The 51,927-nt window shown below is 53.5% G+C and overlaps 4 protein-coding genes across 4 annotated transcripts; all 4 read right to left on the bottom strand.

Annotated features, from left to right (window-relative positions):
- Positions 1-1,776: 1,776 nt before the first annotated feature.
- LOC127953087 (fibroin heavy chain-like) lies at positions 1,777-15,493 on the bottom strand. Its single transcript, XM_052551981.1, has 3 exons — positions 15,466-15,493; positions 14,586-14,717; positions 1,777-6,553 (listed from the first exon to the last, which is right to left on the bottom strand). Exons 1-3 carry the CDS (start codon positions 15,491-15,493, stop codon positions 1,941-1,943), a joined length of 4,773 nt encoding a protein of 1,590 aa, XP_052407941.1. The 3' UTR covers positions 1,777-1,940.
- Positions 15,494-17,846: 2,353 nt separating this feature from the next.
- LOC127951895 (fibroin heavy chain-like) lies at positions 17,847-22,152 on the bottom strand. The gene is made up of 2 exons (XM_052550029.1): positions 22,027-22,152; positions 17,847-21,393 (listed from the first exon to the last, which is right to left on the bottom strand). The coding sequence occupies exons 1-2, from the start codon at positions 22,130-22,132 to the stop codon at positions 18,011-18,013; spliced, it is 3,489 nt and encodes a 1,162-aa protein (XP_052405989.1). The 5' UTR covers positions 22,133-22,152; the 3' UTR covers positions 17,847-18,010.
- Positions 22,153-38,885: 16,733 nt separating this feature from the next.
- LOC127953086 (fibroin heavy chain-like) lies at positions 38,886-43,117 on the bottom strand. The gene is made up of 2 exons (XM_052551980.1): positions 43,072-43,117; positions 38,886-42,684 (listed from the first exon to the last, which is right to left on the bottom strand). Exons 1-2 carry the CDS (start codon positions 43,115-43,117, stop codon positions 39,050-39,052), a joined length of 3,681 nt encoding a protein of 1,226 aa, XP_052407940.1. The 3' UTR covers positions 38,886-39,049.
- Positions 43,118-46,975: 3,858 nt separating this feature from the next.
- Positions 46,976-51,267, bottom strand: LOC127953085 (fibroin heavy chain-like). The gene is made up of 2 exons (XM_052551978.1): positions 51,222-51,267; positions 46,976-50,834 (listed from the first exon to the last, which is right to left on the bottom strand). The coding sequence occupies exons 1-2, from the start codon at positions 51,265-51,267 to the stop codon at positions 47,140-47,142; spliced, it is 3,741 nt and encodes a 1,246-aa protein (XP_052407938.1). The 3' UTR covers positions 46,976-47,139.
- Positions 51,268-51,927: the final 660 nt, after the last annotated feature.

Raw genomic sequence — 51,927 nt, 5'->3', positions numbered from 1 at the left:
TTATTAACGATGTTCTCCAAACTGGTGCGGTAGTCCTCAAGTCTCCTGAAGAAAATGGATGAAATTTGGCTTGAACCGATACCTTACCCAAAATAATAAAAAGTTATTACATTCATCTGAACGCATACGTATCAAAGTTATTTTACTGGGAAGCAATACTTTTTCCATTACATTTTGCACATCCACCCAAAAAACAAAAATTCATATAAACACAATTACAAAATACATGTATAATATAGACTCCTGTTCCATTGACCAAACAAATCGCAGGGATAATCAAGATCCAGATTAAATCTCTAACACACTTTAGCCACATATACCATTAAATAGGGCTGTCACGATAGTAGATTTTTCATATCACGGTTATTGTGGCCTTATCGATATACTATAGAAACCTTGGGGGGGCGGTAGTCAAATTATTTTTTGTCTTTCAGTTTGTCCTTTTTCACCCAACGAACAGAAGGATAAACGCAGGACACAATACTCTGGCTTTCTCCATCTTCTTTGTAGCTCCTATGAAATATCAAGAGAGAAAATATGGTCAAGTTCAACAGTGAGGAATAAATATTTATGGTAACTCCTTACAATGAGATGGTTTGTTAACATTAATGTATTAATTAACATGAACGAACAGTGAACAATACGTTATTTTTATTGACAAACAAAGATTAATAAATTGTGTAGAGTCATTCATTGTTCATGTTAGTTCACAGAACATTAATGTTTACAAAGACAACTTGAGATTTTATTAATTCATAAGCTAATGCTGAAATTAGCATGAACTAAGTGCTGTGGAAATATTGTTCATTATTATTTGTCATTTATATGTTAACTAATGAACCTGATTGAAGAATGACCGCAGATGAGGCATTAAGTGCATGGCACTGCGACCAACTTAACATTTTACAAGTTTAACGTAGCAATGTGTTTGCTCAGTTTTTCGTAGCTACGCACAGGCCATATTGATTGAAAATACAAAAACAAGACGAGCAAAGAAAACGTGGTACTTATTAAATAAAATCACCCTTTACTTAAATGTAGGAACACAGACAACCGCTGTTAACAGGTTAATATAACATTTCCCAGTCTAGGACTAGGAAAAGAATGGCAACTTACTCTGAGAAACACTGCTCTCCTCAGAGTGGCTGTGTCTTCTTGTGTGACAGGTGCCAGCGTTAAGACACAATACTGCCACCTGGGAGCTCAACCAGGTAGTGGCGCTGGAGTATTAACGTGGTGTAATCATAACAGAACTGTTCATATAAAATATTGCGGACATGCTAATATCGGTATATCGCGACACCCCTACCATGAAACATTTTAAATAAAGCCTCTTACTTTATTTAAACCGTATTTTTCACAAACACGCCAAGCTTTATTCCAATTATAAGTCCACAATAAGCTTTTGACCTGTAACATCGGTTATGCTATTCCTATATTTATTAGGACGACTGTTTAAGAATCGACGTCTCTTAGAAACATGCCATCTTTAATGTATTGCCTCAAGAATCACAAGAACTTATGGAACCAATTTCAGCATTCATGAAAGGTTTCTAGAGCACCAAATCGGCATAATACAATGACTTCCAACTGGAATAATGGCTGCAGACTATTCAGCTACCCAAGAATAAATTTAAATACACAAAACAGTTCTTTTAAATTGGCAAAAAAGATAGATCATAATTTGCTAATTGTCCAGTACTCGGGGAGAGGAACTTACAGCACTGATGCCAGAGAGCGGTTATGTGAGAGCAAAATGATACCAAACACAAACTCTTCAAATCAAGCAATTTTTTATTTATTTGAGGTGATAGTAGTGGTAGAGAGAGTCAGAAAATCTTTCTAAACAGTTTGAGCAAACAGGGAAAACATGACATCTGAACAAAAGAATTGGAAAAGACCCCCAGAAAGTATTATGCAAAATTCCCATGAACATGTCCCTAAAGGCGACATTGACCTTTGCCACATCCCCGACACTTCCCTTGACCACTTCCCTGTCCTGCTCCTGCTCCAGCGCCCTGGCCATAGCCGCTTCCTTGTCCTGCTCCAGCGCCGCTTCCCTGTCCTGCTCCAGCGCCCTGGCCATAGCCGCTTCCCTGTCCTGCTCCAGCGCCCTGGCCATAGCCGCTTCCCTGTCCTGCTCCAGCGCCGCTTCCCTGTCCTGCTCCAGCGCCCTGGCCATAGCCGCTTCCCTGTCCTGCTCCAGCGCCACTTCCCTGTCCTGCTCCAGCGCCCTGGCCAGCGCCGCTTCCCTGTCCTGCTCCAGCGCCCTGGCCATAGCCGCTTCCCTGTCCTGCTCCAGCGCCGCTTCCCTGTCCTGCTCCAGCGCCCTGGCCATAGCCGCTTCCCTGTCCTGCTCCAGCGCCGCATCCCTGTCCAGCTCCAGCGCCGCTTCCCTGTCCTGCTCCAGCGCCGCTTCCCTGTCCTGCTCCAGCGCCGCTTCCCTGTCCTGCTCCAGCGCCGCTTCCCTGTCCTGCTCCAGCGCCGCTTCCCTGTCCTGCTCCAGCGCCCTGGCCATAGCCGCTTCCCTGTCCTGCTCCAGCGCCGCTTCCCTGTCCTGCTCCAGCGCCCTGGCCATAGCCGCTTCCCTGTCCTGCTCCAGCGCCACTTCCCTGTCCTGCTCCAGCGCCCTGGCCATAGCCGCTTCCCTGTCCTGCTCCAGCGCCGCTTCCCTGTCCTGCTCCAGCGCCCTGGCCATAGCCGCTTCCCTGTCCTGCTCCAGCGCCACTTCCCTGTCCTGCTCCAGCGCCCTGGCCAGCGCCGCTTCCCTGTCCTGCTCCAGCGCCCTGGCCATAGCCGCTTCCCTGTCCTGCTCCAGCGCCGCTTCCCTGTCCTGCTCCAGCGCCCTGGCCATAGCCGCTTCCCTGTCCTGCTCCAGCGCCGCTTCCCTGTCCTGCTCCAGCGCCCTGGCCATAGCCGCTTCCCTGTCCTGCTCCAGCGCCGCTTCCCTGTCCTGCTCCAGCGCCGCTGCCCTGTCCTGCTCCAGCGCCGCTGCCCTGTCCTGCTCCAGCGCCGCTGCCCTGTCCTGCTCCAGCGCCGCTGCCCTGTCCTGCTCCAGCTCCCTGGCCATAGCCGCTTCCCTGTCCTGCTCCAGCGCCGCTTCCCTGTCCTGCTCCAGCGCCGCTTCCCTGTCCTGCTCCAGCGCCCTGGCCATAGCCGCTTCCCTGTCCTGCTCCAGCGCCGCTTCCCTGTCCTGCTCCAGCTCCCTGGCCACCACCGCTTCCCTGTCCTGCTCCAGTGCCGCTTCCGTGTCCTGCTCCTGCTCCAGCGCCGCTTCCGTGTCCAGCTCCTGCGCCCTGGCCATAGCCGCTTCCATGTCCTGCTCCAGCGCCACTTCCCTGTCCGGCTCCTGCTCCAGCGCCACTTCCCTGTCCTGCTCCTGTTCCAGCACCCTGGCCAGCGCCGCTTCCCTGTCCGGCTCCTGCCCCAGCGCCGCTTCCCTGTCCGGCTCCTGCCCCAGCGCCGCTTCCCTGTCCGGCTCCTGCCCCAGCGCCGCTTCCCTGTCCGCCTCCAGAGCCCTGGCCAGCGCCGCTTCCCTGTCCGGCTCCTGCCCCAGCGCCGCTTCCCTGTCCGGCTCCTGCTCCAGCGCCACTTCCCTGTCCTGCTCCTGCTCCAGCGCCACTTCCCTGTCCTGCTCCTGCTCCAGCGCCACTTCCCTGTCCTGCTCCTGCTCCAGCGCCACTTCCCTGTCCGGCTCCTGCTCCAGCGCCACTTCCCTGTCCGGCTCCTGCTCCAGCGCCACTTCCCTGTCCGGCTCCTGCTCCAGCGCCCTGGCCAGCGCCGCTTCCCTGTCCTGCTCCTGCTCCAGCGCCACTTCCCTGTCCTGCTCCTGCTCCAGCGCCACTTCCCTGTCCGGCTCCTGCTCCAGCGCCCTGGCCAGCGCCGCTTCCCTGTCCTGCTCCTGCTCCAGCGCCGCTTCCCTGTCCTGCTCCAGCGCCGCTTCCCTGTCCTGCTCCAGCGCCGCTTCCCTGTCCTGCTCCTGCTCCAGCGCCGCTTCCCTGTCCTGCTCCTGCTCCAGGGCCGCTTCCCTGTCCTGCTCCAGCGCCGCTTCCCTGTCCTGCTCCAGCGCCGCTTCCCTGTCCTGCTCCAGCGCCGCTTCCCTGTCCTGCTCCAGCGCCGCTTCCCTGTCCTGCTCCAGCGCCGCTTCCCTGTCCTGCTCCAGCGCCGCTTCCCTGTCCTGCTCCAGCGCCGCTTCCCTGTCCTGCTCCAGCGCCGCTTCCCTGTCCTGCTCCAGCGCCGCTTCCCTGTCCTGCTCCAGCGCCCTGGCCATAGCCGCTTCCCTGTCCTGCTCCAGCGCCACTTCCCTGTCCTGCTCCAGCGCCCTGGCCAGCGCCGCTTCCCTGTCCTGCTCCAGCGCCCTGGCCATAGCCGCTTCCCTGTCCTGCTCCAGCGCCGCTTCCCTGTCCTGCTCCAGCGCCCTGGCCATAGCCGCTTCCCTGTCCTGCTCCAGCGCCGCTTCCCTGTCCTGCTCCAGCGCCCTGGCCATAGCCGCTTCCCTGTCCTGCTCCAGCGCCGCTGCCCTGTCCTGCTCCAGCTCCCTGGCCATAGCCGCTTCCCTGTCCTGCTCCAGCGCCGCTTCCCTGTCCTGCTCCAGCGCCGCTTCCCTGTCCTGCTCCAGCGCCGCTTCCCTGTCCTGCTCCAGCGCCGCTTCCCTGTCCTGCTCCAGCGCCGCTTCCCTGTCCTGCTCCAGCGCCCTGGCCATAGCCGCTTCCCTGTCCTGCTCCAGCGCCGCTTCCCTGTCCTGCTCCAGCTCCCTGGCCAGCACCGCTTCCCTGTCCTGCTCCAGTGCCGCTTCCGTGTCCTGCTCCTGCTCCAGCGCCGCTTCCGTGTCCAGCTCCTGCGCCCTGGCCATAGCCGCTTCCATGTCCTGCTCCAGCGCCACTTCCCTGTCCGGCTCCTGCTCCAGCGCCACTTCCCTGTCCTGCTCCTGTTCCAGCACCCTGGCCAGCGCCGCTTCCCTGTCCGGCTCCTGCCCCAGCGCCGCTTCCCTGTCCGGCTCCTGCCCCAGCGCCGCTTCCCTGTCCGGCTCCTGCCCCAGCGCCGCTTCCCTGTCCGGCTCCTGCTCCAGCGCCACTTCCCTGTCCTGCTCCTGCTCCAGCGCCACTTCCCTGTCCTGCTCCTGCTCCAGCGCCACTTCCCTGTCCGGCTCCTGCTCCAGCGCCACTTCCCTGTCCGGCTCCTGCTCCAGCGCCACTTCCCTGTCCGGCTCCTGCTCCAGCGCCACTTCCCTGTCCGGCTCCTGCTCCAGCGCCCTGGCCAGCGCCGCTTCCCTGTCCTGCTCCTGCTCCAGCGCCGCTTCCCTGTCCTGCTCCTGCTCCAGCGCCGCTTCCCTGTCCTGCTCCAGCGCCGCTTCCCTGTCTTGCTCCAGCGCCCTGGCCATAGCCGCTTCCCTGTCCTGCTCCTGCACCGCTTCCCTGTCCTGCTCCTGCTCCAGCGCCGCTTCCCTGTCCTGCTCCTGCGCCGCTTCCCTGTCCTGCTCCTGCGCCGCTTCCCTGTCCTGCTCCTGCGCCGCTTCCCTGTCCTGCTCCTGCGCCGCTTCCCTGTCCTGCTCCTGCGCCGCTTCCCTGTCCTGCTCCTGCGCCCTGGCCATAGCCGCTTCCCTGTCCTGCTCCAGCGCCCTGGCCATAGCCGCTTCCCTGTCCTGCTCCAGCGCCGCTTCCCTGTCCTGCTCCAGCGCCGCTTCCCTGTCCAGCTCCTGCGCCCTGGCCATAGCCGCTTCCCTGTCCAGCTCCTGCGCCCTGGCCATAGCCGCTTCCCTGTCCAGCTCCTGCGCCCTGGCCATAGCCGCTTCCCTGTCCAGCTCCTGCGCCCTGGCCATAGCCGCTTCCCTGTCCAGCTCCAGCGCCCTGGCCATAGCCGCTTCCCTGTCCTGCTCCAGCGCCCTGGCCATAGCCGCTTTCCTGTCCTGCTCCAGCGCCCTGGCCATAGCCGCTTCCCTGTCCTGCTCCAGCGCCCTGGCCATAGCCGCTTCCCTGTCCTGCTCCAGCACCCTGGCCATAGCCGCTTCCCTGTCCAACTCCTGCGCCACTTCCCTGTCCAGCTCCTGCACCCTGGCCATAGCCGCTTCCCAGGCCATAGCCGCTTCCCTGGCCAGCACCCTGTCCTGCACCCTGGCCAAAGCCGCTTCCCTGACCTGCGCCCTGGCCATAGCCGCTTCCCTGTCCTGCGCCCTGTCCCGCACCCTGGCCATAGCCGCTTCCCTGTCCTGCGCCCTGTCCCGCGCCCTGGCCATAGCCGCTTCCCTGACCCGCGCCCTGTCCCGCGCCCTGGCCATAGCCGCTTCCCTGACCCGCGCCCTGGCCATAGCCGCTTCCCTGACCCGCGCCCTGGCCATAGCCGCTTCCCTGACCCGCGCCCTGGCCATAGCCGCTTCCCTGGCCAGAACCGTTTCCATGGCAAGTTGCCTGACCTCTTCCCTGGCCACGCGGTTCACTGCATGCAAAGCCACCGGTGGTTGGGCAACATTTCTGTGTGGCAGGACACTGGCCATCATTGAAACAGCTATCAGCACAGAGTGGGATCATCTCCGGTATGGGACATTGACCTGGCTTCACTGCATGAACACAGATAGTCAGCTTTAGTTTGTGCATATAGACCAGAGATCCTTAAATCTGGACTTCGAGATCCACATTCCTGCAGAGTTTAGCTCCAACCCTAGTCAAACACACCCGAGCATGTTAATCAGTGCCAGTCAATGTCTTTGGGATCATTAGAAAAATCTGAGGTAGGCGGCTTTGATCAGGGTTGGTGAATGGCAAGTTTTATCTAAAGAAAGAATTCCATTCCAAGTCAGTGGTTCTCAATTCCAGTCATGGAACACCCTTACTTAACACACCGGATTGAAATCATCAGCTTGTTGGTCCAGTTCCTGGATCTCTCTCCTGACAAGCTGATGATCACAATCTGGGGTGTTAAATAAGGGGGACATGCAAAGGGATGGCTTTAGCAAGGGACGAGCAAGGGGTCCCCGGGACTGGAATTGAGAACCACTGTTTGAAGCATTATTCCTTTTTATTTTGTAAATCCATCCGGTCCTTAAAGCCATCCCAAGGGATGATTTCAATCCGACTTTAGAGAACAACTAAAGGCAAACTCTCTGCTTAGGACTTACATTGAATCCAGAGTGTTACTAGTATGTGTGTGTGTGTGTGTGTGAGTTTAGCCTTAGCATCGATTATTAACTGAAACTCACTGAAAACAGGCAGCACGCAAACAGGCCCAAATTCAAATCGACAGCATTTGTGCCCTCCAGGGCAGTCTTCATCAGAGGAACAGCCTCGATGGGATGGTTCGACCATCAGCCTCTCCGGACAGAAACCATCCACTAGAGAATTCAAGAGGATTATAAGGGGAGTGCGGTTTCACCATTTGTAAATCTGTGGTTTTGCAATGGGTCTCAAACCGAAATTCAAAGTTCATGCATTTGTCTGCTTCATATCAAAAGCGGTTTAAAACCTACTACTCATTCATAAGCGATGTTAACTATTTTCAAAGACTGAAAGTCACTCATTTCTGCATTTCTTCAGGTTCTGTAATGAAATTAACAGATCTTTTCACCTGTGGTTCGTCTTTGAATAGCGCGAGCTATGCTGAAGTATCCAAACAGACAGAAAAAAACAGCAATCAACGAGAAATACATTCGAGCTGTCATCCTCCCAGCCTGTGATCTCTGCTGGAAAATGCAGTGAATCGGTGCGTCAGGACAAGCAGACAGCAAAGAACACAAAACTAAAACGATTACTTGTTGCTGCAATACCAACTTCTGTAAAATGGGATTTTAAAGATTGAAGGAAAACAGGTTAATTCCAACCCTGATCAAACTCACCTGCCTGTAGCTTTCTAGTAATCTGAAATGCCTTGATTAGCTTGTTCAGGTGTGTATGATTGGGGTTGGACCTGCTGAATGCTACGTTCTAGCCATGTCATACATTTACGCTGGGTACACGCCAGAAGATAATCGGTCTGATTTTGGGCCGATTTCTCCCCTTCCGACAATCATAGCTATGTCCCGATTATCTTGACTGTTCTACAGATTATGTTATCTGATTTTCTCTTGCCGTGAGGTGTGTTAAGAGTGTCCGAATCTGATCGGAAGAACATCGGAGACGCCCCGATCGCGAATCGTAAATATTTAACACGTTTAATATTTACGATCAGAATCCTGATGTGTGGGGGGGAAGCCCGAGGAAAAATGCGTGCACGCTCTGGAGATTATCACGTGAAACGAAACCGTATCCAATCAGAAAGCGAGATGATGGAAGACTGAAGCCGTCATGGCGCAGCACAAAGTGAAATTGTTGCGGACAGCAGAGATGGAGGATCATCTTGTTGATTTGTGGCAACAGCACAAATGTTTATACGACGTGTCGTGTATAAAATCATTCCAAACACTATCATTGCAATTTCTTCCTGCATATCGTCCGCCATGATTATTCTGAAGTCTCGCGAGATTTCCTGTGTTCAGTCGAGACTCTGGTTGAAAATCTGTTTGTGTGGTGCACTGTCTTTGTCACATCAGACAGACCGAAGCGGTGCGTGCCGGTTCTTCTTAATCTTTTTTTTTTTTTTTCTTAAAATTATCCAGAACAAAATTTACAACAGTAAATGTACAAGAGTGTGCAAACCATTTATTCAGTAAATCAACAACTGTATTAAAAAAAAATTACAAGTCTTGTTTTTATTAACGATGTTCTCCAAACTGGTGCGGTAGTCCTCAAGTCTCCTGAAGAAAATGGATGAAATTTGGCTTGAACCGATACCTTACCCAAAATAATAAAAAGTTATTACATTCATCTGAACGCATACGTATCAAAGTTATTTTACTGGGAAGCAATACTTTTTCCATTACATTTTGCACATCCACCCAAAAAACAAAAATTCATATAAACACAATTACAAAATACATGTATAATATAGACTCCTGTTCCATTGACCAAACAAATCGCAGGGATAATCAAGATCCAGATTAAATCTCTAACACACTTTAGCCACATATACCATTAAATAGGGCTGTCACGATAGTAGATTTTTCATATCACGGTTATTGTGGCCTTATCGATATACTATAGAAACCTTGGGGGGGCGGTAGTCAAATTATTTTTTGTCTTTCAGTTTGTCCTTTTTCACCCAACGAACAGAAGGATAAACGCAGGACACAATACTCTGGCTTTCTCCATCTTCTTTGTAGCTCCTATGAAATATCAAGAGAGAAAATATGGTCAAGTTCAACAGTGAGGAATAAATATTTATGGTAACTCCTTACAATGAGATGGTTTGTTAACATTAATGTATTAATTAACATGAACGAACAGTGAACAATACGTTATTTTTATTGACAAACAAAGATTAATAAATTGTGTAGAGTCATTCATTGTTCATGTTAGTTCACAGAACATTAATGTTTACAAAGACAACTTGAGATTTTATTAATTCATAAGCTAATGCTGAAATTAGCATGAACTAAGTGCTGTGGAAATATTGTTCATTATTATTTGTCATTTATATGTTAACTAATGAACCTGATTGAAGAATGACCGCAGATGAGGCATTAAGTGCATGGCACTGCGACCAACTTAACATTTTACAAGTTTAACGTAGCAATGTGTTTGCTCAGTTTTTCGTAGCTACGCACAGGCCATATTGATTGAAAATACAAAAACAAGACGAGCAAAGAAAACGTGGTACTTATTAAATAAAATCACCCTTTACTTAAATGTAGGAACACAGACAACCGCTGTTAACAGGTTAATATAACATTTCCCAGTCTAGGACTAGGAAAAGAATGGCAACTTACTCTGAGAAACACTGCTCTCCTCAGAGTGGCTGTGTCTTCTTGTGTGACAGGTGCCAGCGTTAAGACACAATACTGCCACCTGGGAGCTCAACCAGGTAGTGGCGCTGGAGTATTAACGTGGTGTAATCATAACAGAACTGTTCATATAAAATATTGCGGACATGCTAATATCGGTATATCGCGACACCCCTACCATGAAACATTTTAAATAAAGCCTCTTACTTTATTTAAACCGTATTTTTCACAAACACGCCAAGCTTTATTCCAATTATAAGTCCACAATAAGCTTTTGACCTGTAACATCGGTTATGCTATTCCTATATTTATTAGGACGACTGTTTAAGAATCGACGTCTCTTAGAAACATGCCATCTTTAATGTATTGCCTCAAGAATCACAAGAACTTATGGAACCAATTTCAGCATTCATGAAAGGTTTCTAGAGCACCAAATCGGCATAATACAATGACTTCCAACTGGAATAATGGCTGCAGACTATTCAGCTACCCAAGAATAAATTTAAATACACAAAACAGTTCTTTTAAATTGGCAAAAAAGATAGATCATAATTTGCTAATTGTCCAGTACTCGGGGAGAGGAACTTACAGCACTGATGCCAGAGAGCGGTTATGTGAGAGCAAAATGATACCAAACACAAACTCTTCAAATCAAGCAATTTTTTATTTATTTGAGGTGATAGTAGTGGTAGAGAGAGTCAGAAAATCTTTCTAAACAGTTTGAGCAAACAGGGAAAACATGACATCTGAACAAAAGAATTGGAAAAGACCCCCAGAAAGTATTATGCAAAATTCCCATGAACATGTCCCTAAAGGCGACATTGACCTTTGCCACATCCCCGACACTTCCCTTGACCACTTCCCTGTCCTGCTCCTGCTCCAGCGCCCTGGCCATAGCCGCTTCCTTGTCCTGCTCCAGCGCCGCTTCCCTGTCCTGCTCCAGCGCCCTGGCCATAGCCGCTTCCCTGTCCTGCTCCAGCGCCCTGGCCATAGCCGCTTCCCTGTCCTGCTCCAGCGCCGCTTCCCTGTCCTGCTCCAGCGCCCTGGCCATAGCCGCTTCCCTGTCCTGCTCCAGCGCCACTTCCCTGTCCTGCTCCAGCGCCCTGGCCAGCGCCGCTTCCCTGTCCTGCTCCAGCGCCCTGGCCATAGCCGCTTCCCTGTCCTGCTCCAGCGCCGCTTCCCTGTCCTGCTCCAGCGCCCTGGCCATAGCCGCTTCCCTGTCCTGCTCCAGCGCCGCATCCCTGTCCAGCTCCAGCGCCGCTTCCCTGTCCTGCTCCAGCGCCGCTTCCCTGTCCTGCTCCAGCGCCGCTTCCCTGTCCTGCTCCAGCGCCGCTTCCCTGTCCTGCTCCAGCGCCGCTTCCCTGTCCTGCTCCAGCGCCGCTTCCCTGTCCTGCTCCAGCGCCCTGGCCATAGCCGCTTCCCTGTCCTGCTCCAGCGCCGCTTCCCTGTCCTGCTCCAGCGCCCTGGCCATAACCGCTTCCCTGTCCTGCTCCAGCGCCCTGGCCATAACCGCTTCCCTGTCCTGCTCCAGCGCCGCTTCCCTGTCCTGCTCCAGCGCCCTGGCCATAGCCGCTTCCCTGTCCTGCTCCAGCGCCGCTTCCCTGTCCTGCTCCAGCGCCCTGGCCATAGCCGCTTCCCTGTCCTGCTCCAGCGCCACTTCCCTGTCCTGCTCCAGCGCCCTGGCCATAGCCGCTTCCCTGTCCTGCTCCAGCGCCGCTTCCCTGTCCTGCTCCAGCGCCCTGGCCATAGCCGCTTCCCTGTCCTGCTCCAGCGCCGCTTCCCTGTCCTGCTCCAGCGCCCTGGCCATAGCCGCTTCCCTGTCCTGCTCCAGCGCCGCTTCCCTGTCCTGCTCCAGCGCCCTGGCCATAGCCGCTTCCCTGTCCTGCTCCAGCGCCGCTTCCCTGTCCTGCTCCAGCGCCGCTGCCCTGTCCTGCTCCAGCGCCGCTGCCCTGTCCTGCTCCAGCTCCCTGGCCATAGCCGCTTCCCTGTCCTGCTCCAGCGCCGCTTCCCTGTCCTGCTCCAGCGCCGCTTCCCTGTCCTGCTCCAGCGCCGCTTCCCTGTCCTGCTCCAGCGCCGCTTCCCTGTCCTGCTCCAGCGCCGCTTCCCTGTCCTGCTCCAGCGCCGCTTCCCTGTCCTGCTCCAGCGCCCTGGCCATAGCCGCTTCCCTGTCCTGCTCCAGCGCCGCTTCCCTGTCCTGCTCCAGCTCCCTGGCCAGCACCGCTTCCCTGTCCTGCTCCAGTGCCGCTTCCGTGTCCTGCTCCAGCGCCGCTTCCGTGTCCAGCTCCTGCGCCCTGGCCATAGCCGCTTCCATGTCCTGCTCCAGCGCCACTTCCCTGTCCGGCTCCTGCTCCAGCGCCACTTCCCTGTCCTGCTCCTGTTCCAGCACCCTGGCCAGCGCCGCTTCCCTGTCCGGCTCCTGCCCCAGCGCCGCTTCCCTGTCCGGCTCCTGCCCCAGCGCCGCTTCCCTGTCCGCCTCCAGAGCCCTGGCCAGCGCCGCTTCCCTGTCCGGCTCCAGCGCCCTGGCCAGCGCCGCTTCCCTGTCCTGCTCCAGCGCCCTGGCCAGCGCCGCTTCCCTGTCCTGCTCCTGCTCCAGCGCCGCTTCCCTGTCCTGCTCCTGCTCCAGCGCCACTTCCCTGTCCTGCTCCTGCTCCAGCGCCACTTCCCTGTCCTGCTCCTGCTCCAGCGCCACTTCCCTGTCCTGCTCCTGCTCCAGCGCCACTTCCCTGTCCTGCTCCTGCTCCAGCGCCACTTCCCTGTCCTGCTCCTGCTCCAGCGCCACTTCCCTGTCCGGCTCCTGCTCCAGCGCCACTTCCCTGTCCGGCTCCTGCTCCAGCGCCCTGGCCAGCGCCGCTTCCCTGTCCTGCTCCTGCTCCAGCGCCGCTTCCCTGTCCTGCTCCAGCGCCGCTTCCCTGTCCTGCTCCAGCGCCGCTTCCCTGTCCTGCTCCAGCGCCGCTTCCCTGTCCTGCTCCAGCGCCCTGGCCATAGCCGCTTCCCTGTCCTGCTCCTGCACCGCTTCCCTGTCCTGCTCCAGCGCCCTGGCCATAGCCGCTTCCCTGTCCTGCTCCAGCGCCCTGGCCAGCGCCGCTTCCCTGTCCTGCTCCAGCGCCCTGGCCAGCGCCGCTTCCCTGTCCTGCTCCTGCGCCGCTTCCCTGTCCTGCTCCTGCGCCGCTTCCCTGTCCTGCTCCTGCGCCGCTTCCCTGTCCTGCTCCTGCGCCCTGGCCATAGCCGCTTCCCTGTCCTGCTCCAGCGCCCTGGCCATAGCCGCTTCCCTGTCCTGCTCCAGCGCCGCTTCCCTGTCCTGCTCCAGCGCCGCTTGCCTGTCCAGCTCCTGCGCCCTGGCCATAGCCGCTTCCCTGTCCAGCTCCTGCGCCCTGGCCATAGCCGCTTCCCTGTCCAGCTCCTGCGCCCTGGCCATAGCCGCTTCCCTGTCCAGCTCCTGCGCCCTGGCCATAGCCGCTTCCCTGTCCAGCTCCAGCGCCCTGGCCATAGCCGCTTCCCTGTCCTGCTCCAGCGCCCTGGCCATAGCCGCTTCCCTGTCCTGCTCCAGCGCCCTGGCCATAGCCGCTTCCCTGTCCTGCTCCAGCGCCCTGGCCATAGCCGCTTCCCTGTCCTGCTCCAGCACCCTGGCCATAGCCGCTTCCCTGTCCAACTCCTGCGCCACTTCCCTGTCCAGCTCCTGCACCCTGGCCATAGCCGCTTCCCAGGCCATAGCCGCTTCCCTGGCCAGCACCCTGTCCTGCACCCTGGCCAAAGCCGCTTCCCTGACCTGCGCCCTGGCCATAGCCGCTTCCCTGTCCTGCGCCCTGTCCCGCACCCTGGCCATAGCCGCTTCCCTGTCCTGCGCCCTGTCCCGCGCCCTGGCCATAGCCGCTTCCCTGTCCCGCGCCCTGGCCATAGCCGCTTCCCTGACCCGCGCCCTGGCCATAGCCGCTTCCCTGACCCGCGCCCTGGCCATAGCCGCTTCCCTGGCCAGAACCGTTTCCATGGCAAGTTGCCTGACCTCTTCCCTGGCCACGCGGTTCACTGCATGCAAAGCCACCGGTGGTTGGGCAACATTTCTGTGTGGCAGGACACTGGCCATCATTGAAACAGCTATCAGCACAGAGTGGGATCATCTCCGGTATGGGACATTGACCTGGCTTCACTGCATGAACACAGATAGTCAGCTTTAGTTTGTGCATATAGACCAGAGATCCTTAAATCTGGACTTCGAGATCCACATTCCTGCAGAGTTTAGCTCCAACCCTAGTCAAACACACCCGAGCATGTTAATCAGTGCCAGTCAATGTCTTTGGGATCATTAGAAAAATCTGAGGTAGGCGGCTTTGATCAGGGTTGGTGAATGGCAAGTTTTATCTAAAGAAAGAATTCCATTCCAAGTCAGTGGTTCTCAATTCCAGTCATGGAACACCCTTACTTAACACACCGGATTGAAATCATCAGCTTGTTGGTCCAGTTCCTGGATCTCTCTCCTGACAAGCTGATGATCACAATCTGGGGTGTTAAATAAGGGGGACATGCAAAGTGATGGCTTTAGCAAGGGACGAGCAAGGGGTCCCCGGGACTGGAATTGAGAACCACTGTTTGAAGCATTATTCCTTTTTATTTTGTAAATCCATCCGGTCCTTAAAGCCATCCCAAGGGATGATTTCAATCCGACTTTAGAGAACAACTAAATGCAAACTCTCTGCTTAGGACTTACATTGAATCCAGAGTGTTACTAGTATGTGTGTGTGTGTGAGTTTAACCTTAGCATCGATTATTAACTGAAACTCACTGAAAACAGGCAGCACGCAAACAGGCCCAAATTCAAATCGACAGCATTTGTGCCCTCCAGGGCAGTCTTCATCAGATGAACAGCCTCGATGGGATGGTTCGACCATCAGCCTCTCCGGACAGAAACCATCCACTAGAGAATTCAAGAGGATTATAAGGGGAGTGCGGTTTCACCATTTGTAAATCTGTGGTTTTGCAATGGGTCTCAAACCGAAATACAAAGTTTATGCATTTGTCTGCTTCATATCAAAAGCGGTTTAAAACCTACTACGCATTCATAAGCGATGTTAACTATTTTCAAAGACTGAAAGTCACTCATTTCTGCATTTCTTCAGGTTCTGTATTGAAATTAACAAACCTTTTCACCTGTGGTTCGTCTTTGAATAGCGCGAGCTATGCTGAAGTATCCAAGCAGACAGAAAAAAACAGCAATCAACGAGAAATACATTCGAGCTGTCATCCTCCCAGCCTGTGATCTCTGCTGGAAAATGCAGTGAATCGGTGCGTCAGGACAAGCAGACAGCAAAGAACACAAAACTAAAACGATTACTTGTTGCTGCAATACCAACTTCTGTAAAATGGGATTTTAAAGATTGAAGGAAAACAGGTTAATTCCAACCCTGATCAAACTCACCTGCCTGTAGCTTTCTAGTAATCTGAAATGCCTTGATTAGCTTGTTCAGGTGTGTATGATTGGGGTTGGACCTGCTGAATGCTACGTTCTAGCCATGTCATAAATTTACGCTGGGTACACGCCAGAAGATAATCGGTCTGATTTTGGGCCGATTTCTCCCCTTCCGACAATCATAGCTATGTCCCGATTATCTTGACTGTTCTACAGATTATGTTATCTGATTTTCTCTTGCCGTGAGGTGTGTTACGAGTGTCCGAATCTGATCGGAAGAACATCGGAGACGCCCCGATCGCGAATCGTAAATATTTAACACGTTTAATATTTACGATCAGAATCCTGATGTGTGGGGGGGAAGCCCGAGGAAAAATGCGTGCACGCTCTGGAGATTATCACGTGAAACGAAACCGTATCCAATCAGAAAGCGAGATGATGGAAGACTGAAGCCGTCATGGCGCAGCACAAAGTGAAATTGTTGCGGACAGCAGAGATGGAGGATCATCTTGTTGATTTGTGGCAACAGCACAAATGTTTATACGACGTGTCGTGTATAAAATCATTCCAAACACTATCATTGCAATTTCTTCCTGCATATCGTCCGCCATGATTATTCTGAAGTCTCGCGAGATTTCCTGTGTTCAGTCGAGACTCTGGTTGAAAATCTGTTTGTGTGGTGCACTGTCTTTGTCACATCAGACAGACCGAAGCGGTGCGTGCCGGTTCTTCTTAATCTTTTATTTTTTTTTTCTTAAAATTATCCAGAACAAAATTTACAACAGTAAATGTACAAGAGTGTGCAAACCATTTATTCAGTAAATCAACAACTGTATTAAAAAAAAATTACAAGTCTTGTTTTTATTAACGATGTTCTCCAAACTGGTGCGGTAGTCCTCAAGTCTCCTGAAGAAAATGGATGAAATTTGGCTTGAACCGATACCTTACCCAAAATAATAAAAAGTTATTACATTCATCTGAACGCATACGTATCAAAGTTATTTTACTGGGAAGCAATACTTTTTCCATTACATTTTGCACATCCACCCAAAAAACAAAAATTCATATAAACACAATTACAAAATACATGTATAATATAGACTCCTGTTCCATTGACCAAACAAATCGCAGGGATAATCAAGATCCAGATTAAATCTCTAACACACTTTAGCCACATATACCATTAAATAGGGCTGTCACGATAGTAGATTTTTCATATCACGGTTATTGTGGCCTTATCGATATACTATAGAAACCTTGGGGGGGCGGTAGTCAAATTATTTTTTGTCTTTCAGTTTGTCCTTTTTCACCCAACGAACAGAAGGATAAACGCAGGACACAATACTCTGGCTTTCTCCATCTTCTTTGTAGCTCCTATGAAATATCAAGAGAGAAAATATGGTCAAGTTCAACAGTGAGGAATAAATATTTATGGTAACTCCTTACAATGAGATGGTTTGTTAACATTAATGTATTAATTAACATGAACGAACAGTGAACAATACGTTATTTTTATTGACAAACAAAGATTAATAAATTGTGTAGAGTCATTCATTGTTCATGTTAGTTCACAGAACATTAATGTTTACAAAGACAACTTGAGATTTTATTAATTCATAAGCTAATGCTGAAATTAGCATGAACTAAGTGCTGTGGAAATATTGTTCATTATTATTTGTCATTTATATGTTAACTAATGAACCTGATTGAAGAATGACCGCAGATGAGGCATTAAGTGCATGGCACTGCGACCAACTTAACATTTTACAAGTTTAACGTAGCAATGTGTTTGCTCAGTTTTTCGTAGCTACGCACAGGCCATATTGATTGAAAATACAAAAACAAGACGAGCAAAGAAAACGTGGTACTTATTAAATAAAATCACCCTTTACTTAAATGTAGGAACACAGACAACCGCTGTTAACAGGTTAATATAACATTTCCCAGTCTAGGACTAGGAAAAGAATGGCAACTTACTCTGAGAAACACTGCTCTCCTCAGAGTGGCTGTGTCTTCTTGTGTGACAGGTGCCAGCGTTAAGACACAATACTGCCACCTGGGAGCTCAACCAGGTAGTGGCGCTGGAGTATTAACGTGGTGTAATCATAACAGAACTGTTCATATAAAATATTGCGGACATGCTAATATCGGTATATCGCGACACCCCTACCATGAAACATTTTAAATAAAGCCTCTTACTTTATTTAAACCGTATTTTTCACAAACACGCCAAGCTTTATTCCAATTATAAGTCCACAATAAGCTTTTGACCTGTAACATCGGTTATGCTATTCCTATATTTATTAGGACGACTGTTTAAGAATCGACGTCTCTTAGAAACATGCCATCTTTAATGTATTGCCTCAAGAATCACAAGAACTTATGGAACCAATTTCAGCATTCATGAAAGGTTTCTAGAGCACCAAATCGGCATAATACAATGACTTCCAACTGGAATAATGGCTGCAGACTATTCAGCTACCCAAGAATAAATTTAAATACACAAAACAGTTCTTTTAAATTGGCAAAAAAGATAGATCATAATTTGCTAATTGTCCAGTACTCGGGGAGAGGAACTTACAGCACTGATGCCAGAGAGCGGTTATGTGAGAGCAAAATGATACCAAACACAAACTCTTCAAATCAAGCAATTTTTTATTTATTTGAGGTGATAGTAGTGGTAGAGAGAGTCAGAAAATCTTTCTAAACAGTTTGAGCAAACAGGGAAAACATGACATCTGAACAAAAGAATTGGAAAAGACCCCCAGAAAGTATTATGCAAAATTCCCATGAACATGTCCCTAAAGGCGACATTGACCTTTGCCACATCCCCGACACTTCCCTTGACCACTTCCCTGTCCTGCTCCTGCTCCAGCGCCCTGGCCATAGCCGCTTCCTTGTCCTGCTCCAGCGCCGCTTCCCTGTCCTGCTCCAGCGCCCTGGCCATAGCCGCTTCCCTGTCCTGCTCCAGCGCCCTGGCCATAGCCGCTTCCCTGTCCTGCTCCAGCGCCGCTTCCCTGTCCTGCTCCAGCGCCCTGGCCATAGCCGCTTCCCTGTCCTGCTCCAGCGCCACTTCCCTGTCCTGCTCCAGCGCCCTGGCCATAGCCGCTTCCCTGTCCTGCTCCAGCGCCCTGGCCATAGCCGCTTCCCTGTCCTGCTCCAGCGCCGCTTCCCTGTCCTGCTCCAGCGCCCTGGCCATAGCCGCTTCCCTGTCCTGCTCCAGCGCCGCATCCCTGTCCAGCTCCAGCGCCGCTTCCCTGTCCTGCTCCAGCGCCGCTTCCCTGTCCTGCTCCAGCGCCGCTTCCCTGTCCTGCTCCAGCGCCGCTTCCCTGTCCTGCTCCAGCGCCGCTTCCCTGTCCTGCTCCAGCGCCGCTTCCCTGTCCTGCTCCAGCGCCGCTTCCCTGTCCTGCTCCAGCGCCCTGGCCATAGCCGCTTCCCTGTCCTGCTCCAGCGCCGCTTCCCTGTCCTGCTCCAGCGCCCTGGCCATAACCGCTTCCCTGTCCTGCTCCAGCGCCCTGGCCATAACCGCTTCCCTGTCCTGCTCCAGCGCCGCTTCCCTGTCCTGCTCCAGCGCCCTGGCCATAGCCGCTTCCCTGTCCTGCTCCAGCGCCGCTTCCCTGTCCTGCTCCAGCGCCCTGGCCATAGCCGCTTCCCTGTCCTGCTCCAGCGCCCTGGCCATAGCCGCTTCCCTGTCCTGCTCCAGCGCCGCTTCCCTGTCCTGCTCCAGCGCCCTGGCCATAGCCGCTTCCCTGTCCTGCTCCAGCGCCGCTTCCCTGTCCTGCTCCAGCGCCCTGGCCATAGCCGCTTCCCTGTCCTGCTCCAGCGCCGCTTCCCTGTCCTGCTCCAGCGCCCTGGCCATAGCCGCTTCCCTGTCCTGCTCCAGCGCCGCTTCCCTGTCCTGCTCCAGCGCCGCTGCCCTGTCCTGCTCCAGCGCCGCTGCCCTGTCCTGCTCCAGCTCCCTGGCCATAGCCGCTTCCCTGTCCTGCTCCAGCGCCGCTTCCCTGTCCTGCTCCAGCGCCGCTTCCCTGTCCTGCTCCAGCGCCGCTTCCCTGTCCTGCTCCAGCGCCGCTTCCCTGTCCTGCTCCAGCGCCGCTTCCCTGTCCTGCTCCAGCGCCGCTTCCCTGTCCTGCTCCAGCGCCGCTTCCCTGTCCTGCTCCAGCGCCCTGGCCATAGCCGCTTCCCTGTCCTGCTCCAGCGCCGCTTCCCTGTCCTGCTCCAGCTCCCTGGCCAGCACCGCTTCCCTGTCCTGCTCCAGTGCCGCTTCCGTGTCCTGCTCCAGCGCCGCTTCCGTGTCCAGCTCCTGCGCCCTGGCCATAGCCGCTTCCATGTCCTGCTCCAGCGCCACTTCCCTGTCCGGCTCCTGCTCCAGCGCCACTTCCCTGTCCTGCTCCTGTTCCAGCACCCTGGCCAGCGCCGCTTCCCTGTCCGGCTCCTGCCCCAGCGCCGCTTCCCTGTCCGGCTCCTGCCCCAGCGCCGCTTCCCTGTCCGCCTCCAGAGCCCTGGCCAGCGCCGCTTCCCTGTCCGGCTCCAGCGCCCTGGCCAGCGCCGCTTCCCTGTCCTGCTCCAGCGCCCTGGCCAGCGCCGCTTCCCTGTCCTGCTCCTGCTCCAGCGCCGCTTCCCTGTCCTGCTCCTGCTCCAGCGCCACTTCCCTGTCCTGCTCCTGCTCCAGCGCCACTTCCCTGTCCTGCTCCTGCTCCAGCGCCACTTCCCTGTCCTGCTCCTGCTCCAGCGCCACTTCCCTGTCCTGCTCCTGCTCCAGCGCCACTTCCCTGTCCTGCTCCTGCTCCAGCGCCACTTCCCTGTCCGGCTCCTGCTCCAGCGCCACTTCCCTGTCCGGCTCCTGCTCCAGCGCCCTGGCCAGCGCCGCTTCCCTGTCCTGCTCCTGCTCCAGCGCCGCTTCCCTGTCCTGCTCCAGCGCCGCTTCCCTGTCCTGCTCCAGCGCCGCTTCCCTGTCCTGCTCCAGCGCCGCTTCCCTGTCCTGCTCCAGCGCCGCTTCCCTGTCCTGCTCCAGCGCCCTGGCCATAGCCGCTTCCCTGTCCTGCTCCTGCACCGCTTCCCTGTCCTGCTCCAGCGCCCTGGCCATAGCCGCTTCCCTGTCCTGCTCCAGCGCCCTGGCCAGCGCCGCTTCCCTGTCCTGCTCCAGCGCCCTGGCCAGCGCCGCTTCCCTGTCCTGCTCCTGCGCCGCTTCCCTGTCCTGCTCCTGCGCCGCTTCCCTGTCCTGCTCCTGCGCCGCTTCCCTGTCCTGCTCCTGCGCCCTGGCCATAGCCGCTTCCCTGTCCTGCTCCAGCGCCCTGGCCATAGCCGCTTCCCTGTCCTGCTCCAGCGCCGCTTCCCTGTCCTGCTCCAGCGCCGCTTGCCTGTCCAGCTCCTGCGCCCTGGCCATAGCCGCTTCCCTGTCCAGCTCCTGCGCCCTGGCCATAGCCGCTTCCCTGTCCAGCTCCTGCGCCCTGGCCATAGCCGCTTCCCTGTCCAGCTCCTGCGCCCTGGCCATAGCCGCTTCCCTGTCCAGCTCCAGCGCCCTGGCCATAGCCGCTTCCCTGTCCTGCTCCAGCGCCCTGGCCATAGCCGCTTCCCTGTCCTGCTCCAGCGCCCTGGCCATAGCCGCTTCCCTGTCCTGCTCCAGCGCCCTGGCCATAGCCGCTTCCCTGTCCTGCTCCAGCACCCTGGCCATAGCCGCTTCCCTGTCCAACTCCTGCGCCACTTCCCTGTCCAGCTCCTGCACCCTGGCCATAGCCGCTTCCCAGGCCATAGCCGCTTCCCTGGCCAGCACCCTGTCCTGCACCCTGGCCAAAGCCGCTTCCCTGACCTGCGCCCTGGCCATAGCCGCTTCCCTGTCCTGCGCCCTGTCCCGCACCCTGGCCATAGCCGCTTCCCTGTCCTGCGCCCTGTCCCGCGCCCTGGCCATAGCCGCTTCCCTGTCCCGCGCCCTGGCCATAGCCGCTTCCCTGACCCGCGCCCTGGCCATAGCCGCTTCCCTGACCCGCGCCCTGGCCATAGCCGCTTCCCTGGCCAGAACCGTTTCCATGGCAAGTTGCCTGACCTCTTCCCTGGCCACGCGGTTCACTGCATGCAAAGCCACCGGTGGTTGGGCAACATTTCTGTGTGGCAGGACACTGGCCATCATTGAAACAGCTATCAGCACAGAGTGGGATCATCTCCGGTATGGGACATTGACCTGGCTTCACTGCATGAACACAGATAGTCAGCTTTAGTTTGTGCATATAGACCAGAGATCCTTAAATCTGGACTTCGAGATCCACATTCCTGCAGAGTTTAGCTCCAACCCTAGTCAAACACACCCGAGCATGTTAATCAGTGCCAGTCAATGTCTTTGGGATCATTAGAAAAATCTGAGGTAGGCGGCTTTGATCAGGGTTGGTGAATGGCAAGTTTTATCTAAAGAAAGAATTCCATTCCAAGTCAGTGGTTCTCAATTCCAGTCATGGAACACCCTTACTTAACACACCGGATTGAAATCATCAGCTTGTTGGTCCAGTTCCTGGATCTCTCTCCTGACAAGCTGATGATCACAATCTGGGGTGTTAAATAAGGGGGACATGCAAAGGGATGGCTTTAGCAAGGGACGAGCAAGGGGTCCCCGGGACTGGAATTGAGAACCACTGTTTGAAGCATTATTCCTTTTTATTTTGTAAATCCATCCGGTCCTTAAAGCCATCCCAAGGGATGATTTCAATCCGACTTTAGAGAACAACTAAATGCAAACTCTCTGCTTAGGACTTACATTGAATCCAGAGTGTTACTAGTATGTGTGTGTGTGTGAGTTTAACCTTAGCATCGATTATTAACTGAAACTCACTGAAAACAGGCAGCACGCAAACAGGCCCAAATTCAAATCGACAGCATTTGTGCCCTCCAGGGCAGTCTTCATCAGATGAACAGCCTCGATGGGATGGTTCGACCATCAGCCTCTCCGGACAGAAACCATCCACTAGAGAATTCAAGAGGATTATAAGGGGAGTGCGGTTTCACCATTTGTAAATCTGTGGTTTTGCAATGGGTCTCAAACCGAAATACAAAGTTTATGCATTTGTCTGCTTCATATCAAAAGCGGTTTAAAACCTACTACGCATTCATAAGCGATGTTAACTATTTTCAAAGACTGAAAGTCACTCATTTCTGCATTTCTTCAGGTTCTGTATTGAAATTAACAAACCTTTTCACCTGTGGTTCGTCTTTGAATAGCGCGAGCTATGCTGAAGTATCCAAACAGACAGAAAAAAACAGCAATCAACGAGAAATACATTCGAGCTGTCATCCTCCCAGCCTGTGATCTCTGCTGGAAAATGCAGTGAATCGGTGCGTCAGGACAAGCAGACAGCAAAGAACACAAAACTAAAACGATTACTTGTTGCTGCAATACCAACTTCTGTAAAATGGGATTTTAAAGATTGAAGGAAAACAGGTTAATTCCAACCCTGATCAAACTCACCTGCCTGTAGCTTTCTAGTAATCTGAAATGCCTTGATTAGCTTGTTCAGGTGTGTATGATTGGGGTTGGACCTGCTGAATGCTACGTTCTAGCCATGTCATAAATTTACGCTGGGTACACGCCAGAAGATAATCGGTCTGATTTTGGGCCGATTTCTCCCCTTCCGACAATCATAGCTATGTCCCGATTATCTTGACTGTTCTACAGATTATGTTATCTGATTTTCTCTTGCCGTGAGGTGTGTTACGAGTGTCCGAATCTGATCGGAAGAACATCGGAGACGCCCCGATCGCGAATCGTAAATATTTAACACGTTTAATATTTACGATCAGAATCCTGATGTGTGGGGGGGAAGCCCGAGGAAAAATGCGTGCACGCTCTGGAGATTATCACGTGAAACGAAACCGTATCCAATCAGAAAGCGAGATGATGGAAGACTGAAGCCGTCATGGCGCAGCACAAAGTGAAATTGTTGCGGACAGCAGAGATGGAGGATCATCTTGTTGATTTGTGGCAACAGCACAAATGTTTATACGACGTGTCGTGTATAAAATCATTCCAAACACTATCATTGCAATTTCTTCCTGCATATCGTCCGCCATGATTATTCTGAAGTCTCGCGAGATTTCCTGTGTTCAGTCGAGACTCTGGTTGAAAATCTGTTTGTGTGGTGCACTGTCTTTGTCACATCAGACAGACCGAAGCGGTGCGTGCCGGTTCTTCTTAATCTTTTATTTTTTTTTTCTTAAAATTATCCAGAACAAAATTTACAACAGTAAATGTACAAGAGTGTGCAAACCATTTATTCAGTAAATCAACAACTGTATTAAAAAAAAATTACAAGTCTTGTTTTTATTAACGATGTTCTCCAAACTGGTGCGGTAGTCCTCAAGTCTCCTGAAGAAAATGGATGAAATTTGGCTTGAACCGATACCTTACCCAAAATAATAAAAAGTTATTACATTCATCTGAACGCATACGTATCAAAGTTATTTTACTGGGAAGCAATACTTTTTCCATTACATTTTGCACATCCACCCAAAAAACAAAAATTCATATAAACACAATTACAAAATACATGTATAATATAGACTCCTGTTCCATTGACCAAACAAATCGCAGGGATAATCAAGATCCAGATTAAATCTCTAACACACTTTAGCCACATATACCATTAAATAGGGCTGTCACGATAGTAGATTTTTCATATCACGGTTATTGTGGCCTTATCGATATACTATAGAAACCTTGGGGGGGCGGTAGTCAAATTATTTTTTGTCTTTCAGTTTGTCCTTTTTCACCCAACGAACAGAAGGATAAACGCAGGACACAATACTCTGGCTTTCTCCATCTTCTTTGTAGCTCCTATGAAATATCAAGAGAGAAAATATGGTCAAGTTCAACAGTGAGGAATAAATATTTATGGTAACTCCTTACAATGAGATGGTTTGTTAACATTAATGTATTAATTAACATGAACGAACAGTGAACAATACGTTATTTTTATTGACAAACAAAGATTAATAAATTGTGTAGAGTCATTCATTGTTCATGTTAGTTCACAGAACATTAATGTTTACAAAGACAACTTGAGATTTTATTAATTCATAAGCTAATGCTGAAATTAGCATGAACTAAGTGCTGTGGAAATATTGTTCATTATTATTTGTCATTTATATGTTAACTAATGAACCTGATTGAAGAATGACCGCAGATGAGGCATTAAGTGCATGGCACTGCGACCAACTTAACATTTTACAAGTTTAACGTAGCAATGTGTTTGCTCAGTTTTTCGTAGCTACGCACAGGCCATATTGATTGAAAATACAAAAACAGGACGAGCAAAGAAAACGTGGTACTTATTAAATAAAATCACCCTTTACTTAAATGTAGGAACACAGACAACCGCTGTTAACAGGTTAATATAACATTTCCCAGTCTAGGACTAGGAAAAGAATGGCAACTTACTCTGAGAAACACTGCTCTCCTCAGAGTGGCTGTGTCTTCTTGTGTGACAGGTGCCAGCGTTAAGACACAATACTGCCACCTGGGAGCTCAACCAGGTAGTGGCGCTGGAGTATTAACGTGGTGTAATCATAACAGAACTGTTCATATAAAATATTGCGGACATGCTAATATCGGTATATCGCGACACCCCTACCATGAAACATTTTAAATAAAGCCTCTTACTTTATTTAAACCGTATTTTTCACAAACACGCCAAGCTTTATTCCAATTATAAGTCCACAATAAGCTTTTGACCTGTAACATCGGTTATGCTATTCCTATATTTATTAGGACGACTGTTTAAGAATCGACGTCTCTTAGAAACATGCCATCTTTAATGTATTGCCTCAAGAATCACAAGAACTTATGGAACCAATTTCAGCATTCATGAAAGGTTTCTAGAGCACCAAATCGGCATAATACAATGACTTCCAACTGGAATAATGGCTGCAGACTATTCAGCTACCCAAGAATAAATTTAAATACACAAAACAGTTCTTTTAAATTGGCAAAAAAGATAGATCATAATTTGCTAATTGTCCAGTACTCGGGGAGAGGAACTTACAGCACTGATGCCAGAGAGCGGTTATGTGAGAGCAAAATGATACCAAACACAAACTCTTCAAATCAAGCAATTTTTTATTTATTTGAGGTGATAGTAGTGGTAGAGAGAGTCAGAAAATCTTTCTAAACAGTTTGAGCAAACAGGGAAAACATGACATCTGAACAAAAGAATTGGAAAAGACCCCCAGAAAGTATTATGCAAAATTCCCATGAACATGTCCCTAAAGGCGACATTGACCTTTGCCACATCCCCGACACTTCCCTTGACCACTTCCCTGTCCTGCTCCTGCTCCAGCGCCCTGGCCATAGCCGCTTCCTTGTCCTGCTCCAGCGCCGCTTCCCTGTCCTGCTCCAGCGCCCTGGCCATAGCCGCTTCCCTGTCCTGCTCCAGCGCCCTGGCCATAGCCGCTTCCCTGTCCTGCTCCAGCGCCGCTTCCCTGTCCTGCTCCAGCGCCCTGGCCATAGCCGCTTCCCTGTCCATAGCCGCTTCCCTGTCCTGCTCCAGCGCCACTTCCCTGTCCTGCTCCAGCGCCCTGGCCAGCGCCGCTTCCCTGTCCTGCTCCAGCGCCCTGGCCATAGCCGCTTCCCTGTCCTGCTCCAGCGCCGCTTCCCTGTCCTGCTCCAGCGCCCTGGCCATAGCCGCTTCCCTGTCCTGCTCCAGCGCCGCATCCCTGTCCAGCTCCAGCGCCGCTTCCCTGTCCTGCTCCAGCGCCGCTTCCCTGTCCTGCTCCAGCGCCGCTTCCCTGTCCTGCTCCAGCGCCGCTTCCCTGTCCTGCTCCAGCGCCGTGGCCATAGCCGCTTCCCTGTCCTGCTCCAGCGCCGCTTCCCTGTCCTGCTCCAGCGCCCTGGCCATAACCGCTTCCCTGTCCTGCTCCAGCGCCCTGGCCATAGCCGCTTCCCTGTCCTGCTCCAGCGCCGCTTCCCTGTCCTGCTCCAGCGCCCTGGCCATAGCCGCTTCCCTGTCCTGCTCCAGCGCCGCTTCCCTGTCCTGCTCCAGCGCCCTGGCCATAGCCGCTTCCCTGTCCTGCTCCAGCGCCGCATCCCTGTCCAGCTCCAGCGCCGCTTCCCTGTCCTGCTCCAGCGCCGCCTCCCTGTCCTGCTCCAGCGCCGCCTCCCTGTCCTGCTCCAGCGCCGCTTCCCTGTCCTGCTCCAGCGCCCTGGCCATAGCCGCTTCCCTGTCCTGCTCCAGCGCCGCTTCCCTGTCCTGCTCCAGCGCCCTGGCCATAACCGCTTCCCTGTCCTGCTCCAGCGCCCTGGCCATAACCGCTTCCCTGTCCTGCTCCAGCGCCGCTTCCCTGTCCTGCTCCAGCGCCCTGGCCATAGCCGCTTCCCTGTCCTGCTCCAGCGCCGCTTCCCTGTCCTGCTCCAGCGCCCTGGCCATAGCCGCTTCCCTGTCCTGCTCCAGCGCCACTTCCCTGTCCTGCTCCAGCGCCCTGGCCAGCGCCGCTTCCCTGTCCTGCTCCAGCGCCCTGGCCATAGCCGCTTCCCTGTCCTGCTCCAGCGCCGCTTCCCTGTCCTGCTCCAGCGCCGCTTCCCTGTCCTGCTCCAGCGCCCTGGCCATAGCCGCTTCCCTGTCCTGCTCCAGCGCCGCTTCCCTGTCCTGCTCCAGCGCCGCTTCCCTGTCCTGCTCCAGCGCCCTGGCCATAGACGCTTCCCTGTCCTGCTCCAGCGCCGCTTCCCTGTCCTGCTCCAGCGCCGCTGCCCTGTCCTGCTCCAGCGCCCTGGCCATAGCCGCTTCCCTGTCCTGCTCCAGCGCCGCTTCCCTGTCCTGCTCCAGCGCCGCTTCCCTGTCCTGCTCCAGCGCCGCTTCCCTGTCCTGCTCCAGCGCCGCTTCCCTGTCCTGCTCCAGCGCCGCTTCCCTGTCCTGCTCCAGCGCCCTGGCCATAGCCGCTTCCCTGTCCGGCTCCTGCTCCTGCGCCGCTTCCTGCGCCGCTTCCCTGTCCTGCTCCTGCGCCGCTTCCCTGTCCTGCTCCTGCGCCGCTTCCCTGTCCTGCTCCTGCGCCGCTTCCCTGTCCTGCTCCTGCGCCCTGGCCATAGCCGCTTCCCTGTCCTGCTCCAGCGCCCTGGCCATAGCCGCTTCCCTGTCCTGCTCCAGCGCCGCTTCCCTGTCCTGCTCCAGCGCCGCTTCCCTGTCCTGCTCCAGCGCCGCTTCCCTGTCCTGCTCCAGCGCCGCTTCCCTGTCCTGCTCCAGCGCCGCTTCCCTGTCCAGCTCCTGCGCCCTGGCCATAGCCGCTTCCCTGTCCAGCTCCTGCGCCCTGGCCATAGCCGCTTCCCTGTCCAGCTCCTGCGCCCTGGCCATAGCCGCTTCCCTGTCCAGCTCCTGCACCCTGGCCATAGCCGCTTCCCTGTCCTGCTCCAGCGCCCTGGCCATAGCCGCTTCCCTGTCCTGCTCCAGCGCCCTGGCCATAGCCGCTTCCCTGTCCTGCTCCAGCGCCCTGGCCATAGCCGCTTCCCTGTCCTGCTCCAGCGCCCTGGCCATAGCCGCTTCCCTGTCCAACTCCTGCGCCACTTCCCTGTCCAGCTCCTGCACCCTGGCCATAGCCGCTTCCCAGGCCATAGCCGCTTCCCTGGCCAGCACCCTGTCCTGCACCCTGGCCAAAGCCGCTTCCCTGACCTGCGCCCTGGCCATAGCCGCTTCCCTGACCCGCGCCCTGTCCCGCGCCCTGGCCATAGCCGCTTCCCTGACCCGCGCCCTGGCCATAGCCGCTTCCCTGACCCGCGCCCTGGCCATAGCCGCTTCCCTGACCTGCGCCCTGGCCATAGCCGCTTCCCTGGCCAGAACCGTTTCCATGGCAAGTTGCCTGACCTCTTCCCTGGCCACGCGGTTCACTGCATGCAAAGCCACCGGTGGTTGGGCAACATTTCTGTGTGGCAGGACACTGGCCATCATTGAAACAGCTATCAGCACAGAGTGGGATCATCTCCGGTATGGGACATTGACCTGGCTTCACTGCATGAACACAGATAGTCAGCTTTAGTTTGTGCATATAGACCAGAGATCCTTAAATCTGGACTTCGAGATCCACATTCCTGCAGAGTTTAGCTCCAACCCTAGTCAAACACACCCGAGCATGTTAATCAGTGCCAGTCAATGTCTTTGGGATCATTAGAAAAATCTGAGGTAGGCGGCTTTGATCAGGGTTGGTGAATGGCAAGTTTTATCTAAAGAAAGAATTCCATTCCAAGTCAGTGGTTCTCAATTCCAGTCATGGAACACCCTTACTTAACACACCGGATTGAAATCATCAGCTTGTTGGTCCAGTTCCTGGATCTCTCTCCTGACAAGCTGATGATCACAATCTGGGGTGTTAAATAAGGGGGACATGCAAAGGGATGGCTTTAGCAAGGGACGAGCAAGGGGTCCCCGGGACTGGAATTGAGAACCACTGTTTGAAGCATTATTCCTTTTTATTTTGTAAATCCATCCGGTCCTTAAAGCCATCCCAAGGGATGATTTCAATCCGACTTTAGAGAACAACTAAAGGCAAACTCTCTGCTTAGGACTTACATTGAATCCAGAGTGTTACTAGTATGTGTGTGTGTGTGTGTGTGTGTGTGAGTTTAGCCTTAGCATCGATTATTAACTGAAACTCACTGAAAACAGGCAGCACGCAAACAGGCCCAAATTCAAATCGACAGCATTTGTGCCCTCCAGGGCAGTCTTCATCAGAGGAACAGCCTCGATGGGATGGTTCGACCATCAGCCTCTCCGGACAGAAACCATCCACTAGAGAATTCAAGAGGATTATAAGGGGAGTGCGGTTTCACCATTTGTAAATCTGTGGTTTTGCAATGGGTCTCAAACCGAAATACAAAGTTCATGCATTTGTCTGCTTCATATCAAAAGCGGTTTAAAACCTACTACTCATTCATAAGCGATGTTAACTATTTTCAAAGACTGAAAGTCACTCATTTCTGCATTTCTTCAGGTTCTGTAATGAAATTAACAGATCTTTTCACCTGTGGTTCGTCTTTGAATAGCGCGAGCTATGCTGAAGTATCCAAACAGACAGAAAAAAACAGCAATCAACGAGAAATACATTCGAGCTGTCATCCTCCCAGCCTGTGATCTCTGCTGGAAAATGCAGTGAATCGGTGCGTCAGGACAAGCAGACAGCAAAGAACACAAAACTAAAACGATTACTTGTTGCTGCAATACCAACTTCTGTAAAATGGGATTTTAAAGATTGAAGGAAAACAGGTTAATTCCAACCCTGATCAAACTCACCTGCCTGTAGCTTTCTAGTAATCTGAAATGCCTTGATTAGCTTGTTCAGGTGTGTATGATTGGGGTTGGACCTGCTGAATGCTACGTTCTAGCCATGTCATAAATTTACGCTGGGTACACGCCAGAAGATAATCGGTCTGATTTTGGGCCGATTTCTCCCCTTCCGACAATCATAGCTATGTCCCGATTATCTTGACTGTTCTACAGATTATGTTATCTGATTTTCTCTTGCCGTGAGGTGTGTTAAGAGTGTCCGAATCTGATCGGAAGAACATCGGAGACGCCCCGATCGCGAATCGTAAATATTTAACACGTTTAATATTTACGATCAGAATCCTGATGTGTGGGGGGGAAGCCCGAGGAAAAATGCGTGCACGCTCTGGAGATTATCACGTGAAACGAAACCGTATCCAATCAGAAAGCGAGATGATGGAAGACTGAAGCCGTCATGGCGCAGCACAAAGTGAAATTGTTGCGGACAGCAGAGATGGAGGATCATCTTGTTGATTTGTGGCAACCGCACAAATGTTTATACGACGTGTCGTGTATAAAATCATTCCAAACACTATCATTGCAATTTCTTCCTGCATATCGTCCGCCATGATTATTCTGAAGTCTCGCGAGATTTCCTGTGTTCAGTCGAGACTCTGGTTGAAAATCTGTTTGTGTGGTGCACTGTCTTTGTCACATCAGACAGACCGAAGCGGTGCGTGCCGGTTCTTCTTAATCTTTTTTTTTTTTTTCTTAAAATTATCCAGAACAAAATTTACAACAGTAAATGTACAAGAGTGTGCAAACCATTTATTCAGTAAATCAACAACTGTATTAAAAAAAAATTACAAGTCTTGTTTTTATTAACGATGTTCTCCAAACTGGTGCGGTAGTCCTCAAGTCTCCTGAAGAAAATGGATGAAATTTGGCTTGAACCGATACCTTACCCAAAATAATAAAAAGTTATTACATTCATCTGAACGCATACGTATCAAAGTTATTTTACTGGGAAGCAATACTTTTTCCATTACATTTTGCACATCCACCCAAAAAACAAAAATTCATATAAACACAATTACAAAATACATGTATAATATAGACTCCTGTTCCATTGACCAAACAAATCGCAGGGATAATCAAGATCCAGATTAAATCTCTAACACACTTTAGCCACATATACCATTAAATAGGGCTGTCACGATAGTAGATTTTTCATATCACGGTTATTGTGGCCTTATCGATATACTATAGAAACCTTGGGGGGGCGGTAGTCAAATTATTTTTTGTCTTTCAGTTTGTCCTTTTTCACCCAACGAACAGAAGGATAAACGCAGGACACAATACTCTGGCTTTCTCCATCTTCTTTGTAGCTCCTATGAAATATCAAGAGAGAAAATATGGTCAAGTTCAACAGTGAGGAATAAATATTTATGGTAACTCCTTACAATGAGATGGTTTGTTAACATTAATGTATTAATTAACATGAACGAACAGTGAACAATACGTTATTTTTATTGACAAACAAAGATTAATAAATTGTGTAGAGTCATTCATTGTTCATGTTAGTTCACAGAACATTAATGTTTACAAAGACAACTTGAGATTTTATTAATTCATAAGCTAATGCTGAAATTAGCATGAACTAAGTGCTGTGGAAATATTGTTCATTATTATTTGTCATTTATATGTTAACTAATGAACCTGATTGAAGAATGACCGCAGATGAGGCATTAAGTGCATGGCACTGCGACCAACTTAACATTTTACAAGTTTAACGTAGCAATGTGTTTGCTCAGTTTTTCGTAGCTACGCACAGGCCATATTGATTGAAAATACAAAAACAGGACGAGCAAAGAAAACGTGGTACTTATTAAATAAAATCACCCTTTACTTAAATGTAGGAACACAGACAACCGCTGTTAACAGGTTAATATAACATTTCCCAGTCTAGGACTAGGAAAAGAATGGCAACTTACTCTGAGAAACACTGCTCTCCTCAGAGTGGCTGTGTCTTCTTGTGTGACAGGTGCCAGCGTTAAGACACAATACTGCCACCTGGGAGCTCAACCAGGTAGTGGCGCTGGAGTATTAACGTGGTGTAATCATAACAGAACTGTTCATATAAAATATTGCGGACATGCTAATATCGGTATATCGCGACACCCCTACCATGAAACATTTTAAATAAAGCCTCTTACTTTATTTAAACCGTATTTTTCACAAACACGCCAAGCTTTATTCCAATTATAAGTCCACAATAAGCTTTTGACCTGTAACATCGGTTATGCTATTCCTATATTTATTAGGACGACTGTTTAAGAATCGACGTCTCTTAGAAACATGCCATCTTTAATGTATTGCCTCAAGAATCACAAGAACTTATGGAACCAATTTCAGCATTCATGAAAGGTTTCTAGAGCACCAAATCGGCATAATACAATGACTTCCAACTGGAATAATGGCTGCAGACTATTCAGCTACCCAAGAATAAATTTAAATACACAAAACAGTTCTTTTAAATTGGCAAAAAAGATAGATCATAATTTGCTAATTGTCCAGTACTCGGGGAGAGGAACTTACAGCACTGATGCCAGAGAGCGGTTATGTGAGAGCAAAATGATACCAAACACAAACTCTTCAAATCAAGCAATTTTTTATTTATTTGAGGTGATAGTAGTGGTAGAGAGAGTCAGAAAATCTTTCTAAACAGTTTGAGCAAACAGGGAAAACATGACATCTGAACAAAAGAATTGGAAAAGACCCCCAGAAAGTATTATGCAAAATTCCCATGAACATGTCCCTAAAGGCGACATTGACCTTTGCCACATCCCCGACACTTCCCTTGACCACTTCCCTGTCCTGCTCCTGCTCCAGCGCCCTGGCCATAGCCGCTTCCTTGTCCTGCTCCAGCGCCGCTTCCCTGTCCTGCTCCAGCGCCCTGGCCATAGCCGCTTCCCTGTCCTGCTCCAGCGCCCTGGCCATAGCCGCTTCCCTGTCCTGCTCCAGCGCCGCTTCCCTGTCCTGCTCCAGCGCCCTGGCCATAGCCGCTTCCCTGTCCATAGCCGCTTCCCTGTCCTGCTCCAGCGCCACTTCCCTGTCCTGCTCCAGCGCCCTGGCCAGCGCCGCTTCCCTGTCCTGCTCCAGCGCCCTGGCCATAGCCGCTTCCCTGTCCTGCTCCAGCGCCGCTTCCCTGTCCTGCTCCAGCGCCCTGGCCATAGCCGCTTCCCTGTCCTGCTCCAGCGCCGCATCCCTGTCCAGCTCCAGCGCCGCTTCCCTGTCCTGCTCCAGCGCCGCTTCCCTGTCCTGCTCCAGCGCCGCTTCCCTGTCCTGCTCCAGCGCCGCTTCCCTGTCCTGCTCCAGCGCCGTGGCCATAGCCGCTTCCCTGTCCTGCTCCAGCGCCGCTTCCCTGTCCTGCTCCAGCGCCCTGGCCATAACCGCTTCCCTGTCCTGCTCCAGCGCCCTGGCCATAGCCGCTTCCCTGTCCTGCTCCAGCGCCGCTTCCCTGTCCTGCTCCAGCGCCCTGGCCATAGCCGCTTCCCTGTCCTGCTCCAGCGCCGCTTCCCTGTCCTGCTCCAGCGCCCTGGCCATAGCCGCTTCCCTGTCCTGCTCCAGCGCCGCATCCCTGTCCAGCTCCAGCGCCGCTTCCCTGTCCTGCTCCAGCGCCGCCTCCCTGTCCTGCTCCAGCGCCGCCTCCCTGTCCTGCTCCAGCGCCGCTTCCCTGTCCTGCTCCAGCGCCCTGGCCATAGCCGCTTCCCTGTCCTGCTCCAGCGCCGCTTCCCTGTCCTGCTCCAGCGCCCTGGCCATAACCGCTTCCCTGTCCTGCTCCAGCGCCCTGGCCATAACCGCTTCCCTGTCCTGCTCCAGCGCCGCTTCCCTGTCCTGCTCCAGCGCCCTGGCCATAGCCGCTTCCCTGTCCTGCTCCAGCGCCGCTTCCCTGTCCTGCTCCAGCGCCCTGGCCATAGCCGCTTCCCTGTCCTGCTCCAGCGCCACTTCCCTGTCCTGCTCCAGCGCCCTGGCCAGCGCCGCTTCCCTGTCCTGCTCCAGCGCCCTGGCCATAGCCGCTTCCCTGTCCTGCTCCAGCGCCGCTTCCCTGTCCTGCTCCAGCGCCGCTTCCCTGTCCTGCTCCAGCGCCCTGGCCATAGCCGCTTCCCTGTCCTGCTCCAGCGCCGCTTCCCTGTCCTGCTCCAGCGCCGCTTCCCTGTCCTGCTCCAGCGCCCTGGCCATAGACGCTTCCCTGTCCTGCTCCAGCGCCGCTTCCCTGTCCTGCTCCAGCGCCGCTGCCCTGTCCTGCTCCAGCGCCCTGGCCATAGCCGCTTCCCTGTCCTGCTCCAGCGCCGCTTCCCTGTCCTGCTCCAGCGCCGCTTCCCTGTCCTGCTCCAGCGCCGCTTCCCTGTCCTGCTCCAGCGCCGCTTCCCTGTCCTGCTCCAGCGCCGCTTCCCTGTCCTGCTCCAGCGCCCTGGCCATAGCCGCTTCCCTGTCCGGCTCCTGCTCCTGCGCCGCTTCCTGCGCCGCTTCCCTGTCCTGCTCCTGCGCCGCTTCCCTGTCCTGCTCCTGCGCCGCTTCCCTGTCCTGCTCCTGCGCCGCTTCCCTGTCCTGCTCCTGCGCCCTGGCCATAGCCGCTTCCCTGTCCTGCTCCAGCGCCCTGGCCATAGCCGCTTCCCTGTCCTGCTCCAGCGCCGCTTCCCTGTCCTGCTCCAGCGCCGCTTCCCTGTCCTGCTCCAGCGCCGCTTCCCTGTCCTGCTCCAGCGCCGCTTCCCTGTCCTGCTCCAGCGCCGCTTCCCTGTCCAGCTCCTGCGCCCTGGCCATAGCCGCTTCCCTGTCCAGCTCCTGCGCCCTGGCCATAGCCGCTTCCCTGTCCAGCTCCTGCGCCCTGGCCATAGCCGCTTCCCTGTCCAGCTCCTGCACCCTGGCCATAGCCGCTTCCCTGTCCTGCTCCAGCGCCCTGGCCATAGCCGCTTCCCTGTCCTGCTCCAGCGCCCTGGCCATAGCCGCTTCCCTGTCCTGCTCCAGCGCCCTGGCCATAGCCGCTTCCCTGTCCTGCTCCAGCGCCCTGGCCATAGCCGCTTCCCTGTCCAACTCCTGCGCCACTTCCCTGTCCAGCTCCTGCACCCTGGCCATAGCCGCTTCCCAGGCCATAGCCGCTTCCCTGGCCAGCACCCTGTCCTGCACCCTGGCCAAAGCCGCTTCCCTGACCTGCGCCCTGGCCATAGCCGCTTCCCTGACCCGCGCCCTGTCCCGCGCCCTGGCCATAGCCGCTTCCCTGACCCGCGCCCTGGCCATAGCCGCTTCCCTGACCCGCGCCCTGGCCATAGCCGCTTCCCTGACCTGCGCCCTGGCCATAGCCGCTTCCCTGGCCAGAACCGTTTCCATGGCAAGTTGCCTGACCTCTTCCCTGGCCACGCGGTTCACTGCATGCAAAGCCACCGGTGGTTGGGCAACATTTCTGTGTGGCAGGACACTGGCCATCATTGAAACAGCTATCAGCACAGAGTGGGATCATCTCCGGTATGGGACATTGACCTGGCTTCACTGCATGAACACAGATAGTCAGCTTTAGTTTGTGCATATAGACCAGAGATCCTTAAATCTGGACTTCGAGATCCACATTCCTGCAGAGTTTAGCTCCAACCCTAGTCAAACACACCCGAGCATGTTAATCAGTGCCAGTCAATGTCTTTGGGATCATTAGAAAAATCTGAGGTAGGCGGCTTTGATCAGGGTTGGTGAATGGCAAGTTTTATCTAAAGAAAGAATTCCATTCCAAGTCAGTGGTTCTCAATTCCAGTCATGGAACACCCTTACTTAACACACCGGATTGAAATCATCAGCTTGTTGGTCCAGTTCCTGGATCTCTCTCCTGACAAGCTGATGATCACAATCTGGGGTGTTAAATAAGGGGGACATGCAAAGGGATGGCTTTAGCAAGGGACGAGCAAGGGGTCCCCGGGACTGGAATTGAGAACCACTGTTTGAAGCATTATTCCTTTTTATTTTGTAAATCCATCCGGTCCTTAAAGCCATCCCAAGGGATGATTTCAATCCGACTTTAGAGAACAACTAAAGGCAAACTCTCTGCTTAGGACTTACATTGAATCCAGAGTGTTACTAGTATGTGTGTGTGTGTGTGTGTGTGTGTGTGAGTTTAGCCTTAGCATCGATTATTAACTGAAACTCACTGAAAACAGGCAGCACGCAAACAGGCCCAAATTCAAATCGACAGCATTTGTGCCCTCCAGGGCAGTCTTCATCAGAGGAACAGCCTCGATGGGATGGTTCGACCATCAGCCTCTCCGGACAGAAACCATCCACTAGAGAATTCAAGAGGATTATAAGGGGAGTGCGGTTTCACCATTTGTAAATCTGTGGTTTTGCAATGGGTCTCAAACCGAAATACAAAGTTCATGCATTTGTCTGCTTCATATCAAAAGCGGTTTAAAACCTACTACTCATTCATAAGCGATGTTAACTATTTTCAAAGACTGAAAGTCACTCATTTCTGCATTTCTTCAGGTTCTGTAATGAAATTAACAGATCTTTTCACCTGTGGTTCGTCTTTGAATAGCGCGAGCTATGCTGAAGTATCCAAACAGACAGAAAAAAACAGCAATCAACGAGAAATACATTCGAGCTGTCATCCTCCCAGCCTGTGATCTCTGCTGGAAAATGCAGTGAATCGGTGCGTCAGGACAAGCAGACAGCAAAGAACACAAAACTAAAACGATTACTTGTTGCTGCAATACCAACTTCTGTAAAATGGGATTTTAAAGATTGAAGGAAAACAGGTTAATTCCAACCCTGATCAAACTCACCTGCCTGTAGCTTTCTAGTAATCTGAAATGCCTTGATTAGCTTGTTCAGGTGTGTATGATTGGGGTTGGACCTGCTGAATGCTACGTTCTAGCCATGTCATAAATTTACGCTGGGTACACGCCAGAAGATAATCGGTCTGATTTTGGGCCGATTTCTCCCCTTCCGACAATCATAGCTATGTCCCGATTATCTTGACTGTTCTACAGATTATGTTATCTGATTTTCTCTTGCCGTGAGGTGTGTTAAGAGTGTCCGAATCTGATCGGAAGAACATCGGAGACGCCCCGATCGCGAATCGTAAATATTTAACACGTTTAATATTTACGATCAGAATCCTGATGTGTGGGGGGGAAGCCCGAGGAAAAATGCGTGCACGCTCTGGAGATTATCACGTGAAACGAAACCGTATCCAATCAGAAAGCGAGATGATGGAAGACTGAAGCCGTCATGGCGCAGCACAAAGTGAAATTGTTGCGGACAGCAGAGATGGAGGATCATCTTGTTGATTTGTGGCAACCGCACAAATGTTTATACGACGTGTCGTGTATAAAATCATTCCAAACACTATCATTGCAATTTCTTCCTGCATATCGTCCGCCATGATTATTCTGAAGTCTCGCGAGATTTCCTGTGTTCAGTCGAGACTCTGGTTGAAAATCTGTTTGTGTGGTGCACTGTCTTTGTCACATCAGACAGACCGAAGCGGTGCGTGCCGGTTCTTCTTAATCTTTTTTTTTTTTTTCTTAAAATTATCCAGAACAAAATTTACAACAGTAAATGTACAAGAGTGTGCAAACCATTTATTCAGTAAATCAACAACTGTATTAAAAAAAAATTACAAGTCTTGTTTTTATTAACGATGTTCTCCAAACTGGTGCGGTAGTCCTCAAGTCTCCTGAAGAAAATGGATGAAATTTGGCTTGAACCGATACCTTACCCAAAATAATAAAAAGTTATTACATTCATCTGAACGCATACGTATCAAAGTTATTTTACTGGGAAGCAATACTTTTTCCATTACATTTTGCACATCCACCCAAAAAACAAAAATTCATATAAACACAATTACAAAATACATGTATAATATAGACTCCTGTTCCATTGACCAAACAAATCGCAGGGATAATCAAGATCCAGATTAAATCTCTAACACACTTTAGCCACATATACCATTAAATAGGGCTGTCACGATAGTAGATTTTTCATATCACGGTTATTGTGGCCTTATCGATATACTATAGAAACCTTGGGGGGGCGGTAGTCAAATTATTTTTTGTCTTTCAGTTTGTCCTTTTTCACCCAACGAACAGAAGGATAAACGCAGGACACAATACTCTGGCTTTCTCCATCTTCTTTGTAGCTCCTATGAAATATCAAGAGAGAAAATATGGTCAAGTTCAACAGTGAGGAATAAATATTTATGGTAACTCCTTACAATGAGATGGTTTGTTAACATTAATGTATTAATTAACATGAACGAACAGTGAACAATACGTTATTTTTATTGACAAACAAAGATTAATAAATTGTGTAGAGTCATTCATTGTTCATGTTAGTTCACAGAACATTAATGTTTACAAAGACAACTTGAGATTTTATTAATTCATAAGCTAATGCTGAAATTAGCATGAACTAAGTGCTGTGGAAATATTGTTCATTATTATTTGTCATTTATATGTTAACTAATGAACCTGATTGAAGAATGACCGCAGATGAGGCATTAAGTGCATGGCACTGCGACCAACTTAACATTTTACAAGTTTAACGTAGCAATGTGTTTGCTCAGTTTTTCGTAGCTACGCACAGGCCATATTGATTGAAAATACAAAAACAAGACGAGCAAAGAAAACGTGGTACTTATTAAATAAAATCACCCTTTACTTAAATGTAGGAACACAGACAACCGCTGTTAACAGGTTAATATAACATTTCCCAGTCTAGGACTAGGAAAAGAATGGCAACTTACTCTGAGAAACACTGCTCTCCTCAGAGTGGCTGTGTCTTCTTGTGTGACAGGTGCCAGCGTTAAGACACAATACTGCCACCTGGGAGCTCAACCAGGTAGTGGCGCTGGAGTATTAACGTGGTGTAATCATAACAGAACTGTTCATATAAAATATTGCGGACATGCTAATATCGGTATATCGCGACACCCCTACCATGAAACATTTTAAATAAAGCCTCTTACTTTATTTAAACCGTATTTTTCACAAACACGCCAAGCTTTATTCCAATTATAAGTCCACAATAAGCTTTTGACCTGTAACATCGGTTATGCTATTCCTATATTTATTAGGACGACTGTTTAAGAATCGACGTCTCTTAGAAACATGCCATCTTTAATGTATTGCCTCAAGAATCACAAGAACTTATGGAACCAATTTCAGCATTCATGAAAGGTTTCTAGAGCACCAAATCGGCATAATACAATGACTTCCAACTGGAATAATGGCTGCAGACTATTCAGCTACCCAAGAATAAATTTAAATACACAAAACAGTTCTTTTAAATTGGCAAAAAAGATAGATCATAATTTGCTAATTGTCCAGTACTCGGGGAGAGGAACTTACAGCACTGATGCCAGAGAGCGGTTATGTGAGAGCAAAATGATACCAAACACAAACTCTTCAAATCAAGCAATTTTTTATTTATTTGAGGTGATAGTAGTGGTAGAGAGAGTCAGAAAATCTTTCTAAACAGTTTGAGCAAACAGGGAAAACATGACATCTGAACAAAAGCATTGGAAAAGACCCCCAGAAAGTATTATGCAAAATTCCCATGAACATGTCCCTAAAGGCGACATTGACCTTTGCCACATCCCCGACACTTCCCTTGACCACTTCCCTGTCCTGCTCCTGCTCCAGCGCCCTGGCCATAGCCGCTTCCTTGTCCTGCTCCAGCGCCGCTTCCCTGTCCTGCTCCAGCGCCCTGGCCATAGCCGCTTCCCTGTCCTGCTCCAGCGCCCTGGCCATAGCCGCTTCCCTGTCCTGCTCCAGCGCCCTGGCCAGCGCCGCTTCCCTGTCCTGCTCCAGCGCCCTGGCCATAGCCGCTTCCCTGTCCTGCTCCAGCGCCACTTCCCTGTCCTGCTCCAGCGCCCTGGCCAGCGCCGCTTCCCTGTCCTGCTCCAGCGCCCTGGCCATAGCCGCTTCCCTGTCCTGCTCCAGCGCCCTGGCCATAGCCGCTTCCCTGTCCAGCTCCGCTTCCCTGTCCTGCTCCAGCGCCGCTTCCCTGTCCTGCTCCAGCGCCGCATCCCTGTCCTGCTCCAGCGCCGCTTCCCTGTCCTGCTCCAGCGCCCTGGCCATAGCCGCTTCCCTGTCCTGCTCCAGCGCCGCTTCCCTGTCCTGCTCCAGCACCCTGGCCATAACCGCTTCCCTGTCCTGCTCCAGCGCCCTGGCCATAACCGCTTCCCTGTCCTGCTCCAGCGCCGCTTCCCTGTCCTGCTCCAGCGCCCTGGCCATAGCCGCTTCCCTGTCCTGCTCCAGCGCCGCTTCCCTGTCCTGCTCCAGCGCCCTGGCCATAGCCGCTTCCCTGTCCTGCTCCAGCACCACTTCCCTGTCCTGCTCCAGCGCCCTGGCCAGCGCCGCTTCCCTGTCCTGCTCCAGCGCCCTGGCCATAGCCGCTTCCCTGTCCTGCTCCAGCGCCGCTTCCCTGTCCTGCTCCAGCGCCCTGGCCATAGCCGCTTCCCTGTCCTGCTCCAGCGCCGCTTCCCTGTCCTGCTCCAGCGCCGCTTCCCTGTCCTGCTCCAGCGCCCTGGCCATAGCCGCTTCCCTGTCCTGCTCCAGCGCCGCTTCCCTGTCCTGCTCCAGCGCCGCTTCCCTGTCCTGCTCCAGCGCCCTGGCCATAGCCGCTTCCCTGTCCTGCTCCAGCGCCGCTGCCCTGTCCTGCTCCAGTGCCGCTGCCCTGTCCTGCTCCAGCGCCGCTGCCCTGTCCTGCTCCAGCGCCGCTGCCCTGTCCTGCTCCAGCGCCGCTGCCCTGTCCTGCTCCAGCGCCCTGGCCATAGCCGCTTCCCTGTCCTGCTCCAGCGCCGCTGCCCTGTCCTGCTCCAGCGCCGCTGCCCTGTCCTGCTCCAGCGCCGCTGCCCTGTCCTGCTCCAGCGCCGCTGCCCTGTCCTGCTCCAGCGCCGCTGCCCTGTCCTGCTCCAGCGCCCTGGCCATAGCCGCTTCCCTGTCCTGCTCCAGCGCCGCTTCCCTGTCCTGCTCCAGCGCCGCTTCCCTGTCCTGCTCCAGCGCCGCTTCCCTGTCCTGCTCCAGCGCCCTGGCCATAGCCGCTTCCCTGTCCTGCTCCAGCGCCGCTTCCCTGTCCTGCTCCTGCGCCCTGGCCATAGCCGCTTCCATGTCCTGCTCCAGCGCCACTTCCCTGTCCGGCTCCTGCTCCAGCGCCACTTCCCTGTCCTGCTCCTGTTCCAGCACCCTGGCCAGCGCCGCTTCCCTGTCCGGCTCCTGCCCCATCGCCGCTTCCCTGTCCGGCTCCTGCCCCAGCGCCGCTTCCCTGTCCGGCTCCAGAGCCCTGGCCAGCGCCGCTTCCCTGTCCGGCTCCAGAGCCCTGGCCAGCGCCGCTTCCCTGTCCGGCTCCAGAGCCCTGGCCAGCGCCGCTTCCCTGTCCTGCTCCTGCTCCAGCGCCGCTTCCCTGTCCTGCTCCTGCTCCAGCGCCGCTTCCCTGTCCTGCTCCTGCTCCAGCGCCGCTTCCCTGTCCTGCTCCTGCTCCAGCGCCGCTTCCCTGTCCTGCTCCTGCTCCAGCGCCGCTTCCCTGTCCTGCTCCTGCTCCAGCGCCGCTTCCCTGTCCTGCTCCTGCTCCAGCGCCGCTTCCCTGTCCGGCTCCTGCTCCAGCGCCCTGGCCAGCGCCGCTTCCCTGTCCTGCTCCTGCTCCAGCGCCGCTTCCCTGTCCTGCTCCTGCTCCAGCGCCGCTTCCCTGTCCTGCTCCTGCTCCAGCGCCGCTTCCCTGTCCTGCTCCTGCTCCAGCGCCGCTTCCCTGTCCTGCTCCTGCTCCAGCGCCGCTTCCCTGTCCTGCTCCTGCTCCAGCGCCGCTTCCCTGTCCTGCTCCAGCGCCGCTTCCCTGTCCTGCTCCAGCGCCGCTTCCCTGTCCTGCTCCAGCGCCCTGGCCATAGCCGCTTCCCTGTCCTGCTCCAGCGCCCTGGCCAGCGCCGCTTCCCTGTCCTGCTCCAGCGCCCTGGCCAGCGCCGCTTCCCTGTCCTGCTCCTGCTCCAGCGCCGCTTCCCTGTCCTGCTCCAGCGCCGCTTCCCTGTCCTGCTCCAGCGCCGCTTCCCTGTCCTGCTCCAGCGCCGCTTCCCTGTCCTGCTCCAGCGCCCTGGCCATAGCCGCTTCCCTGTCCTGCTCCAGCGCCCTGGCCAGCGCCGCTTCCCTGTCCTGCTCCAGCGCCCTGGCCAGCGCCGCTTCCCTGTCCTGCTCCTGCTCCAGCGCCGCTTCCCTGTCCTGCTCCAGCGCCGCTTCCCTGTCCTGCTCCAGCGCCGCTTCCCTGTCCTGCTCCTGTGCCCTGGCCATAGCCGCTTCCCTGTCCTGCTCCTGCGCCGCTTCCCTGTCCTGCTCCTGCGCCGCTTCCCTGTCCTGCTCCTGCGCCGCTTCCCTGTCCTGCTCCTGCGCCGCTTCCCTGTCCTGCTCCTGCGCCGCTTCCCTGTCCTGCTCCTGCGCCGCTTCCCTGTCCTGCTCCTGCGCCGCTTCCCTGTCCTGCTCCTGCGCCGCTTCCCTGTCCTGCTCCTGCGCCGCTTCCCTGTCCTGCTCCTGCGCCGCTTCCCTGTCCTGCTCCTGCGCCGCTTCCCTGTCCTGCTCCTGCGCCGCTTCCCTGTCCTGCTCCTGCGCCGCTTCCCTGTCCTGCTCCTGCGCCGCTTCCCTGTCCTGCTCCTGCGCCGCTTCCCTGTCCTGCTCCTGCGCCGCTTCCCTGTCCTGCTCCTGCGCCCTGGCCATAGCCGCTTCCCTGTCCTGCTCCAGCGCCCTGGCCATAGCCGCTTCCCTGTCCTGCTCCAGCGCCGCTTCCCTGTCCTGCTCCAGCGCCGCTTCCCTGTCCAGCTCCTGCGCCCTGGCCATAGCCGCTTCCCTGTCCAGCTCCTGCGCCCTGGCCATAGCCGCTTCCCTGTCCAGCTCCTGCGCCCTGGCCATAGCCGCTTCCCTGTCCAGCTCCTGCGCCCTGGCCATAGCCGCTTCCCTGTCCTGCTCCAGCGCCCTGGCCATAGCCGCTTCCCTGTCCTGCTCCAGCGCCCTGGCCATAGCCGCTTCCCTGTCCTGCTCCAGCGCCCTGGCCATAGCCGCTTCCCTGTCCTGCTCCAGCGCCCTGGCCATAGCCGCTTCCCTGTCCTGCTCCAGCACCCTGGCCATAGCCGCTTCCCTGTCCAACTCCTGCGCCACTTCCCTGTCCAGCTCCTGCACCCTGGCCATAGCCGCTTCCCAGGCCATAGCCGCTTCCCTGGCCAGCACCCTGACCTGCGCCCTGGCCATAGCCGCTTCCCTGTCCTGCGCCCTGTCCCGCACCCTGGCCATAGCCGCTTCCCTGTCCTGCGCCCTGTCCCGCGCCCTGGCCATAGCCGCTTCCCTGACCCGCGCCCTGTCCCGCGCCCTGGCCATAGCCGCTTCCCTGACCCGCGCCCTGGCCATAGCCGCTTCCCTGACCCGCGCCCTGGCCATAGCCGCTTCCCTGGCCAGAACCGTTTCCATGGCAAGTTGCCTGACCTCTTCCCTGGCCACGCGGTTCACTGCATGCAAAGCCACCGGTGGTTGGGCAACATTTCTGTGTGGCAGGACACTGGCCATCATTGAAACAGCTATCAGCACAGAGTGGGATCATCTCCGGTATGGGACATTGACCTGGCTTCACTGCATGAACACAGATAGTCAGCTTTAGTTTGTGCATATAGACCAGAGATCCTTAAATCTGGACTTCGAGATCCACATTCCTGCAGAGTTTAGCTCCAACCCTAGTCAAACACACCCGAGCATGTTAATCAGTGCCAGTCAATGTCTTTGGGATCATTAGAAAAATCTGAGGTAGGCGGCTTTGATCAGGGTTGGTGAATGGCAAGTTTTATCTAAAGAAAGAATTCCATTCCAAGTCAGTGGTTCTCAATTCCAGTCATGGAACACCCTTACTTAACACACCGGATTGAAATCATCAGCTTGTTGGTCCGGTTCCTGGATCTCTCTCCTGACAAGCTGATGATCACAATCTGGGGTGTTAAATAAGGGGGACATGCAAAGGGATGGCTTTAGCAAGGGACGAGCAAGGGGTCCCCGGGACTGGAATTGAGAACCACTGTTTGAAGCATTATTCCTTTTTATTTTGTAAATCCATCCGGTCCTTAAAGCCATCCCAAGGGATGATTTCAATCCGACTTTAGAGAACAACTAAATGCAAACTCTCTGCTTAGGACTTACATTGAATCCAGAGTGTTACTAGTATGTGTGTGTGTGTGAGTTTAACCTTAGCATCGATTATTAACTGAAACTCACTGAAAACAGGCAGCACGCAAACAGGCCCAAATTCAAATCGACAGCATTTGTGCCCTCCAGGGCAGTCTTCATCAGAGGAACAGCCTCGATGGGATGGTTCGACCATCAGCCTCTCCGGACAGAAACCATCCACTAGAGAATTCAAGAGGATTATAAGGGGAGTGCGGTTTCACCATTTGTAAATCTGTGGTTTTGCAATGGGTCTCAAACCGAAATACAAAGTTTATGCATTTGTCTGCTTCATATCAAAAGCGGTTTAAAACCTACTACGCATTCATAAGCGATGTTAACTATTTTCAAAGACTGAAAGTCACTCATTTCTGCATTTCTTCAGGTTCTGTAATGAAATTAACAAATCTTTTCACCTGTGGTTCGTCTTTGAATAGCGCGAGCTATGCTGAAGTATCCAAACAGACAGAAAAAAACAGCAATCAACGAGAAATACATTCGAGCTGTCATCCTCCCAGCCTGTGATCTCTGCTGGAAAATGCAGTGAATCGGTGCGTCAGGACAAGCAGACAGCAAAGAACACAAAACTAAAACGATTACTTGTTGCTGCAATACCAACTTCTGTAAAATGGGATTTTAAAGATTGAAGGAAAACAGGTTAATTCCAACCCTGATCAAACTCACCTGCCTGTAGCTTTCTAGTAATCTGAAATGCCTTGATTAGCTTGTTCAGGTGTGTATGATTGGGGTTGGACCTGCTGAATGCTACGTTCTAGCCATGTCATAAATTTACGCTGGGTACACGCCAGAAGATAATCGGTCTGATTTTGGGCCGATTTCTCCCCTTCCGACAATCATAGCTATGTCCCGATTATCTTGACTGTTCTACAGATTATGTTATCTGATTTTCTCTTGCCGTGAGGTGTGTTACGAGTGTCCGAATCTGATCGGAAGAACATCGGAGACGCCCCGATCGCGAATCGTAAATATTTAACACGTTTAATATTTACGATCAGAATCCTGATGTGTGGGGGGGAAGCCCGAGGAAAAATGCGTGCACGCTCTGGAGATTATCACGTGAAACGAAACCGTATCCAATCAGAAAGCGAGATGATGGAAGACTGAAGCCGTCATGGCGCAGCACAAAGTGAAATTGTTGCGGACAGCAGAGATGGAGGATCATCTTGTTGATTTGTGGCAACAGCACAAATGTTTATACGACGTGTCGTGTATAAAATCATTCCAAACACTATCATTGCAATTTCTTCCTGCATATCGTCCGCCATGATTATTCTGAAGTCTCGCGAGATTTCCTGTGTTCAGTCGAGACTCTGGTTGAAAATCTGTTTGTGTGGTGCACTGTCTTTGTCACATCAGACAGACCGAAGCGGTGCGTGCCGGTTCTTCTTAATCTTTTTTTTTTTTTTTTCTTAAAATTATCCAGAACAAAATTTACAACAGTAAATGTACAAGAGTGTGCAAACCATTTATTCAGTAAATCAACAACTGTATTAAAAAAAAATTACAAGTCTTGTTTTTATTAACGATGTTCTCCAAACTGGTGCGGTAGTCCTCAAGTCTCCTGAAGAAAATGGATGAAATTTGGCTTGAACCGATACCTTACCCAAAATAATAAAAAGTTATTACATTCATCTGAACGCATACGTATCAAAGTTATTTTACTGGGAAGCAATACTTTTTCCATTACATTTTGCACATCCACCCAAAAAACAAAAATTCATATAAACACAATTACAAAATACATGTATAATATAGACTCCTGTTCCATTGACCAAACAAATCGCAGGGATAATCAAGATCCAGATTAAATCTCTAACACACTTTAGCCACATATACCATTAAATAGGGCTGTCACGATAGTAGATTTTTCATATCACGGTTATTGTGGCCTTATCGATATACTATAGAAACCTTGGGGGGGCGGTAGTCAAATTATTTTTTGTCTTTCAGTTTGTCCTTTTTCACCCAACGAACAGAAGGATAAACGCAGGACACAATACTCTGGCTTTCTCCATCTTCTTTGTAGCTCCTATGAAATATCAAGAGAGAAAATATGGTCAAGTTCAACAGTGAGGAATAAATATTTATGGTAACTCCTTACAATGAGATGGTTTGTTAACATTAATGTATTAATTAACATGAACGAACAGTGAACAATACGTTATTTTTATTGACAAACAAAGATTAATAAATTGTGTAGAGTCATTCATTGTTCATGTTAGTTCACAGAACATTAATGTTTACAAAGACAACTTGAGATTTTATTAATTCATAAGCTAATGCTGAAATTAGCATGAACTAAGTGCTGTGGAAATATTGTTCATTATTATTTGTCATTTATATGTTAACTAATGAACCTGATTGAAGAATGACCGCAGATGAGGCATTAAGTGCATGGCACTGCGACCAACTTAACATTTTACAAGTTTAACGTAGCAATGTGTTTGCTCAGTTTTTCATAGCTACGCACAGGCCATATTGATTGAAAATACAAAAACAAGACGAGCAAAGAAAACGTGGTACTTATTAAATAAAATCACCCTTTACTTAAATGTAGGAACACAGACAACCGCTGTTAACAGGTTAATATAACATTTCCCAGTCTAGGACTAGGAAAAGAATGGCAACTTACTCTGAGAAACACTGCTCTCCTCAGAGTGGCTGTGTCTTCTTGTGTGACAGGTGCCAGCGTTAAGACACAATACTGCCACCTGGGAGCTCAACCAGGTAGTGGCGCTGGAGTATTAACGTGGTGTAATCATAACAGAACTGTTCATATAAAATATTGCGGACATGCTAATATCGGTATATCGCGACACCCCTACCATGAAACATTTTAAATAAAGCCTCTTACTTTATTTAAACCGTATTTTTCACAAACACGCCAAGCTTTATTCCAATTATAAGTCCACAATAAGCTTTTGACCTGTAACATCGGTTATGCTATTCCTATATTTATTAGGACGACTGTTTAAGAATCGACGTCTCTTAGAAACATGCCATCTTTAATGTATTGCCTCAAGAATCACAAGAACTTATGGAACCAATTTCAGCATTCATGAAAGGTTTCTAGAGCACCAAATCGGCATAATACAATGACTTCCAACTGGAATAATGGCTGCAGACTATTCAGCTACCCAAGAATAAATTTAAATACACAAAACAGTTCTTTTAAATTGGCAAAAAAGATAGATCATAATTTGCTAATTGTCCAGTACTCGGGGAGAGGAACTTACAGCACTGATGCCAGAGAGCGGTTATGTGAGAGCAAAATGATACCAAACACAAACTCTTCAAATCAAGCAATTTTTTATTTATTTGAGGTGATAGTAGTGGTAGAGAGAGTCAGAAAATCTTTCTAAACAGTTTGAGCAAACAGGGAAAACATGACATCTGAACAAAAGCATTGGAAAAGACCCCCAGAAAGTATTATGCAAAATTCCCATGAACATGTCCCTAAAGGCGACATTGACCTTTGCCACATCCCCGACACTTCCCTTGACCACTTCCCTGTCCTGCTCCTGCTCCAGCGCCCTGGCCATAGCCGCTTCCTTGTCCTGCTCCAGCGCCGCTTCCCTGTCCTGCTCCAGCGCCCTGGCCATAGCCGCTTCCCTGTCCTGCTCCAGCGCCCTGGCCATAGCCGCTTCCCTGTCCTGCTCCAGCGCCGCTTCCCTGTCCTGCTCCAGCGCCCTGGCCATAGCCGCTTCCCTGTCCTGCTCCAGCGCCACTTCCCTGTCCTGCTCCAGCGCCCTGGCCAGCGCCGCTTCCCTGTCCTGCTCCAGCGCCCTGGCCATAGCCGCTTCCCTGTCCTGCTCCAGCGCCGCTTCCCTGTCCTGCTCCAGCGCCCTGGCCATAGCCGCTTCCCTGTCCAGCTCCAGCGCCGCTTCCCTGTCCTGCTCCAGCGCCGCTTCCCTGTCCTGCTCCAGCGCCGCTTCCCTGTCCTGCTCCAGCGCCGCTTCCCTGTCCTGCTCCAGCGCCGCTTCCCTGTCCTGCTCCAGCGCCCTGGCCATAGCCGCTTCCCTGTCCTGCTCCAGCGCCGCTTCCCTGTCCTGCTCCAGCACCCTGGCCATAACCGCTTCCCTGTCCTGCTCCAGCGCCCTGGCCATAACCGCTTCCCTGTCCTGCTCCAGCGCCGCTTCCCTGTCCTGCTCCAGCGCCCTGGCCATAGCCGCTTCCCTGTCCTGCTCCAGCGCCGCTTCCCTGTCCTGCTCCAGCGCCCTGGCCATAGCCGCTTCCCTGTCCTGCTCCAGCGCCACTTCCCTGTCCTGCTCCAGCGCCCTGGCCAGCGCCGCTTCCCTGTCCTGCTCCAGCGCCCTGGCCATAGCCGCTTCCCTGTCCTGCTCCAGCGCCGCTTCCCTGTCCTGCTCCAGCGCCCTGGCCATAGCCGCTTCCCTGTCCTGCTCCAGCGCCGCTTCCCTGTCCTGCTCCAGCGCCGCTTCCCTGTCCTGCTCCAGCGCCCTGGCCATAGCCGCTTCCCTGTCCTGCTCCAGCGCCGCTTCCCTGTCCTGCTCCAGCGCCGCTTCCCTGTCCTGCTCCAGCGCCCTGGCCATAGCCGCTTCCCTGTCCTGCTCCAGCGCCGCTTCCCTGTCCTGCTCCAGCGCCCTGGCCATAGCCGCTTCCCTGTCCTGCTCCAGCGCCACTTCCCTGTCCTGCTCCAGCGCCCTGGCCAGCGCCGCTTCCCTGTCCTGCTCCAGCGCCCTGGCCATAGCCGCTTCCCTGTCCTGCTCCAGCGCCGCTTCCCTGTCCTGCTCCAGCGCCCTGGCCATAGCCGCTTCCCTGTCCTGCTCCAGCGCCGCTTCCCTGTCCTGCTCCAGCGCCGCTTCCCTGTCCTGCTCCAGCGCCCTGGCCATAGCCGCTTCCCTGTCCTGCTCCAGCGCCGCTTCCCTGTCCTGCTCCAGCGCCGCTTCCCTGTCCTGCTCCAGCGCCCTGGCCATAGCCGCTTCCCTGTCCTGCTCCAGCGCCGCTGCCCTGTCCTGCTCCAGCGCCGCTGCCCTGTCCTGCTCCAGCGCCGCTGCCCTGTCCTGCTCCAGCGCCGCTGCCCTGTCCTGCTCCAGCGCCGCTGCCCTGTCCTGCTCCAGCGCCCTGGCCATAGCCGCTTCCCTGTCCTGCTCCAGCGCCGCTGCCCTGTCCTGCTCCAGCGCCGCTGCCCTGTCCTGCTCCAGCGCCGCTGCCCTGTCCTGCTCCAGCGCCGCTGCCCTGTCCTGCTCCAGCGCCCTGGCCATAGCCGCTTCCCTGTCCTGCTCCAGCGCCGCTTCCCTGTCCTGCTCCAGCGCCGCTTCCCTGTCCTGCTCCAGCGCCGCTTCCCTGTCCTGCTCCAGCGCCGCTTCCCTGTCCTGCTCCAGCGCCGCTTCCCTGTCCTGCTCCAGCGCCCTGGCCATAGCCGCTTCCCTGTCCTGCTCCAGCGCCGCTTCCCTGTCCTGCTCCTGCGCCCTGGCCATAGCCGCTTCCATGTCCTGCTCCAGCGCCACTTCCCTGTCCGGCTCCTGCTCCAGCGCCACTTCCCTGTCCTGCTCCTGTTCCAGCACCCTGGCCAGCGCCGCTTCCCTGTCCGGCTCCTGCCCCAGCGCCGCTTCCCTGTCCGGCTCCTGCCCCAGCGCCGCTTCCCTGTCCGGCTCCAGAGCCCTGGCCAGCGCCGCTTCCCTGTCCGGCTCCAGAGCCCTGGCCAGCGCCGCTTCCCTGTCCGGCTCCAGAGCCCTGGCCAGCGCCGCTTCCCTGTCCTGCTCCTGCTCCAGCGCCGCTTCCCTGTCCTGCTCCTGCTCCAGCGCCGCTTCCCTGTCCTGCTCCTGCTCCAGCGCCGCTTCCCTGTCCTGCTCCTGCTCCAGCGCCGCTTCCCTGTCCGGCTCCTGCTCCAGCGCCGCTTCCCTGTCCGGCTCCTGCTCCAGCGCCGCTTCCCTGTCCGGCTCCTGCTCCAGCGCCCTGGCCAGCGCCGCTTCCCTGTCCTGCTCCTGCTCCAGCGCCGCTTCCCTGTCCTGCTCCTGCTCCAGCGCCGCTTCCCTGTCCTGCTCCTGCTCCAGCGCCGCTTCCCTGTCCTGCTCCTGCTCCAGCGCCGCTTCCCTGTCCTGCTCCTGCTCCAGCGCCGCTTCCCTGTCCTGCTCCTGCTCCAGCGCCGCTTCCCTGTCCTGCTCCTGCTCCAGCGCCGCTTCCCTGTCCTGCTCCAGCGCCCTGGCCAGCGCCGCTTCCCTGTCCTGCTCCTGCTCCAGCGCCGCTTCCCTGTCCTGCTCCAGCGCCGCTTCCCTGTCCTGCTCCTGCTCCGCTTCCCTGTCCTGCTCCTGTGCCCTGGCCATAGCCGCTTCCCTGTCCTGCTCCTGCGCCGCTTCCCTGTCCTGCTCCTGCGCCGCTTCCCTGTCCTGCTCCTGCGCCGCTTCCCTGTCCTGCTCCTGCGCCGCTTCCCTGTCCTGCTCCTGCGCCGCTTCCCTGTCCTGCTCCTGCGCCGCTTCCCTGTCCTGCTCCTGCGCCGCTTCCCTGTCCTGCTCCTGCGCCGCTTCCCTGTCCTGCTCCTGCGCCGCTTCCCTGTCCTGCTCCTGCGCCGCTTCCCTGTCCTGCTCCTGCGCCGCTTCCCTGTCCTGCTCCTGCGCCGCTTCCCTGTCCTGCTCCTGCGCCCTGGCCATAGCCGCTTCCCTGTCCTGCTCCAGCGCCCTGGCCATAGCCGCTTCCCTGTCCTGCTCCAGCGCCGCTTCCCTGTCCTGCTCCAGCGCCGCTTCCCTGTCCAGCTCCTGCGCCCTGGCCATAGCCGCTTCCCTGTCCAGCTCCTGCGCCCTGGCCATAGCCGCTTCCCTGTCCAGCTCCTGCGCCCTGGCCATAGCCGCTTCCCTGTCCAGCTCCTGCGCCCTGGCCATAGCCGCTTCCCTGTCCAGCTCCTGCGCCCTGGCCATAGCCGCTTCCCTGTCCTGCTCCAGCGCCCTGGCCATAGCCGCTTCCCTGTCCTGCTCCAGCGCCCTGGCCATAGCCGCTTCCCTGTCCTGCTCCAGCGCCCTGGCCATAGCCGCTTCCCTGTCCTGCTCCAGCGCCCTGGCCATAGCCGCTTCCCTGTCCTGCTCCAGCACCCTGGCCATAGCCGCTTCCCTGTCCAACTCCTGCGCCACTTCCCTGTCCAGCTCCTGCACCCTGGCCATAGCCGCTTCCCAGGCCATAGCCGCTTCCCTGGCCAGCACCCTGACCTGCGCCCTGGCCATAGCCGCTTCCCTGTCCTGCGCCCTGTCCCGCACCCTGGCCATAGCCGCTTCCCTGTCCTGCGCCCTGTCCCGCGCCCTGGCCATAGCCGCTTCCCTGACCCGCGCCCTGTCCCGCGCCCTGGCCATAGCCGCTTCCCTGACCCGCGCCCTGGCCATAGCCGCTTCCCTGACCCGCGCCCTGGCCATAGCCGCTTCCCTGGCCAGAACCGTTTCCATGGCAAGTTGCCTGACCTCTTCCCTGGCCACGCGGTTCACTGCATGCAAAGCCACCGGTGGTTGGGCAACATTTCTGTGTGGCAGGACACTGGCCATCATTGAAACAGCTATCAGCACAGAGTGGGATCATCTCCGGTATGGGACATTGACCTGGCTTCACTGCATGAACACAGATAGTCAGCTTTAGTTTGTGCATATAGACCAGAGATCCTTAAATCTGGACTTCGAGATCCACATTCCTGCAGAGTTTAGCTCCAACCCTAGTCAAACACACCCGAGCATGTTAATCAGTGCCAGTCAATGTCTTTGGGATCATTAGAAAAATCTGAGGTAGGCGGCTTTGATCAGGGTTGGTGAATGGCAAGTTTTATCTAAAGAAAGAATTCCATTCCAAGTCAGTGGTTCTCAATTCCAGTCATGGAACACCCTTACTTAACACACCGGATTGAAATCATCAGCTTGTTGGTCCGGTTCCTGGATCTCTCTCCTGACAAGCTGATGATCACAATCTGGGGTGTTAAATAAGGGGGACATGCAAAGGGATGGCTTTAGCAAGGGACGAGCAAGGGGTCCCCGGGACTGGAATTGAGAACCACTGTTTGAAGCATTATTCCTTTTTATTTTGTAAATCCATCCGGTCCTTAAAGCCATCCCAAGGGATGATTTCAATCCGACTTTAGAGAACAACTAAATGCAAACTCTCTGCTTAGGACTTACATTGAATCCAGAGTGTTACTAGTATGTGTGTGTGTGTGAGTTTAACCTTAGCATCGATTATTAACTGAAACTCACTGAAAACAGGCAGCACGCAAACAGGCCCAAATTCAAATCGACAGCATTTGTGCCCTCCAGGGCA

Source organism: Carassius gibelio, chromosome B3 (genome assembly GCF_023724105.1).
Source record: "Carassius gibelio isolate Cgi1373 ecotype wild population from Czech Republic chromosome B3, carGib1.2-hapl.c, whole genome shotgun sequence".
Taxonomy (NCBI): Eukaryota; Metazoa; Chordata; class Actinopteri; order Cypriniformes; family Cyprinidae; genus Carassius; species Carassius gibelio.
The sequence above is the reverse complement of the archived record's forward strand: the minus strand, read 5'-3'. Positions and strand labels throughout refer to the sequence as shown.

What these genes read in the sequence shown, in the direction of transcription:
- LOC127953086 (XM_052551980.1), bottom strand. Translation starts at nt 43,117, where the DNA reads ATGCACAAACTAAAGCTGACTATCTGTGTTCATGCAGTGAAGCCAG. An exon ending in TGTTCATGCAGTGAAGCCAG is followed by an intron (nt 42,685 to 43,071) that starts GTCAATGTCCCA and finishes GCGCAGGTCAGG; the next exon opens with GTGCTGGCCAGGGAAGCGGC.
- LOC127953087 (XM_052551981.1), bottom strand. Translation starts at nt 15,493, where the DNA reads ATGTTCTTCCGATCAGATTCGGACACTC. An exon ending in CCGATCAGATTCGGACACTC is followed by an intron (nt 14,718 to 15,465) that starts GTAACACACCTC and finishes TGAATTCTCTAG; the next exon opens with TGGATGGTTTCTGTCCGGAG. An exon ending in TTGCGTGCTGCCTGTTTTCA is followed by an intron (nt 6,554 to 14,585) that starts GTGAGTTTCAGT and finishes GTGTTCATGCAG; the next exon opens with TGAAGCCAGGTCAATGTCCC.
- LOC127951895 (XM_052550029.1), bottom strand. Translation starts at nt 22,132, where the DNA reads ATGGTCGAACCATCCCATCGAGGCTGTTCATCTGATGAAGACTGCCCT. An exon ending in TTGCGTGCTGCCTGTTTTCA is followed by an intron (nt 21,394 to 22,026) that starts GTGAGTTTCAGT and finishes GTGTTCATGCAG; the next exon opens with TGAAGCCAGGTCAATGTCCC.
- LOC127953085 (XM_052551978.1), bottom strand. Translation starts at nt 51,267, where the DNA reads ATGCACAAACTAAAGCTGACTATCTGTGTTCATGCAGTGAAGCCAG. An exon ending in TGTTCATGCAGTGAAGCCAG is followed by an intron (nt 50,835 to 51,221) that starts GTCAATGTCCCA and finishes GCGCAGGTCAGG; the next exon opens with GTGCTGGCCAGGGAAGCGGC.